General features: G+C 42.7%; 1 protein-coding gene across 18 annotated transcripts; it reads right to left on the bottom strand.

Moving 5' to 3' along the window:
* Positions 1-11,616: 11,616 nt before the first annotated feature.
* Positions 11,617-29,628, bottom strand: LOC311606161 (uncharacterized protein). 18 transcript variants are annotated; one of them, XR_014782230.1, is made up of 8 exons: positions 29,533-29,628; positions 25,753-25,830; positions 19,847-19,917; positions 18,392-18,456; positions 16,643-16,673; positions 15,987-16,041; positions 15,288-15,383; positions 11,617-14,268 (listed from the first exon to the last, which is right to left on the bottom strand). XR_014782230.1 is itself a non-coding variant. In XM_084797244.1 (8 exons), exons 3-8 carry the CDS (start codon positions 19,828-19,830, stop codon positions 14,001-14,003), a joined length of 528 nt encoding a protein of 175 aa, XP_084653370.1. In that variant the 5' UTR covers positions 19,831-19,917; positions 25,753-25,830; positions 29,533-29,628; the 3' UTR covers positions 11,619-14,000. The 18 variants fall into 18 exon arrangements, 11 of the variants coding, with proteins under 11 accessions (XP_084653365.1, XP_084653370.1, XP_084653364.1 ...); XR_014782231.1 differs by lacking the exon at positions 18,392-18,456 and adding an exon at positions 28,552-28,662 and having other exon boundaries at positions 19,818-19,917; positions 29,433-29,600; XM_084797244.1 differs by having other exon boundaries at positions 11,619-14,268; positions 19,818-19,917.
* Between the last annotated feature and the right edge of the window lie 42,461 nt (positions 29,629-72,089).

Below are 72,089 nucleotides of genomic sequence, written 5' to 3' on the forward strand. Positions count from 1 at the left end.
ACACCATAGCCTGTGGATATGACAGAACCATTTTTGCAGGCAACACTTTTGACTGAACCCATAAGATGGACCCAGTTTGCCAAAACAGCCCAGTGGAGGCATGGGTTGTACAAAAGATTAGTCACTGTAATGTTTGTTTCTAATCTACATAATTAACATGTGCTTTGGTCAATGCCTCTTGCACTATCTGCTTACATGCACGTCCCTCAGGTGTTAATATTTGGGCAGAGGAGGGATCTGGATTACCCTGAAGGATATCAAAAAGAGGCTTCAACTGACCAGAGGAGATTCCTAGGCTAGGTCAGATCCAATTGATGTCTCCTACGAGCTTTTGAAAATCATTTAAGGTTCTCAAAGAATCTAAATGCAAGGCAATCTTTTGTGGCTTGATGCCATTTTGAAGAAGTTGATGGCCTAAATATTGATAGGGGTGTTGTTGTTGAATTTTCTCTGGGGCTATCTGTAATTTGGCTTGTTTTAATACTCCTTGTAAGGCTGCTAAGGCATCCGAGGCTTCAGATTCCAGTTGGGCCGCTATCAAGATATCATCTATGTAATGAATGAGATATATTTTGGGATACAGCTTTCTAACTGGTTTGATGGCAGCAGAAACATACATTTGACACATGTTGGGACTATTGGCCATACCCTGAGGTAAGACTACCCATTGGTACCTCTTATAAGGTTCCTTAAAGTTTCCATATGGGACACTAAAAGCAAACCTATGAGAATCCTTAGGATGCAAAGGGCTGGTAAAAAAGCAATCCTTGAGGTCAGTCACTATCATATGCCAGTTTTTTGGAATGGCAACTGGAAGAGGCAATCCGGGTTGAGTACCCCCATTACTATCATGGAGAGATCGACTGCATGGAGGTCTTGCAACAGCCTCCACTTACCAGACTTCTTTTTAATAACAAAAATAGGAGTATTCCAAGGTGACATAGAAGGTATTATATGGCCAGCAGCTAGTTGTCCTTGAACTACAGCATTAGCATCCTCCAGCTTTTCTTTAGAAAGGGGCCATTGTTCTACCCAAACAGGGTCATCTTTTCTCCATGTTATAGGAGGCTGCGTTACAATGGCTCCTGTGGAAAATTTCCTAACCCTGTTCTATCATAGGGACAACGAGTCTCTTGAGCTAAATCAGTTATGGGTTGAGCATTACCCTGAAGATGCTTTCCCAGGCTTTGGCCAGGGCGGTATCCCTGTTGCTGTAACATCTTTTGTACACAGGGTGTAATTAAAACAGCTCCCATTCCCTCCAGAATATCTCTTCCCCATAAATTAATTGGAACATGATGTAAAACATAGGGCTGAAAAACTTCTATATGCCCTTCAGGATCTCTCCAAGTTAAGAGCTGTATGCTCCGAAGGGGACCAGGATCCATCCCAATACCCTGCAGATGAGTATCACTTTGTTGCAATGACTAAACCTTAAGCCAAAAATTATGTGAAATTACAGAGGTATCAGCTCCAGTATCCAAAAGTCCTTTAAACTCTTTGCCATTGGTTGTGAGTGTCATGGTGGGGCAACTATTCATGGCAGCTACCCAAAAGGCTTCAGATTCTGTGGAACCAAACCATTGTCCTTCTCTTGTGTCTTTTAAGAAGGGGTGGAAGTTTTAAACTGAGGCAACAGGACAAGTTGAGCCACTTGGGAACCCTGAGGTATAACAAGGATACCCTTAGTGGTTTCCATCATTATTTTTATTTCTCCCATCGTATCTGGATTAAGGACTCCTGGTATGACCTTGAGGCCTCTCATTAGAACATTACTGCAACCCAGCAGTAAGCCAATTGTTCCTGTGGGTAGGGGGCCTTTGACCCTTGTACCTATGGCTTGGAGACCCATCGGTGGAGTCAGTATGGCTCTGGAGGAGGTACAGAGGTCCAGTCCTGCACTTGCTGCTGTACCTCTGATGAGGTCTCTGATAGAAAGGGGTTTCTTTGTGGGATAAACTGTGCATGTCTCTGTGCGGGTGTCTGCAAGGCTCCATACACCCACTGTGTTGGGGCCTGGAGCAGACCCTGAGACCCGTTTCCCTGTAAAGGTCTACCTTGCTTGTCCATTTTAGAGTGGCACTCATTTGCCCAGTGATGTCCATGATTTACATCGAGGGCACAACCCAGGTTTGCCTGGCCCTGTGGGAGGCACTCTAGTGCCTTAACAGCCTTGGGTACATTCCTGCTTGAAATGCTCTTCTTGTTGTCATTGGAAACAGGTCTTAGGCCTAGCTCCACTGGAATATGCTTTCCCTTCTACAGTGGAAGCAAGGACTTGTCCCATGATATGTGTGGAGTTAATGTCCCGGGCAAATTTTTAAATAATCACCAACACTCTTGCTTTTATGTGGTCACAAGGCATCTTGACAGTATTTGTTAGCATTTTCAAGGGCCAATTGCTTGATAATAGGCATGGTTCCTTCTACATCCCTAAATATCTGACCAGCTAACTGCATAAGGCGATCTACAAATTCCTGAAATGGTTCAGAGGGCCCTTGAATTACCTTGGACAATTGTTCTCCTGCCCCATTGTTAGGTAAATATTTCCATGCCCGGTGGGCACAAGTAGCAATTTGAGCATACACAGCTGGGTCATAATGAATTTGAGCTTTCAAAGCGGCGTATTGCCCCATGCCTGCAAGCATATCTACATTCCTTTGAGGAAAGCGGGCTGCAGCATTCTGAGTGGCAGTTTGTATGCATTGCTCCTGATAATTGCTGCACCAAAGCAGGTAGTTGCTACTGGCAGAGACGGCCCAACACATTTGTTGCCAATCACTGGGTGTCAGGTATTGAGTATTAAGAGATTCAAAAATTGCTACAGTAAAAGGGGCATGAGGGCTATAAGCCATAACTGCATCTTTCAATCGTTTTATGTCCTTAAATTGAGGAGCCTCATGCTGTCTTTGAGCCTGTCCTGGATTATTGGGGTTAGGCACTTTTATCACAGGAAAAATAACTCCTTTTGGAGGTGCAGAGGCCTCAGGCAAAGAGAATTGACTCTGAAAATCAGGATTATAGGGTGGGGGTCAATCCTTGTCTCTTTTACTATCTGTCCCACCCTCTATAGTCACTTTGTGTAAAGGCTGTTTCAAAGTCTTGATATCTGCTCTTAATAAACTTTCCTCACCCTCGGACTCCAAGGAGAAAGTGTCCATTGTATCTAAGCCTGTGACTTCAGAAATTCCTGTTCTTATACCTCATTTAAAGTTTCATTCAAGGCCCCTAACTGTTCTTTTATTTTTTCATTGGTACTATGTAGGGCATCTTGAACGAGGCGCCATAAAGAAAAGGTAGGTATAGGGACCTTTTCTGAGCCCTCCCTCTGTAACATCTGTTGTAAATCACTTTTTACCTGTCCAAGTCTTGTAAGTTTAATCTCCCCGATACCAGAAACCAGGGGCTGCTCTGTTCTATATTTTTAATAAATTCATTAGCTGTCTTATGTTTAATCCTGTTGCCCTGTTCCTTTAATAACTTAGTTAATTGGCCCACCATGATGGCAGCGGATGTAGTGGCATCCATTTTCCAATACACCCGTATCTTACCTTCCTTGGGTGCTGGCCAACTTCCTGGGGCAACCTGTCTGTATCCTCCCTTCTTTCTTGATCTTGGTGAAACCACCATTTGTAGCACCCGCACTGCAAATGCCCCGACATATCGAGCGAGGGACAACGGGTTGAAGAATCACTCCAGACAGTGGATCATCCATTCTAAGAGAATGCTGTTTAATGAGGAGGGGCCAAGGACTTTTATAGAGTATAGAGGCAGGTGGAAAAATACAAGACAATGTAGATGGGAAGTCCCCAGGACAAGAGGAACCATGTAACCAACGTAATCAGGGTGCAAAACAGGAACTTGTGGTCAGCTCAGCAAGGCACAATGTTCACAACAGGAAGCTGCCAGGACAGAATAACAATTGCATACTGGCCAGGGCATGGCCCCAGGGGACCCAATCCTAACAGTTCCCAACAAAGATGGATGTGTTAACTTAGCTCTACTGACTAACAGCACTATGAAGTCTTTTTTGTGGTTATTAAGCTTGAGATTACTTATTAATAAATGTAAAAGTAAGTTGTATATGTGCACTGTTCAAAATAAAAATTTACAAAAGCATAGGATAAAAGCACCATCTCCTTTGCTTTTAAGGTGATAGTATTTTACATTTGTTATTTGAGACTTCATACATGTACACAATGTGTTTGGATCACACCTGCTCCCTGTCCCCTACTCCGAAGCCCTCTGGGTTCCTCCCCATATCCCCCTCCCAACTTCTTATTTCTTTTCCTTAACCCTGAGCCTATTGATTCCCATATGTGCACTGGCATAGGGCATATTCCACCTACCAGGGTCAGCAACCTCAAAGAAAACCGACTCTCCCCTCCCCAGCATCCGTCATCTCACCAGCTGTCAACAGCCTCTCTCCCACCCATGCACGAATGACTGACCAGTCTGAGCTTGTGCAGATCTTGTGGAGGCAATTTCTACATTTCCTTTCTTTTCCTTTTTAAAAGCTTTTATTTTTTTTTTTAAAGAAAGGTCACAAATACTGCAAATATTTAATGAATATAGAAACATAAAAAGGAGAATATATGGTTTCTTCAAACTCAGCATCATATCTCACCCTAAACTTTCATTCCAAAAGATGCTTAGGAGTGAGTGCAGTAACTGTGAGAAACCCTGTATGTTCCTGGTCACAACACAAAACCTGAAGCCTGGGTCCTAATGTCCATCAGTCTTAGAGAGAGGTGGGACTTCACACACTGTGGGTTTTAATTTCCATCAATCTTATAGAGAAGCGGGACTTCACACACTGTGGGTCCTAATGTCCAACAGTCTTAGAGAGAGGCGGGACTCCACAAACTGTGGGTCCTAATGTTTATCAGTATTAGAGAAGAGAGATGGGACTTCCACACACTGTGGGTCCTAATGTCCATTGGTATTAGAGAAGAGAGGCGGGATTTCACATACTTTCTAAAAGTGAGCACTCTTTTAAAATGTCACACACTGCTCTTAGAAGGCTAGGCAGGTGGTCTGCCACTGAGGTCCACTTCCAGCCCCACCCCTTCATGCCCACAAGCATTACTTCCCTCTAGAAGTGCCACACTGTGACTTTAAGTCACTGACTTCATGTCTCATGATTCAACTGAAATTGACTTTAAGATCTGAAATTTTATTTCAATTAAAACACCCTGCTAGGATCAATCACTGTGAGCCATGTGCTTATCTGCCTGGCCATACATGATTTATCACCTCACTCCCCTTCACATCTAACCTCTGGAGCGCTAGTAAGATTCTCTCCTTTAAGACACAAGCCTCCTACTGTTTTCACCAGCAAAGAAATTTCAGACACCTTCTGACTGAAACCCCAGTTGGTGTGGGAAACCTGCAGTCCATCTTTTCTTCTCTTGGATCAGTTCCACTTTCTCTTACAGGCAGTCATGTAGACAAGATGAGGTACCTCTAAAGTTTGTTAGACAACTGAGTGGCACACAGGCCAAGATGCTTCTGAATTTATCTGCTATTCACAGGACACTGGCATTCAGAATAGCCACAGTGAGAACTTGAAAATTTATGTATAATGAGAGCACACTTGTGGAATGCCTGTGCAGCCCAGAAGACTGAGCTGAAGTGGTACAAAAAGTTTCTCTCGTTTCTTCCTTCCCTCCCACATTTATTTTCTGACTCTTTTGTTTCTATGGCATGGAAGTTCCTATCCAGGAGCCCTCTCTCAGCTTTGCTCTTGGTCATCTCCCTTGAATCTTCACTCACTCCTTGAATTTGGATCTTGTACCCATCCAAACACACACTGGAGCACCTTGAACTGTGGTTAAAGGCACAGGTTTGTTCTGGTTTCTGTTAAAGATTCAAGCCTGTCTCTGTTAACCTTTGGAAAATATACAAAAGTGAGTCTTTGAAAAGAACCCTTGGCTTAGATCATGTCAGCCATGTTGAGCTGCTATACAAGTTTCAAGGGCTGCTCTTGGAACGTTATACTGCCACCAAGCATCCTGATACTAGCACAGCCCCTTGTGACTAGATGCTTACCTTAGGGAAGCTCTCCTGGCTGTCTGCAGCTACCAGCTCACCCACCAGTAGTACACCTTAGAAAACCACATCTATTTCCTTACTCATCTGATCAACTTCCCTTCTCAGCTCAGGCCAGCTGGCTTCCTACCCCTCCCTTCTTTGGGGGCCAGTACACTCTAATACAAGTCTGAACACATCTGCCCTTTCAGCCCCCCCCCCTTTCTCATAACCCCATCCAATCTCCTTCAGCTCTGATTCTTCTGGTAGGTACAAGTTCAGCCCACTCTATGGCTAAGTGAACATCTCTGGTATGATATGCTCTGAACAAAACTTTGACCCTCCAGCCCTTTTCTGGATGCTAACGGCTGCCATACAATTTGCTGAATCTAAATATCCCAGGGACCGCTGTACAGCCTTGCCACTGTAGCTCCCAAGCACAAATTAAGTCCTTCCATTTTTTCCTCTTTACTCCTGTTATTGTTACTCTGTACAGGGACTCTCTTTTGCTCATCTGGCTCAAATGAACATTTCTGATAGTCTCAGAAAGGCCCAACCACACATTTATTTTTGTTACTACTTTATAACTGTTAATTTTTCTACTGAGCGGTCTCTCAGCTCCTGAGATCATTGGAAATATGTGTTTTCCAAAAGTTGAGACCCAAAGGTTGAGAACCACTGATTTAGTTCTTTCTTCACAAGTAACAGCATCTCGCTCTTGTTGTTTTTCTGCCCCGACTTCCTTCCTGCTAACCTTTGACCCTGTCTTGGAGCTCAAGAAACTTGCTATTTGACCTGGAATGTCTACTGATAGGTGGGTGTTCTATCTACCTCCTTGGTCTTGTATTAGTATATGCAATGTTGGGGATGGAAGAGGACTGTGCCTGTCAGGTAAGCTGAGTCACAGCCCTAGCTCTTTGCCCCTGTAACTGGCTGAGTATCTGATACACCAGACACTCTCTTTCATGTATATGTATATATACATGTGTATATATACATGTATACATACATACATGATATAGATGATGAAGGATTCTAATGGTAAGCCAACCCTGTAAGTGAGCTCGTGAGGACACACACACACACACACACACACACACACACACACACACATGAGGGGGGGCGTAAGACACTTTTCAAAAATGAGAGGGGGGTGGGGAGGTGGGAGAAGGAAAAGGGAAAGAAAGAGGGAGAGGGAGGACACTTTCCAAAAATAATAGTTTTAAATTCAGATATTACTAATGTTTTTTTTAAATTAAATTGATGCTGAGTGCAGCAATCTAAAACTATTGTAAATGGACTAAGTTAATGCAGCGTCCTGGCTGAATCACATGTCCTTGGTCCTTTGTCTCATCTGAGTGACACTGTAAGGCATCTGTTCTGACTCCCTCAGATTTTATGTTTTACTTTCTCTATTTTCTTTCCTCATTTACTCCAACCCTAGGAAGCAATTTCTAAGATCTTTCTAGCTTGTATTAGTTCAAACTCCACCATCCTTAAATCCCTTCCTTAACCCAGACCTAGCCCTGACTGTTCGCTCCGATACCCCACCATTGCACATGCAACACTGACATCAAGCTACTGACACCAAGCCAATGGGCATGGCTGGAAAACACAGCCTTCTATGCTGAGGCCCACTGTCATCTCTGACCTGGGTTTCAGTTGCTTTCCCCTTCAAAAACCTGCAGTTTTCAGATTCACAATCTAGCGGCTATAAAAAATAAGTATTCTTCCATAAAGAGTGTGTATGAGTGCTTGTTTGTGTGTTTGTGTACACTGAGGCCAGAAGTCAATGTCGGTGTTTTTTTCCGTCATATTCAGCACTATTTATCTTTAGATTTTCCCTTTTATTTACTTACTTTATTGTTGTGTGGTTGTGTATATGTGGGGCAGTGGTGTGGTGAGGGGCATGCATGTGGGCGATCATGTAGAGGTCAGAAGGTAACTTGCCTGAATTGGTCCTCCTCAACCTTGTAGGTCCTGGGAATTAGACTTGGGTCATTAGGCTGGATGACTAATGCCTTTATCAATTGGGCTTCTTTGCTGATTCTTTTTATATTATTTTGGGAATCCCTTGTGATTTACTACTGTGACAAAATGAAGCACTCAGAAGTCAGCTGGGGGAAAATCCAACTACATCTGTAATTCATTCTGAGAAGGGAAAGGCACACACACACAAAAAGACTGCATTCATCATCAAAGGATGTTGCATGGCTGCAGAGAATTACTCAGGATTCTCCTTAAGAGAACACACTGTCTCACACTCAGCAGCATCTGCCTGTCTACTTCCTGTGGGAAAGCAAGCTGTTGATTTAAGGGTGGGACAGTATCAGTGACAACTGTCAGTCACAATTCTCTTCCCTATTGTTGAGGATGCTTCCAGCCCACTCGTAGTAAAAAGGCTTTGCAGCGGGAAGAGTACACATCTTCCAAGCTTTAAGAATCATTATAAAGTCCCATAACAGTATTGACAGGAAGTGCATGCTCATCATTGCCATAACAAAGAAGAGAGCTCTTAGGTGGCACTTGGAGAGTGGAGCTGCTGTTAATACTGTGTGCAAATAGCAGAAACCTTGCTTCTGAGTTTGAGATGTCATTTAAATAACTAAGTGTGTATTTATGGTTATGTCTGTTATTCATCTACAGTGCCCAGCTGTCTAGAACTATTTAGCTTCACACAGTCCCCAAATCTGCACATCACCTGTCTACTCCTTCCTTCCCAAAGCTAGCTGCCTAGTCAATGTTTTATTTACCCTTTTAGAGACTTTCAGTGCACCGAGGAATTGTTTAAGTCATTCAATAATACCAATTTAACAATACAACACTTAATGTTAATACACCACTTAGTATTATTGTGTGTATTTAATACCATGATTTAATTATTTGACACTTCCTAGTAAGTAACCTTAACTGACCCCAATACTAACAGCAGGACTCACAAATGCCATTGCTATTTGCTCCTTCAGTCTGTTTTGATGAGTTCTTTCTGAGTCTGTATTCAGAGCTTTTCCTTGCTCAGCTCCATGGCCTTGCAGGATACCAGTGCACTATGCACCCCTGCACTGCTGCACTGTGCTCTGTGCACTGTGCACTGCTGCACTGCCACACTGTGCACTGTTGCACTGTACACTGCTGCATTGTGCATTGCTGCACTGCCATGGGCCCATACTCAAGTATTTCTTAAGCAATGCTTTGAGCAAGAACTTTGTACAATGTCACCGTTGTACATGTGTAAGGACATCCCTGGGATAAATCTGTGGGAGGAGGACAACTTTTCCTTAGAAAGATCAGAGCTCATTCAAAGCATGTGAACATCTCTGATTTCTCATAGCCATTTCCAAATTTCTATGCTGGGAAGTTGCATTAATTTATAATGTGTAGGAGATTTATCTGTCTTTCTCACATTTTTGACAAAAGTCTTTGGGTGTCTCTAATTTAGTAAGACAAAAGTAGTATTAAAACCATTTTCCTTTGAAGTACAGCATATTTTCTTATTTTAAAGAGCCATTTATTGCTCTTTTAAAATGAATATCTACTAAATTCTTTGGTGTATGTATGTATTTTTCTCAGTTATTTCTAGGAGTATCTTATATTTTGGGACATGCATTGTAAGTATTTCTCCCACTTGTCACTAGCCTTTCCCTTTATTATATTTTGGCTAAAAAGGAACTTACCTAAAATATAAAACTCATTCATAATATTCATAAAAACTTATTTTATGTTCTTTGGGGATGTTTCAGGATTAGGAAGTTTTAACTTGAGCACTTTATACATTAATTATTTAATTTAAAAATCTGACCATTTAGTCATTTAGAATTTCATAGTGTTAGTTTCTGAGGCAGTTTTCTTCCTCAGGCAGCTACTTACACCAATTTTTATCTTAATTTTTAATCTGATAGCTATAGAGACAAATATTTCTCCAAAATTTTGAGGATAGTTTAGATAAAGAAGGTAACTCTGATGTAGGTTGCCTCCTCTTAGCTGGAGCTGTTGAAGCTCACATGTGCTATGGAGCTTTCTGGTCTACCCACTCTACCTATGCTGAAGCGTACATTTACATTTTTTCACTAGAAAATATAACTCTGAACCAAGGATTTTTGTGGTTAAGTCATGTTTCATAGTCCTTAATTATGTATGCATAAACTGGTGGCAGAGTCATTTGGCCAGTAGGTCTGCTGGTTTATGTCATTGTTGTTGCTATAGTGTTGTTCTGTGGAGACACGACTGTCTCACAGCGCTGTCCAGAGGCCACTTCCACACCAGGTGCTCAGTGCTGCTCTTCCAATTGGTAACTGTAAAGTGTACTGTGAAGTGAGCTCACCTGTATTTAATGATCTTAAGGTACAGTTACTGGCAGAGTTATGACTCTCTTTCTGACAGCTGTCCCTAGTCTGCTCTTGGTTGTTGTAAAGTCTGGGAAAATGGTCCGTGCAGGATGGAGTCAATCTTTGGCATCCGGATTTGCTGTCTTAAGCCCCCACTTTACCTTTCACATTTCCAGCAGACATAAAGAAGCTACACTGTGAAAATCAAAACCTGCTGCTTTACTTGCTGACCAACCTCCCCAATCTAACGCATGAAATCACGGCTCACTCTGTCCACACTTCTCTCTTATACAGAAGTGCAGGCCTCACTTCTGCCTTTTATCTTTATGAGTCCACATTAAAACTTTCTGCTGTTTCTTAAGTCCTGAGTCTTGGGTGCATTTTCTAATTCTTTTCTTTTCAATTTCATTGATTCATGTTTTTTGCTTTCTTTCCTTCTGCTTTTGTTTGGTTTACTTCTAGGCTCTGTAACATGCCATTAACTCTTCCTACACTCATCTTATACTTTCTTAAGGTCATAGAAGTTTTCTGAGACAAAAGCAGTTAGTAGGATATCAATCTTTGTCTTCTTAAAATATAATTATAAAAGTGCTCACGCTTTGCGTTTTCTAGAACATGGTAAGGCACTGACCACATAGCATGAGTATTTCTATACACTGCTGCAATTACCTGCGGAAGCCTCAATATATTTTTGTTTTCTTTGACTTACACTATTTACAAAATGTTTCTATTAGATTTGTTTTAAAAAGTGGTTGCCTTTACTTTTTTGTGTCTACTGTTAATATCTATTTTTATCGCATCAAGAGTGATAAAAAAAAAAAGAGGCCATGAATTTGAAGGAGAGTAAGAATGGGTATGTGCAAGAGTTTGGAGGTGGAAAAGGGAAAAGAGAAATGCTGTTATTAGAACACAATCTCAAAAACAAACAAACAATCAAAAATATCTGAGGATATGGTTGTATTCTATTACCATTTTAGAATAGGTAATTTTTATAATTATCTCTATCTCTTTCCTCCTGGGGATGACAGAATGGTAGATGTTCTGGTCAAATGTCAAAGCATACAAGGAAGGGGAAATGGGACAGAAGTGTTAGAAAGAAGTGTTAACTGAAACATGTCCGTGTCTGTATCATGCACTCCACCACCACAGTCTGGTTCCTTGACAACGTGTAGGATATGCTGTGCTGCCCTTTGCAGATGATTGCCTAATCATGAGAAGAAGAAAAAATAAAAAGGAAAAACTCATTTAACTCTCATTATAGCAACTGGCCACACTTCTGTTACAGTTCTGAGTCACCTCTCTGCCAGGAAAACCCAGCATCTTCTCAGTGGTCATATCCTGTCTCCATTCTCTGCTGTAACATCCAGAGGAGCTAAAAGGGTTAACTTTGGGAAGCTTTATCACATACTCTATGAGGTGTAAAAAAATCAGTTATTTTATTTGCAACACTGGATTTCATTGTCAGAAAAATATATACATCCTTCCTACTACCAAACTTAAGTGACAGAACTTTAAGACTAACTATAGTGATTTTTTAAAAAAATTTAAAGCTTTCTTCATACAAGAGGTAGATTAATAAGAATTTGTCACATTGCTTCAGCTGCATTACAGTGATTGTAAGCACAGTAAAAGCTCACTGAAAACACAATTAGCACTATTGATATCCCCTTGCAACTCCTGTGGTGCTGCTGAATGAATGTGTTCCATACCTTGAGATTGTGAACCACAAATCAAATTTACTGATTTATTTGTAACTGTGAATCTGGGGCCAACCCATCAGATTGTACATGTTGGGGTTGTGCTCCAATTGTCAGCTGGCCTGACATCCCATCTTGAAGCTGAGATTCTGGGGCTGATGGAACAGAACCTGACTTCACACCTTGAAGCCGAGGCTCTGGGGCTGATGGCACAGAACCCGACTTCACACCTTGAAGCTGAGACACTGGGGCTGATGGCACAGAACCCGACTTCACACCTTGAAGCCGAGACTCTGGGGCTGATGGAACAGAACCTGACTTCACACCTTGAAGCTGAGACACTGGGGCTGATGGCACAGAACCCGACTTCACACCTTGAAGCTGAGACTCTGAGGCTGATGGCACAGAACCAGACTTCACACCTTGAAGCCAAGACACTGGGGCTGATGACACAGAACCCAACTTCACACCTTGAAGCCGAGACTCTGGGACTGATTGCACAGAACGAGACTTCACACTTTGAAGCCGAGGCTCTGGGGCTGATGGCACAGAATGCTACTTCACACCTTGAAGCCGAGGCTCTGGGGCTGATGGCTCAGAACATGACTTCATACTTTGAAGCTGAGACACTGGGGCTGATGGAACAGAACTCGACTTCACACCTTGAAGCTGAGACTTTGGGGCTGATGGAACAGAACCCGACTTCACACCTTGAAGCTGAGACTCTGGGGCTGATGGCATGAAATCCTTATGTTGTGATTGTGGAACGGGGGTTAATTCCTCAGGGTGTACATTCTGCTGATAAAGTTCTGGGGCCAAATTGGTAGATACCATCATTGAGGTCAACAGTCTATGTTTTGCCCTTTCTGGGACTAAATCTGTGGGTATGTCCACAGATTTCATACTTGGCAATTTTGGATCCAGGACTGGGTTCTCATATTTTATATCCTGTGAGTCCCAGGGCGAGTTCACTGAATCCATGAGCTTAGGTTGTGGGATTGTGTGTCCTCCCAAATATCCCATTTCTTGAAGTGGCGGTGTAGCTGGCACTACTTTGGATTCTATAACTGGATGCTGCTGGCTCATTCCTATAGGTGCTGCCCCTTTATCTGGTGCCCCTCCGGTTGTTCTCACATCTTCGTGATTTGATGGTGTCATCTCTAGAGTACTCTTCATTTGTGGCCAGGTCCTGGAGGCCAACACTGCAGTCTTCATCACTTTGTGACTTTGCCTTGAGCTCACCTCTGAATAGCCCAATTCTTTGCACCATGGGGTGAATTTCGAAGGGTCCATGTTCTGATGAGGTTGTCCTGGAGTAGATGGCTTTGGGGAAAATCTCACAGATGTGGTCATCCTCGAGTGTGCTTCTGGGCTGAGTCCCATTAAGTCATAACCTGAAGCAATGGCAGTGGTGTGACCTTTATGCTGGCCTTGGCTGAACATGGCATTTTGGGTGCCAGCTCCATGTTAGGTACTCGTGCCTTTTGTGGCTGTACCCATTTTTCTGGAAGATCTATGACCCTCTGTTCTATACTCTGTTCTGACAGGTGCTTTGGATCCTTTTTCAGTGAATGAAGTGATGAAACACCTGAAGATCTGTATGTATTTTCCTCATCGCTCTGAGGAATGGGTATAGGCAACTGAGTCTTGGGTCTCCTTGTTCAGAGACCCCTGGTACCTCTGCCAGATCATTGAGCATGTCCCAGGATTTCTTTACAGGCAGAGGTACTAGGTGTTTCCGCAAAGCAGAAACCTTCCAAGATATATGCCCTTCCAGGTCTCCTCTGACAGAAGGAGAGAGCTGGAGTGGAGACCATACTAGGGGTCCCCGGCTCTCATTCAAAATAGAATTTGGCCCATGTAAGGGAGGAAGAACTGACAAATCCTGAAAAAAAAAAAACAACTGATTTTTCAGGATCTGTCATCTTAAAAGTACTCTGAGGTGTGCCTATGTTCCTGGACATAGAGGGTGTCTTTGGCAGGGAAACAGGTCCACTATTGCTGTGGGATTGCAAAGTTGTTCCTTCAGAAAGGGCAGGGAGATAAGACAGGCTTGAGCTGTTGTTGGAGGATCCAGAGGATGTGCTGTACTCACTATAATGCTTTCCCTTTTTACAGTAGGAGCCAGGTGAGACAGCCTCCTGAGCCACAATTCAGAGACAGAGGAAGAAGACACAATGTGGGACTCATGTAAACTTTGTCCCACAAGTATCACCCTGAAAAACAAGAGAAATGTTTTCATTTTCATAGGAGCCAGTAAAGGAAAATTAGGAAGAAGAAAGGGAATAGTCATTTCAAATCCAAAATATGCTTGGTCTAAGGGAGATGTGATGGGGATAAGGAGTTGCGTTCACAAACATCAATTATGTGCATGAAGAATTCCTCCATCAAGAGCAAGATAGACAAGTCAGTCAGTCAAGTGCATGCCACACAATTAGAAAAGCTGAGGTCCATGCCCATAACCCACATGATAATGAAAGGACAGGGTGCCCTGGTGCTGGGGAAACAGAGACGAGTGCATCCGTAGGCTCACGAACTGGCCAGCCATAGCCAATCAGTGAATCCAAGTGGGAGACTCTATCTCAGTAAGCAAGGTGGATGGCACCAAAGAAGTGACACACTCATTTTACACACACACACACACACACACACACACACACACACACACACACACACCTGTGCTTGCCATTAAGCCAGAAGACCTGAGTTTGATCACTAAGACACACATGTTGGAGAAGAGAACTGATTGCCTTGGCTTGCCCTCTGGCTTCCACATGCATGATATGGGACAGATGTGCACACATGCACACACACACACACACACACACACACACACACACACACACAAGAAAAAATATGTGTACTTTTAATAAACAAACAAACAAAACCTCATTGCTGTGGGAGCTGGATAAATGGCTCATCAGTTAAGAGCAATGATTTCTCTTCCAGAGGACCCAAGTTTGATTCCCAACACACACATGTTGGTTCACAAATTTCTGTAACTCCAGTACCAGGAGATACATACAATCTTCTGGATGCTGTGTGCAGCAGGCATGCCTGTGGTACACAGACATACATGCAGGCAAAACATTCATACACATAAAACATAAATACATCTAAAAATTTCTATTATTCAAACTTTTCTCTTTATCTCTCTTTTTTGATTCTGTTTTCTTCTTCCTTCCTTTATTTTAAATCTTTCTCTACCCTCCACCCAGAAACTCTGTTTCCTGACCTTGCATTTTCTAGTTGTCGTAAGATCTGTTCAAGATGCTTGTATATTGCCCATAGTGCATAATCCTGGGTCCACTTGATATGAAATCCTGTAATACTGGACACAGCAAAGAATGCCAATGGAATTGAAGTGATATTAAAGTACCAGTAAGCTAACCCAGTAGAAATAGTTAATCTAGGAAGGAGATAATTGCTCTTATAGTAAATGAAGTACAAATATTTTACTTATAGCATTTACAATTAAGATGGTACCTTCATTCGGGTTTCTATCACTGTGATTAAACACTGTGACCATAAACAACTAGTGGGGAAACGATATGTTTTATCTTACTATTCTCAGATCATATTCCACTGCTGAGGGAAGCCAGAGTAGAAACTCAGGTCAGGATCCGTGAGGCAGGTGCTGATGCAGAAGCCATGGAGGAACTCTTGTTTACTGGCTTGCTTTCATGGCTTGCTCACCCTGCCTTCTTATACCACCTACAACCACCAGTCCAGGGTGGCACCACCCACAGTAAGCTGGACCTTACCATACCAGTCATCAATTAAGAAAACGCACCCTGTCTTGCCCACTGGGCAATCTGGAAGGGGCAGTCGAGGTGCCCTCTTCAACACAACACTGGCTTATATCAGGTTGGCATGAACCAAGCCAGCACAGGCATTTTGACAGGAGGACAGACTGAAGTCAGACTCTGCTTACCCCGTCACTTTGTCACCACTAATAAAATGTAGCCTGGCTTCTTCCACCTGTGAAGCTGGTAATAGGAGTAAAGAAGATGCTATTTAGCATAGTGCCTGCTGATGTCATTCTAAGAGAACCCCCTTCATTTAACAACCATGAGGGCAAAGGTGAAGTTGTGCTTATCATGGAGCCAATTAGTGGCCCAGCACAGCTATCAAGTCTTTTCAAAGTCCATGCTATGCTCTCTCCATCATGTACTGTAAGCATCCCATTAGAAGCACGGGACTGGGAAGTACATGGCAGTGGGGGACACAGAGATTCTGATACATTTTTCCCTCAAAGATGTCTACCACAAATCTATGCTAGAAGAATACAGGTAACAGACATCCTTCCTCAAACTCTTGGGGATTATCTTCATCCATTCTCCTGACCCACTGAATTTCCTTCCCACACTTTGGGCTTTACATAAAAATACATGGACAGAGAAGCATGAGAAAGGGAGGTAAGGGGGTATATGGGCTGTTCGCATGACTTTGGAAGGTGTTAGAAAGATGGTATACTCTCCAGTCACATCCCCTTTCCCCACTTTCTTCCACATGCTGTTAAAGACTAGAATGTTAAAGCAGATCTGCCATCAGCCTTGAGGTAGCAAAAAGGGGTAGAACTGTTCTGACCTGTGAGCTTCTGGGTCTGTTGCTTCGAAGCCTAGAGAAACACAGAAAGAAACACTAAGTCAGGTTTACATTCTAGGTTGGAGATTTTATTGACAATACATCTCATCTCATCTATGGATATTCTTATGTCCCACATCAAGTATCAACTCAGTTGTCTTCCCTAGCCATATCATTAGTTACCATCTCATTTATTTATTTGTGAATAATTTATTAAATATACTAAGATATCAGCAAGATAATATCTGTGACACCATGTCTGATGACTTGAGTTCCATCTCTGGAGCTCACATAGTAAAAGGAGAGAAGCAATTTCCACATGATGTGCTCTCACCTCCCCATGCATGCCATGGCATCTGTGCATACATGCACACACATACATATAAGTTGTTTTTTAAAACTAAGTTCTATATTATTGTGTGGAGTACTAACTCTAAAGTAAATATGAGCCACGTACTCTAGAGACTTGCATTAACAAGGGAAACAGCCACTTAAACAGTGGTCAGTGGGTTAAGGTGCCTGCTGCCAAGCCTTGGCAGCCTACATTGAATTCCTAGGACCTTCAAGGCAGATGGAAAGAACTGACCCTTGCAGGTTGTCCTCTACTTCTACCTGCCCCATGACATGCACACATGTGTGTACACACACACACACACACACACACACACACACACACACACGCACGCGCACACACACACATCACACACACACATCATACACAAACACTTTCAGCACACTAGGAGTGCTCTGTGCTTCTTCCCACTTGCCTTTTTTCTTTCTTCATAGTTAAACAATTTTGATTTTCATCATAAATACTTTTCTTTTATCACTTAGCACATGTGTTATTTTGTGATTTTGAATTTTAAATAATAATCATTTAGTATACATTCCTTCATTCAGTGAAAGTAATGTTTTCAGTGTTATATAATGTTTCTGTTTTTTACTATGTTTTAATTTATCCTTAGCCAATAGACATCATGTGTTATGCTTGAAATAGTGCTTAAATTGCTCAATTTGGGGCTGTTTAAAGAAGAGATAAGACAAAACCTTAAGAGAAAACCTAGGTTTTCTTAATGAATCTTTCGATCCATAAACATGACTCCTCTCTGTTTTATCTTCCTTTTAATACACTAATAGGCTTTTGCATAAATATCTTACACATCTCTTGTGTTATTTATATCTATGCTTGGTCATTTAATATTTCTTTATCTTTATGTTGGGTTGGGGATTGAACCCCACGCTCTTGCACACACTAGGTAAAGCGCTTTACCCTATGTGCTGCTATTTTGGGTGGCATCTTCACAGAAGCTTGGTTCTTTAATTGATTGTCGATGGTGTCAAGAAATACAACTGACTTTTCCCTATGCTGTTGTCACTCAAGTTTGCTTAGCTCATATGTTAATTCCAAGATAAAAATTCTACACCCAAATGTTATCTCCAGATAAAGTTTCATTTTTCCTTTCCAGCCTTAGGACTCTCATTCCCCCATGTTCTTCTGTCCTGGCTAGGGCCCCTAGTACAGAGAACGAAAGACTCTCCTGCCTCTGTCTCCCAAGTGCTGGGATAAAAGGAATGCACTACCATGCTCAGCCTAAAGCTTCTAAAGTGAATTAAGAGAGAGACATGCTGTCTCAACTCTCCCTTTCCCTCCAGTCATTTCCTCCTATGGCCCAGAGGCTAAGCATTTATACAAACCTACAGGGGTCCAGCATGTGGAGAAGTGAGGTCCAGGATAGAGTGGCTATTACCTACCTTTGTCTTGGGTGCCACCTGCTTCTGGCTCTGGCTCCAAGAAAACAACTCCCAAATTCCACTAACTAACAAAACGAAAATTATAAAGCTGAAACTGGCAGGCAGTGGGATACCCAGCTCCCAAACTAGTACCATTTCTCAAGCCTATTCCTCTCTCAACTGGAGAGATTCTGTCTCCAGGCTGAGATTCCATGACATCACAACTGGCACACAGTCTTTCCTGTGGTTGCCCTCTGTACTGAGATGTCTGATAGCCAAAGATCAGGGAAGAATCCATCCAGGAATCTTCTGGGGCCTAGCTACACAAACTGTTATTAAGGGAGGAGTGATGAGGCAAAGTTTCAAAGGGCATCCAAAATGGCTTGTTCTGACTCCCATTTTCTTTGGAGCCGGCCACTGTCCTAAGTTTGGACTGAGTACACTGCCATAAATTTCACACTGCAGCTTAGCACACAGAGTCATGTAGAATCGGAGAGAGTTAGGACAGCTGAGGTGGGAACCCACATAGACTTCGAGGCGCTTGGTTTTGTAAGACCACGGGTCTCCATGTTCTCTAGTTTCTGTCGCCCTGAGACACATCACTGTGAGTAGTGGCCTTCGAGGAGCACCCTCTCTTAGGACCTACTGTCTCACTGCCGCGTTTATATTTTTTATTTTGGAATAACCAAAAGCTGAAACAATAGTACAGAAAATCCCATTGACCTTTGTTCAAGAATCCTTAACATGGGTATTTTGCCTGCACCTGCGTGCACCACATGCATGCCTGAGAGCCAAAGAGGGCATCAGATCCCCTGGAACTGGAGTTGCAGACAGTTGTAAGCCACTAGGGGGCGCTAGGACAAGGCTCAAGTCCTCTGCAAGAGCAGCCAGTGCTCTTAACCACTGAGACATCTCCCCAGCCCCATTATATAACTCTAGCATACTTGTAAAAACCACGAGACTAACATGGGAGATGGAGGTGGGAGGATCCAGAATTCAAAGTCATCCTTGGCTCCACTGCAAAGCCAAAGCCAGTTTGAGCTAACAAATCCTATGTTTAAAAAAAAAATCAGTGCCTTTATATTAAGTAAAATCCAGCTGTTATTTGGATTTTGTATTTCTCCACAAATGTTCAGTATCTAATCCATAGTACCATGCTGGTGAACATCAAGCCCAGAGTCCTCTGAGTCCTAGGATTTATAACTTCAAAAAGAAAAGAAATTAAGAAATTAAGAAAAAGAAAAGAAAAAATAGGCCCTAAATTTGAGTGTGTGTGGTGTTCTCTTTATGTTTAGACTGAGATTATGTGTTTGGGGTGGATGGGGATGGGGAACACACAGCAGTGGTACCCGTCCTTCGCATTCCAGCATACCAAGACTGATAGGCTATCAATTTGTGACCCCAGTGCCAAGTACTTTTTAGGCCAGTGCGTGATGCATTTCTCTACCTGGCGTTACCATTTCCCTTTGTTCATACTTTGTTCCTGGAAGCGGTCTGTAGATCTCCTGTTGGGGGTACAGGGGCTAGCGTGACTGAGTCCCCATGTCCTGGAGGAACAATATAACACACATATTACTTGAAGTTCCTGTGCACAAAACATTAGCCTTCCTTTCTCCTCATTCTTTGTTCGATTATATTTACTGCTTTGAATGTGTGCATATTTCTCTTGTGCTTTGTATTACGGCTCATTATTGTCATTATTCATCTTAGTGCTCCATTTTTTTTTCCAGTTTTTTTCTGTGGTAAGTTCTTCTGCCTGCTTGATTTGGATATATGCCATCACTTTGTAGTTTGGGGACCCTATAAAACAGAGCTCATTTTTGGAGTCAGTCACCAGCTGAAAAGAGACCAGTTCTTCCCTCTCCCATGAGGGGAGTGTTTTATAACTAGTTTCTATATGCCACACTAGATTTAATCCATGTTGACAAACCCTGCCTTGAGTTTAAGTGGGACATTGGGCATTTAGCTGTGTGTGTTGAGACCATATGTGAAATCAGGTTGGTACTTTCATCCCCTACCAGGTTCAAACTCCCTTCTTTGACCTTACACACTCTGTAGAATATTCAAGATCCATGCTAGCTGGCCTAAGTTGTGAAAATAACAATGGATCATGAGTTCCATTTTTAATATATTAGGTTTCAAACATGTTCAGTATCCAACTGTCTCCTACCCTAAGTCCTCTTGGTTTTGATCCAGCAAATGGATATCAGAGAGATCACTTCCTTTATCTTCTTCAGTCCTGGAGTCTTCAGGGTCAGCTCCCTGTCGTCATTGTGTCATCATCACTGCCTACGCTCTTGATGTTTTCATCCCCTCAGATGATTGGTTTCTCCAGAGAGTGCTAGTATTGAGAAGCACGCTGTAGCCCGTTTGTCTCTGAGGAATTTTTTAACAGGGAGAAAATCTTGCTGGATAGCCTCCAATTCAATCTCCTACCACATCCTTCCATGTGAAGGGATCAGAGGTGCATGCCTCCACACCTTATTCCATTCTAACAAATTTCTGAACTTCTTTAGCTCTTTTATGTAGGGGACGGGCTATAAGGACAATGTTCTTCCATCTTGTTAGAGCCTAGGTTCCTATTTCTCCAGCAGTCTGCCATTTACCAGAAACCTGCTGGCCCTGTCGTAGTTTGGCAGGTAGACACCTGTTGTGGTTTATTGTGGGAGCTGGTCATTTTTAGACCCCCGAGCTACTTTCTTTTTTTTTTTGTTTTTTTTTTTTGTTTTTTTTTCTTTTTTTTAAATACATTTTTATTAATTTATACATATTACATCTCAGTTGTTAGCCCATCCCATGTATCCTCCCACTCCTCCCTTCCTCCCACTTCCCCCCTACTCCCCTCCCCTCCCCTAAGTCTGTGTCTGAGGGGGACCTCCTCCCCCTGAATATGCTCATACGGTATCAAGTCTCTCCTTGGTGACCTATTATCTTTCCTCTGAGTGCCACCAGGCAACTCCGTCCAAGGGACATGTTCAAATATGGGGCACCAGAGTTTGTGTGAAAGTTAGATCTCCTTCTCCACTCAACAGTGGAGAATGTCCATCGGCTAGTCCGGGTAGGGGTTCAAGGTTTTTACTGCCTATTTTTTCCTTGGCTGTTGCCACAGTTTGCGGAGGGCCCCAGGGCCCAGACTCGCCTGTAGTTTTCCAGGACCCACTGGGTCCTTCCATTTCCTCTTTCTCCCAGGCTTCTCACACCTAAAGTTTCAATAGGATGTCCTCCCCTCTTACCCACTATTCTGGTAGGTACAGTTTTTCATGGGGACGTACACCTTGGACTAGTGTCTCGATATAAGTGAGTATATACCATTTAGCTCTTTTTGCTTCTGTGTGAACTCACTCATTATGACAATTTCTAGTTCAATCCATTTGTCCACAAATTTTGGAAATTCCTTGTTTTTAATAGCTGAGTAATATTCCATAGTGTAAATGTACCACAGTTTCTTTATCCATTCTTCTGTTGAGGGACACGTAGGTTTTTTCCAAGTTCTGGCTATTATGAATAAGGCAGCTATGAACATGGTTGAGCATATGTCCCTGTTGTGATTCCAAGGAGTGGAATAGCTGGGTCTTGAGGAAGCCCTATTCCCATTTTTCTGAGAAAGCACCAGATAGCTTTCCAAAGTGGTTGTACTAGTTTGCATTCCCACCAGCAATGCAGGAGTGTTCCTCTTTCTCCACACCCTCGCCAGCATGAGGTGTCAGTTGAGTTATTGATCTTAGCCATTCTGATGGGTGTAAGATGGAATCTCAGTGTCGTTTTGATTTGCATTTCTCTGATGACTAAGGCTATAAACTAGCTTTTCCAGTAAGACTACTGGTAAGATCAGATTAAAGCAGCTGCCTGTGAGCAGCAGTTCCGGGAACTTTTTCCTGACTAACCAGATTTTCACAACTTCTTTTTCTCTCTGGAATTTCTCTCTTCTGCAATTATAGCAGCTGTAAAGGTAGACACCTTCTGGAACATTCCAGAGTTAGGTATTCATAGCAACCCTTGCTTACACAAATACCCATGCCTCTGTGCCTATGAAAACTTCGTGAAATTTTTCAATAAACGGAGTTTGATCAGAATCCAGACTTGCCCCCTTCTTCGTGTCTTGTGTTCTGTCCCTATACAGGAAAATTCTTCTCCCGAGCATTAGTCGAACCCCGGCGGGTCGGGACATTTTTGAATCTCCTGACAAAGACTTAACTCTCTATTATTCACTCTGTATAACCTCTGTAAGTTTTTAAACAGTTCCAAGTTTTATTTGTCTAATTTTTCCTTTGTTGTCCTAGATTCTCGACCTCCCTTTGTAATATTCCAAGATAGTCCTAACCACTAAAAGTTCCTGTAACTCCATGGGGGAGGTCCTGGGGCATCTCTTTGTTGGCTATTTCTCTGCCACTAGGGGGAGCCAGATCTCAACAGTGAGAGCCTTGGTTGTAGACACCTGAAGACTGGATGGGGATGAATTCGGGTGCCTTTGATATATCAAAACTTATGAGAACTTAAGTCTAAGGCTGTTCAGACACCTTCCTAGTGTTTGTTGGGTCCAACCACCAAAGGGTACCCAGCACTGCCAGACTTCCTTATACTCTTTCTTGCAAACACCAGGGGAGGGTGTAACCAAAGCCCTCTGCTCGCTGGTCTCTGAGTGGATGTGGCACTCATTCTAGTCCCAAGGAGGCTGTCTAACTGGCATTGTCTTTCTCTCACGAATACTATCTGGAACACAGCTTCTCTCTTGCCTGGAATACATGAAGCCCCCAATTTCCTTTTTTCCGGGTACTGAGTTTTATTACTGACTTTTTGGAGGTTAGGTTTCAAAACAAGACATTTAGTTTTATTGCTGAAATCAAAAGACACCACTAAAAGTGAAAACAGTCCAGCCCAGACCTTTTTTTTTTTTTTGGACAGGGTTTCTCTGTGTAGCTTTGGCTGTCCTGGACTCACTTTTCTGACCCTGCTGGCCTAAAACTCGGAGATCTGCTTGCCTCTGTTTCCCCAAGTGCTGGGTTACAGGAATGTAATATTGTACCCCGCTTCCATTACCCATCCTTAAAAGAGATGTCACAAGTACTTCATGGCTTGCTAACCTCTATGCTATTGGCCAGAGACCACATTAGTTTCTAGGCCTTTTAGCTGTAGAACCACTCTCATAATGCCTGTAAAGGAGTTTCTATGTAGACGCATCTTAAGCTTTAGTGTGCACCTGGAAGTGCAATGATTGTTGCCTGGAAACCTTTCCTCAGATTGTACTGTGTTTCAAATAGCTGACAACAAACTGCCTGGCACTGGACTCCCCATGTCCGATCCATGCTCATGAAGTAGATCTGCACCAGCATTTCATTCTTATCTCTTCACCTGGTTCACTTCCTGTGTGACACCTGCTGGGACCCCCTCAATGTACCTGTGTGTGCATGCATGCAGACCAGAGGATATTTCCAAGAAAGATACACCCATGGAGAAAAAAGCCGTTAACTCTACACCCCTTCCTGACTTTGCAAAAATACTTTCTGTGACAGTCTAGGTTTTGGAGCCTCCTATCACGCTCCCACCTGCAACATGGCCAATGCCCTTCAAAAGAGCTTGGAGTTGGCAATGCGGAGGTCCAGCATGTGGTTCTGTGGGATCTTCCCCAGCAGCACGTGGGCTCCATTGCTCACTGTATTCAAAACCCATTTGGTACTTAGCCTACCCTGGAACTACACATCAGGAGTTAGTGGCTGCGAGAGCACCAGGGTAAAGGAGCCATACTATAAAACAGAAAACATGATAGGAAACCAGACACCAAAAAGCAGACCATCTGATGACAACCCTTTCAACTTTATTCTATTCCCGTGAGGGCTGAAGCCTATGCCATAAATCCTCTGTAATTAAGCTCACGGCATCAGCATATCAACAGACCAACCAGTGGAACAAAATAGAAAATCCAGAATGTACCCAAAAGTGGTGGTGCACGCCTTTATTCCCAGCACTCAGGAGGCAGGCAAATCTCTGAGTTCAAGGCTAGTTGGTCTATGGAGTGAGTTCCAGGAAAGTCAAAGCTATGCAGAGATACCTTGTCATGAAAAACAAAACAAAACAAAACAAAGCAAAACAAAACAAAACAAAACAAAAGAAGAGGGGCCTAGAGAGATGGCTCAGAGGTTAGGAGCACTGTCTTCTCTTCCAGAGGTCTTGAGTTCAATTCCTAGCAACCATATGGTGGCTCACAACCATTGATAATGAGATCTGGTGCCCTCTTCTGGCATGCCGGTGTACATGCAGGCAGAACAGTGTATAAATAATTAGTAAATGGATCTTTAAAAAGAAACTGCAAGTTTAAGGTGTTCAAGAATGACGATAGAGGGATGAAGATGCAGCTGCAGGAGTAGAAATTACAGGGAAGATTGAAAAGTAGGCTCTGCAGAAGATCTAGAAATTGAGTCAAATATCCTGCAACAAGGTGTCGTGTAGCCTGGTAGGTTTCTGGTTAGACTTCCCCTCCTTATAAGAACATGTTCAGCAAGCATGTGGAATTCCTCTCCATGCAGATGAGCATTCCCAGCACCTCCACCCCAGTCAATGATGTGCATTCACCCTGTGAACCCCTACCCACTCCCCAAGGTTTGTTTGTTTATTTTGGGTTTTTGAGACAATGTTTAGCCCTGGCTGTCCTGGAACTCACACTGTAGACTTGGCTGGCCTCAAACTCACAGAGATTTGCTTGCCTCTGCCACAGGAGTGCTAAGATTAAAGATTTGTGCCACCACTGCTTGGCCTCCCCTTGGTTTAAACAGTCCTTATTCACCCCTCAATAAAGAGAGCTATTTCACTGAAAAAAAGACCTCAGAGAAGGCACCACCAACAACAACTAGCCCATCTGCCCCAGCTAAGCTTCGTTCTCTCCAGCCCAGTCCAGCTCAGCCCAGTGCACAACAGTACCTGGATACCCTGAGGGGAGAGACTGAACAGGGGTGCCAAAGGACTGAAATGCCATGTTTAAGGAATGTGCTGTTTACCTAACTCAACCTTTTTGTGGTGATTTTCTTGCTGCTTTAATCCTTTCTCCAACCATTCCCAGTTTACCTCCAAATAAATCCCCACTTATCTCCAACTTGACCCTTCTCAGATCTATTTGCTGGAATGCAAAACAACTGTCAAGATCATAAGCCAACAAAAGACCAAACAGTCTAAGAACACACTTGCTGGTCAGACCTGCTTACACAGACATCTGTCCCAGGTGCCCCGTCTGCCAGTTAGGATTTGTGTTGTCCCTTAGCCCCATCTTTTCCAGTTTATCTCCCAAGCCTCTCTCTCAGCTTAACCCACACACACACTCTGATGTAGATGCAGACTATCTAAGGACACACTGAGTATCTGTGTCATGTACAGGCCAGAGGAACAATACTTACTGACTCCATGGTCAATCCGATTGTTGCCAGGTATTTAGGCACAAATCTCTTCTCACAGAAGTGCTTTATAATACAGCTCTAGGAAGACAAAAATGCACATATTTAGCAATATATACTGGAGAGATGTGGGAAATGAACAATTTCTTCATCAGAGTTTCATTGGTCAACTCAATGAAAAGTAAAGTGTTTTCAAATGCATGTAAATGGATGCTTGAAACTCTAGCCCTTGAGAAGGAGAAACAGAAGCATCAAGAGATCAAGGCCAGCCTCAGCCACATGAGACCCTATCCCAGAAATAAAACAACTCTCCAAAAGACAAAAGGAAAACAAACCTCTGATGTACCTAAAACAAGTATAAAAAGTGAGGATTGGTTTGTTTTGAGAGAGACTTGCTCCTAACTGTCTTTGAATTCACTATGGAGATCAGGCTGGCCTCAGACTCACAGAGAGTGGCATGCCTCTGCCTCCCTAGTACTGGGATTAAAGGTGTGTACCACCAACCAGGTCATGGGTGAAAATTTTAAAGAAAAAATTTCACTTGTTACCTTCATACTAAATGTGGATGTATTTTCAATTTTATTGTCAGTCCCTGAGCTCTTGTCTTCCAGAGACCTGTCCCAGCCTTACACATTCACACCACTAAAACCTCCACATCTAGCCTTGCCTCCAGCCCAGGACCAGATCTACATGTCTAAGCATCTGCCAGATGGACTGTACTCCAATATCCGCCATCATCTCATTCAACATGTCCCAAATGAGCTAATATGACTGTCCGGCTGACATCTGGCTCTGTGCATCTCACCATCATTTTCCCAGGGCAGTGACAAAGAACCAAAATATTAAAGCCATATTTCATTCAGGGCCTAACTCTTCAAGTCTACATTATCATTATCTTTAGTACCAATATCCAAAAACCCAGATGGATGAATAAGATGTATTACATCCATAGAAAGGAATATATTTCTACAATATGAAAAATATGCTGATACATGCCACAATGAGATGAAATAACCAGAATTGGTTAAGTCCCTAGAGGCAGGAAGTGGATAATGGTTTGGGGAAATAGGGCGAGCCTGGTAATTGCCATGTTTTTGTTGTTGTTGTTGTTGTTGTTGTTGTTGTTGTTTTGTTTTGCTTTGGGGGATGATGAAAATGTCCCATAACTGATAACAATAATGGTTTCATAGCTCTGTGCATGACCTGGAAATCAGTGAATTGTATGTTTTAAATAAGTAAACTCCACATGAGCGGTCTTGTTTTTAAATTTCTACTTTCTCTTTAGTTATGTGTATATGTGTATGTCTATGGATATATGCACATGTGTGTGCAGGTGCCGACAGAATACAGAAGAGCATATCAAATCCCCTGGAGCTGAGACACAGACAGCTGTGAGCTGCACAATCTGGTGTTGGTGTAAGGCTGAATGCCGGTCTTCTGCAAGAGTCGCAAGTGCTTTTAATTGCTGAGCTATCTCTTCGGCCCTTATTAAGCCTTTTTCAACTTGAGAGGTTTTTAGTCTTTGGAGGAAGAAAGAGATTATTTCCAGTATTTCTTTTCTTTTAGTCCATCTCCCATTGACTGTGTATATGTATGTGTGTGTGTGTGTGCCCTGTATCAGCTGATAACTTTTGGAAATTTGTTCTCTCTTTCTACCATAAGCTCTGGGGACTGAACTCAGGTCACCCATGCTTACACAATAAGGACTTTTACACCAGCTCATCCCTAACCCCTTCCTATATGGGAAGCTTTAGATTTCTCAATGACCCTTGTTTATATTCAATTCAACTACTTGCAGTGACAGTCACTGTATTGCAAAGCCCCATGCCAGTCTTCAAGGTCTCCTAGGATCTGAAATTACCTAATATGCTCATTCATCATTTTCCTCATGTCTCTTTCTACATAATATGTTAACTTTGATAGCATAATTTTAAAAATAGTAAATAAAAGTGGTTAGTTTTATTTAAAATATTAAGCAAATTTCAAAACTGTCTTACATTTATCATCATAGAAAGCCAAAAATTACATAGAAAAGAAATTTCAGTTAAGCATGTGGGTGTCATTCTTCAGTGGCCACCCATCTTTCTTTCTGAGATAAAATCTCTCTCGGGACCTGGGGTTTGCTGATTAATCGGCTACTTGGTCAGTGAGCCCCAAGGATCCTCCTGTCACAGCTTGCCCATCATTGGGATTAAAAGCCTGTGCCACCAGGCTCAGCTTTTTAAAAAAATAGTGTTTTATTAATTTATTCATATTACATCTAAATTGTTAGCCCATCCCTTGTATCCTCCCATTCCTCCCTCCTTCCTGCTTCCCCCCTACTCCCCTCCCCATGTCTGTGACTGAGGGGGCCCTCCCCCCTATATGCTCTTAAGGTATCAAGTCTCTTCTTGGTAACTTGCTATCCTGCCTCTGAGTGCCACCATGCCTCCCTATCCAGGGGATGTGGTCAGAGATGGGGCACCAGAGTTTGTGTGGAAGTCAGATCTCCTTCTCCACTCAATGGTGGAGAATGTCTGGTCCATTGGCTAGTCTGGGTCAGGGTTCCAAGTTTACTGCCTATATTTTCCTTGGCTGGTGCCATAGTTTGAGGAGGACCCCAGGACCCAGATCCGCCTGTCATAAAGTTCCTTTTGTAGGTTTCCAGGACCCTCGGGATCCTTCTATTTCCTCATTCTCTCAGGCTTCTCTCACCGAAAGTCTCAATAGGATGTCCTCTCCTCTGACCCACTTTCCTGGTAAGTAAAGTTTTTCATGGTGCCTGCCCTTTGGGCTAGTGTCTTGATATAAATGAGTATATACCATTTAACTCTTTTTACTTCTGGGTGAACTCAGGCTCAGCTTTTTGCAGGGGTTCTGGGAATAGAGCTGTTTTCTATAGCACCAGCTGAGCTATATTTCCATGTCTCTTTGCTGTTTAAAACAGAGTTGGAACATAGTCAACAAATGTTAATTTTCATCAAAAGCTCTGTTAACACATACACTAAGGTACATAAAAGTACAGGACCATGCTACATATTAAAACACTAATAAATATTTACTGAGATCTGCTAAGTGCATGGCACTGGTTAGCAGGCCTTCTGCACTTGGAAGAATAGAAGTCCGCGCTTCCAATCCCTTCCCTGTCAATGTTACCTGAACTTGGAGATTCTTAACCAACAGCTTCCACTTGTTAAAAGAAGAAAACAAGAAAGAATAGGCATCTAAATTCATCTAGGAAAAGCCTCAAGTCACTGCTTCCTTTCCCTTCCCATCTGAGGGGAAGTTTAATAGTTAACATGCAGCAGAAAGAACACATGGAAAGGTACTATTTAAAAAAAAAAAAAAGACAAGAAAAATAGGCTTCTCTAAGAAAATGGACATGACATTAACAGAAATTTAAAACAAAAACAACATAGGATCCAGGGCAGCCAGTACAAGTCCCCTTACAACCCACCAGGTTACTATGCTCTAGTGATGGAAATACAGACTTCCAGGCTATACCCAGCAACATTTTTCTGAATCTAACACTCCATGGGCATCCCCTTAAACAGTGCAGCTAGGAGGCAACACTCTCCTCCCCTGCAGGTTCTGGATCCCTGTCAGGGGAAGCAGATTTGGTATCCAAGCTAACCATCCTTCATTGGGACCCAAGCTTCCTTACTACTTTCAAAATACAATCAAAGGTCAGAGGCCTCCATCACCCTCACTCTGCCAGGGCTGCTGATTCCAGTGTCCTTATGCACCTAGCCAGCCTGTCCCTCAGATCTGCAAGCCCAATAGCAGAACCACAGCGCTCCTCACCACTCTGGCTCTGCGGCTCGCCCTGCCCACCGCTGCCTGGCCAGGGACTGATGTGGGCAGTTGAGAAGCCTTGGGCTGTTGGGAAACCATTGGCAGTTGGGATTCCTCAAGTGGAATCTGGAGATGACAATGCACACTGATGTCATTACAGGGGCCAGGAGGACTGAGTCTTAGGGTCCTGATGGTCAGGTGTAACCTGGGTGCCTGCAGGAGTTTGGGGTGTTTTTGACAGGCCCCAGCGTTGGTCTGCACTTAGTGTACTAAGTGTACTAGAGTCTCTGTTCTAGCGAGTTTCTGAATCTGAGTATAAGGACCAGTCATGCCAAAACTGTAAGCAAACCACGGCCTTTGATGGAATCTTTCCCGGTGGGTGCCTCTGCTGCCCCACATCAATACAGTGACCACTCAGTTTCTGCAGAGGGCTGATCCCAGGATTAGAGTACATTCTGCAGATGTTCCAGACACATAAAGATGATGTCCAGCCAAATGCTTTAATTCTGGCAGAGGCAAGCAGTTCTCAGAGTTCAAGGCCAGGTGGGGATATATTGTGCAGTCCTGTTTCAAATCAATATATAAAAACTGTATAATCTTTACGTAACATATGCACACCCTCTGCCTATCTTAAAGTCACCTCTCTGTTACTTACACTGTCTTAGGGTATCTATTGCTGTGAAGAAACACCATGACCAAAGCAACCAGAGGAAAGAGTTTAACTTGGCTTATGCTTCCATATCACTGTTCACCATCAAAAGAAATTAGGACAGGAACTCAAGCAAAACAGGAACCTGGAGGCAGGAGCTGATGCAGAAGCCATGAAAAGTGCTACTTAGTGGCTTCCTCATGGCTTGCTCAGCCTACTTTCATAGAGAACACAGGGGCAGCCCCACCCACTATGGGCTGAGCCCTCCCCTATCAATCACTAATTGAGAAAATGCCTTACAGGCTTGCTTACAATCTGATCTTATGGAGGCCTTTATTCCTCCTCAAGACAGGGTCTCCCTGTGTAGCTGTGCCTGTCCTGGACTCACTTTGTAGATCAGGCTGGCCTTGAACTTACAGTGATCTGCCTGCCTCTGCCTCCCAAGGGTTGGGATTAAAGGCATGTGTTATGATGCCTGGCTTTTTTTGTTTGTTTGTTTGTTTTGTTTTAAGATTTCTGCCTCAGATGACTTTAGTGAGTATCAAGTTAACATAAAACTAGCTATCAGATTTTGCTGTTATCTTCATTTTCTTAATTGTAGGGGGAGATTGGTCTAGATTAGAGATTAAACATTCAAGTGTCTTGAAACTAAAAGGGGGATCAGGAGAAGGGAGGCAGAGATCTTTATGGAGGAGGAGGAAGAGGTGATGACTTACAAGTGATAAGTAGAATGCGCATTGTCTTGGGAAAGGAAAGAAAGCAGGTAGCAAGGGGTGGGGCCACAGGGGGGAACAGTGGGACAGCAACCATGGAGTATAAAGTTTGATTTTATGTGTGTTTGGAAACATTCTGGTGAGACCAATTATTTTTGTTAACCTAAAAATTTATTATTTTTTAATGAAAATAAAAGTCAAATGCCCTCCATAGGATTCTCTTGAAACAGCACCCCTGGTACAAAGGTCACAGGATGCTCCCCTTGCTTTTTTGGTTCAAGTTTCAAACTCATGGCATTTGCATCTTGAGCCTGTATATCCCCAAACAAACCCACAGTTTTCAAGTCTTGAATCCTTGAACCTGGAGTCAACTTCATAGATTTTATATCTATGGCCTGGGAAGTTCTTGGGAATACCACTTTAGATTTTTTTTTCCTCTCTAGACATTGTCCTGGGGTTAAGGTCACAGATTCCCAATCTTCTAACTTTTGCCTTGAAGGTAGAAACTCAGGTTTTATGTCTTCTGACCTGGAGCATGGAGGCAGCTCCTCAAGTTTCCTATCACGTGCTTGCATCCCTAGTTTTGACAGCGTAGGCTGGACATGTCCCAGCTTTGACCTTGACCTTAACTGCATGGATTTCACAGCTCCCAAATGTGGCCCTGATGTTATCTCCACAGCTGTCAGCTCTTCATGCTTTGAGACCTTCTCCACAGCTTTTATATATCCCAAATGCTGTCCTTGGATCAATTCAGAAGATCCTATACCTTGGGCCTGTGGTCTCTTCTGATCAACTCAGAATGATCTGTGTGTTCTAAGTATATTCCAGAAGTCAATCTCATTGATTCTGCATTTGCTATCTGTGTCCTTGATTCCCTGTAACATGTTTTATACCTTGAAACTGAGACTCTTGTACTATCAACTCTGGCTTCATCCCTTGCCTCTCTGGCTATGTGGTCAACTCAAAAAAATTTATACATTCTAATGGTGGCCCTGCATTTAGCTCTGAAGTTTTCACATGAGGTTGAGTTCTTGGTACATCTTGGTACACTCCCAGGATTGTTCTAGTCTCTGACACAATGTCAAGAGCCATTGATTTGTGGAAGTTCAGTAGGCATGAGATCTCTGGAAAGGATCAGGAATTTTGCAAGGTCTGTGCCGTGATGCACCCCAAAAGTGCTTCCAACCTCTGACAAACCCATCAATTGTACACTGCTGCATGTCTCTAAAATCTGGCATTAAAGCCAGGCATCATGGCACATGCCTTTAGTCCCAACATTCAGGGAAGCAGAGGCAGGTAGATCTCTGTGAGTCTAAGGCCAGCCTAGTCTACAAAGCGAGTCCAGGATAGCCAAGGCTACATTCAAGGCCAGTCTGGTCTACAAAGTTAGTCCAAGAAATGCAAAGTTACAGAGAGAAATCCTGTCTCAAAAAAACCAAAAAGGAAAACTTTCTGGAGTTGGTGTGAAATGTCACCTTCTGGGTATTGAGCAGCTCAGATTGAGCAAACTTCCTACAGGAACTTCTTAAGTATTTACTATTGTTCAGGTGACTTAATGCCCAACTCTGGAATTCCTGATTTGATTCAAATCATTTTAAAGGCCCAGATGTTTTATTAGGGGATGACTTTGAAGCCGACTTGTGCCCTCAGATAAGACTTCATTCCAGATGGCACCATGACTCCTGGTATTCACAGTAAATATAGACAAGTTAGTTTAAACTTCCCATGAATCCAAGATATAATGGGGCTACCTAGAAATGTCTAAATTAGACATGAACCTTAATGTCTAAATATACAAACTTTTCTCTTATAGTTCCTTATACCTTGTCAATTTGTGGCATCATATACAGTCATTTTAAATTTACTCTGTGTCTTAGAATGAAAGACAGATAAACTTGTCATGAATTCATTATGAACTAATATAGCTGGAAAATGTTTAGCTGTGTCAGTCCTTTGAAAATCATATATCCTTGTAAGTTTTAGACGCTGTTAACCTTTAGGCCTCGTCAATCTTCGTCACTCTGAACTTACTATGAACTTATGTAATGGATACATAGATAAGAAATGTTTACTTTTAAAACATGTATTTTAATTTCTTAAGTTCTTTATATATTTTGGATATTAGACCTTTGTCAGATGAAGAGTCGGTGAAGATCTTTTCCCAGTCTGTAGGCTGTCGCTTTGTTCTCTTGACAGTGTCGCCTGCCTTACAGAAGCTTCTCAGCCTCATGAGGTCCCATTTATTAATTGTTGATGTTAAGGCCTGGGCTGTTGGTGTTCTGTTCAGGAAGTTGTCTCCTGTGCCTATGAGTTCCAGACTCTTCCCCACTTTTTCCTCTAATTGGGTTAATGTCTGTGGTTTTAGGTTGAGGTCTTTAATCCACTTGGACTTGAGTTTTGTGCATGGTGACAAATATGGGTCTAATTTCATTTTTCTACATGTAGACATCCAGTTAGACCAGCACCATTTGTTGAAGATTCTGTCGTTTTTTCATTGAATGGATTTGGCTTCTTTGTCGAAAATCAGGTGAGCAAATGTGTGTGGATTCATCTCTGGGTCTTCAGTTCGATTCCATTGATCCACTAGCCTATTGCTGTGCCAGTACCATGCTGTTTTAATTACTGTTGCTCTATAGTACAACTTGAGATCAGGTATGGAGATTCCTCCAGCAGATCTTTTATTGTATAGGATTGATTTTGCTATTCTGGGCTTTTTGTTTCTCCATATGAAGTTGAGAATTGTTCTTTCAATATCTTCAAAATATTTAGTAGGTATTCTGATAGGGATTGCATTGAATCTGTAAATTGCTTTTGGTAAGATGGCCATTTTTACTATGTTGATTCTTCCAATCCACGAACAAGGTAGATCCCGCCATCTTCTGATGTCATTTTCAATCTCTTTCTTCAGAGGTTTAAAGTTTTTTTCAAATAAATCCTTCACTTGCTTGGTTAGGGTTATTCCTAGATATTTTATATTGCTTGTGGCTATCGTGAAGGGAGTAATAACCCAATAGAGAAATGGGGTGCAGAGCTAAACAGAGAATTCTCAACAGAGGAATATCAAATGGCTGAGAAACACTTAAAGAAATGCTCGACCTCCTTAGTCATCAGAGAAATGCAAATCAAAACGACACTGAGACTCCATCTTACACCCATCAGAATGGCTAAGATCAATAACTCAACTGACACCTCATGCTGGCGAGGGTGTGGAGAAAGAGGAACACTCCTGCATTGCTGGTGGGAATGCAAACTAGTACAACCACTTTGGAAAGCTATCTGGTGCTTTCTCAGAAAAATGGGAATAGGGCTTCCTCAAGACCCAGCTATTCCACTCCTTGGAATCACAACAGGGACATATGCTCAACCATGTTCATAGCTGCCTTATTCATAATAGCCAGAACTTGGAAACAACCTACGTGTCCCTCTATAGAAGAATGGATAAAGAAACTGTGGTACATTTACACTATGGAATACTACTCAGCTATTAAAAACAAGGAATTTCCAAAATTTGTGGACAAATGGATTGAACTAGAAATTGTCATAATGAGTGAGTTCACACAGAAGCAAAAAGAGCTAAATGGTATATACTCACTTATATCGAGACACTAGTCCAAGGTGTACGTTCCCATGAAAAACTGTACCTATCAGAATAGTGGGTAAGAGGGGAGGACATCCTATTGAAACTTTAGGTGTGAGAAGCCTGGGAGAAAGAGGAAATGGAAGGATCCAGTGGGTCCTGGAAAACTACAGGCGAGTCTGGGCCCTGGGGCCCTCCACAAACTGTGGCAACAGCCAAGGAAAAAATAGGCAGTAAAAACCTTGAACCCCTACCCGGACTAGCCGATGGACATTCTCCACTGTTGAGTGGAGAAGGAGATCTAACTTTCACACAAACTCTGGTGCCCCATATTTGAACAAGTCCCTTGGACGGAGATGCCTGGTGGCACTCAGAGGAAAGATAAGAGGTCACCAAGGAGAGACTTGATACCGTATGAGCTTATTCAGGGGGAGGAGGTCCCCCTCAGACACAGACTTAGGGGAGGGGAGGGGAGTAGGGGGGAAGTGGGAAGAAGGGAGGAATGGGAGGATACATGGGATGGGCTAACAACTGAGATGTAATATGTATAAATTAATAAAATTGTATTAAAAAAAACAAAACATTAAAGCACTCTAACAAAAAAAAATAAAATAGCCAATCAATTTCTTTAATTATTAAAAAAAAAAAAAAGAAAAAAGAAAATGCCAGCCAACCACATGTCCTTGTTCTGAATGCAATCTTAACTTGATTTCTTTTAGGTGGTTTTTGAATTGCTTTGAGTTTCTAATTAAATTGTACCAAGTGTAATAAAAATAAATAAATAAAACATGTATTTTAGAATTCATCTTTTTTTAAATTAATTGCCCCTTTTTGGACTGTAAGGTAATTAATTCCCTTTTCTCAGAAATATAAATACAGTTACCAACAATAATCGGTGTTGAAATTAGGAAGTTTAACTTCATCCAGTTGAAGTTAAGATACCTAACTTTATCCATGTTTTCTCTTGAATGTATGTGTATATGGGTGGGTCATTTTTCTATCTTTCTCTTGTTCCTTATCTCCCTGTAGATTTGCAAATAGGTTATCAGACTCAGGGCTTTACCATTAGCCTTCTAGGGCTGTCAGGCCCAAGTTTACACTAGCTTACTGGAGATCACTGCAAAGAGACCAATCTAGGTATCAAAGAGCCTCCTTTTAAGACCCCTGTGAGGTTTCTGGCTAGAAGCTGCTTTTACAGCCTCAGCTGTAGAAAAAATTGTAGTCAGTTTAAGTTTTCCTCCTTGGCCACAGTACAGCCAGTCTCTAGAGAAGGAACCCTGGGTTTCTTTCCCTCTTTCTTCTTTCAATCCTGAGCAGTTGCCTGAGCCATCAGATAGGCAACCTGCTAGCATTCTGCTTCAGTCTGCCTACCTGTGATGTCACTGCTTACCTGCCATGGGGGCATGGCCCTACCCAGGGCCATATAAAAGAATAAACTCTCCTCATGGTCTCTTCTTACTTTTCCTCTCTCTTTTTCCTCTCTACTACTTTTCCTCTCTCTACTTCTTCTCTGTTCTTACTCTTCCTCTCTCTCTCTCTGTCTCTGTTTCTTTCTGGGGTAACCCTTTCTCCCTTTCCTTCTCCCCCCATGTTCATCTACTAAACCCCTCTACAACATAGTATTTGTTGCCTGGCATCTTATTACCTTACTATCTAATTATTAAATATAACATTGGTGCCCATGACTCAGTTACTAAACTGGAGGTCCATTCTATTGTCTTCACAATGGAAGCCCATCTCCCTTTACTGTCCATAACAAATTTCTGAGTACTCTCTTATTTCCTGGCTGTCTCATACTAACCTAGCCACTTACCCCAGGCCACTTGTGGAGAAGTCTTTCTGACCAGCTTTCAAGACTACCACTGAGGTAAACAGATACTCTCTTGGTTTGCCCCCGCCCCCCAAAAGCCCTAAACTTGGCCCCTAGAGCAGTCAGGCACTAGGCTTCCTGTCCTTCCTGCCTGCACATGGGGAAGGTCTTAGATCTAAGCCCAGCCAGGTTAAAAAAAATGCTGCAGCACTGCTACATTGCATGGTTCATTTGAGGCTGGTGGGAAAAGAGATTGTACCCCATAGGGTGGGCTTGGGGCAACCAGATGGTGCCTGCTACCACCAATCTCCACTTCATGAACAACTTGTGCAACCGTGCTGTTCCAGAGTGACCCCAAACCATTTCTGGGGTGCTTGAGAACTGTCTGTTCTCTTCCATTAAAGAAATTATTACACATGGTCTGTCCACGTGACCGCTAGCTTCCTGCCACAGCCCTAGCCCCTCCCCCTTCTCACCACAGATATGCCAGAGATTCACTGAAGATGCTCATGCACAGCCCCTGAGCACAGCCTGGCAAAGGTGCACTATGGAAGGCTAGGGGCAGGGTCAATCACCTGCACACAGTGACTGGCTCCAAGCCTCTGGACCTCAGACAGGGCAGCTTTGCTTTCTCTAAGACTATATTTTCCAACTCTTTAATAAAGATTGTTTATTGGGTATATGATTGTTTCTGGGGTGTGATGTTTAGATTATTTAAAACTTAAACTGTAAATTTCCTTTTATATTAAAAAAACATTTTATTGTACCCTGGTTCTAAATGTTTCTTATTTCAGAGTTATAGAAAGTCTATTCAAATTAACAAGATAAATGCTGTTCCTCCTGTCATCAGCTAACCTGGATTCAACTACAGGCTTCCTGGCTAATGGGTTTGATAAGGTTTTTATAATGTTCTACTGTATTCACATTCATTTATTTACAATGTTAAAATTTAAATCACTGCCTTAAACCGTGGTTAGCCTAAAATTCTACATGTAGGGTTATGGATCATACAAAACTGTTCTGCTCCCTTTGGACTGTACTTTTGTTTTTAATGTTCCAACTTAACAGAGATAAAACCTAAAGTCTTAGTCTTTAAGTATTAAGATAAGCTATACTCAGAGTTTGCCTATTTAAATATTCTTAAGATAAACGAAACTGCCATCTCATTGCCTTCTTAATTAAAAGGCTAAGGATGTTTCCTGATCCCCCATTATAGGAACTGGTAAAATCTTTAAAACCCAAGAGGAGCCTTCCCAACTGGTTCAGTTACAGCCAACTATACTCCAGGCCCCTCAGGAAAAATATAGGTCTACAATGCCCCTTCCCGCTGGGGTCCAGCCTGAGTCAGCTCTGCCAGGGACTTGTTTCAGAGGCAGCCAAAAGGAGACAGCTGCAAGCAGAATGAGACACTGGTCCCACAGCCTAGCCTGTTGGCAAATTTGTCCTATGGATGTCACTGCTCTCACACAGGCTTGTTCTCTGTGCCAAGCCACTGCAGGTTCAAGCAGCACAAGAGCTTTACACACTTCCAGCCTTGAAACTCCTTGACCTGGTGGAGTACAAATGGCTCTTAGATTCAGCAGCCTTGCCAAACAGGGAGGGTAACGCTACAGATCTGTTTTAAACTCATACTCAGGCTAAGTAGTCACATGGCCAGCTTCTATCATGGGAGACTTCAGGTACCTTCCCAGCCCTCTTTATATGCAGGAGACCAAACTTTAACTGTCAGGTCTGGATACAGTCTACCTTGTTACCATTCTTTTAGCTAAAGGGCAGTGACTCCTTACAGCAATCTCATCTATGTTTTAGAGCTTCCAGAAAGACATTTTATGAATGTTAGAAGGTCTATGAATGTGTTTTAAGTTGGTAAATGTGAGTTATGGAGGTCAACATGTCTAAAAGATGCTTTATTTCTTCCTGTTGCTATGCTATTGCTGTATTAACTGTTCAGAGGGTTGACACTGATCAATGGAGCTCTAATTCCTTAATCTAATTATGGTAAAACTTTCCACTATACCATCCTATCATAGTTCCAAGATTTTAAATTCCCTTTTGTTTGTCTCTTTCTTTTTCTAAATTTTTTAAAATGTATTTTATTAATTTATTCATATTACATCTCAGTTGTTTTCCCATCCCTGTATCCTCCCATTCCTCCCTCCCTCCCATTTTCCCCTTACTCCCCTCCCCTATGACTGTGACTGAGGGGGATTACCTCCTCCATATATGCTCATAGGGTATCAAGTTTCTTCTTGGTAGCCTGCTATACTTCCTCTGAGTGCCACCAGGCCTCCCCATCCAGGGGACATGGTCAAATATGAGGCACCAGAGTTCGTGTGAAAGTCAGACCTCACTCTCCCCTCAACTGTGGAGAATGGCCTGTCCATTGGCTAGATCTGGGTAGGGGTGTTTGTCTCTTAAAGTGTCTCTCATGGTACTATTCACACTTTAACACAAACTTCTTTTCCCAGGCTTCTGCTGTGCTGCATGTCTACTGCCTTTTCCTACACTGTGTACATGTCTAACAATGTATATTTCACTGCAGATTTCAAACAGTGATTATGCTAAATTTATCTCCCTTTATGAACTTAGAAGGATTCTTGTAGCTACAGAAACTCCACCTCTCAGGTCAAATGAAATCCAGATAAGCACTGTCAGTCAAAAGCTAAGTTTCTCACCAATGTCTATCTCTGAGGGTGGCATTCCTCCCCCTCTTCACGGGTTTTGGGACTCCCCTTTCCCTAACTACCCAATTGCCACCTTTCTGTACCCAACACCAGCTGAATTATTCCTTCCTCATCACGTAAATGCTTCACTTTGTCCAAGAGACTGTTGACACCTCTCTGGTTCATTGGGAGTGGAGGTACCCAACCTCTTCACTGACCTCCAACTAGGACACTTTCCACTGGGTGAGAACAGGCTCAGTTGCACCCCCAGGCTGCCACTGCTGCCGCTTGGCCTCAGAAAAATTCCTAATGCACTAGGTAGATGACTGTGCCCCAGGCCAGCTCAGCCAGGGAGCTGTGCTCTTTGGTCCCTGTCCAGACTGATGAGTCACTGGAACAGTCTGTGCACCTGTTCTTTTGGTCACTACCCATTTTGAGGGCTGGCATAACAGATTATTGGCCTCATGTCCCCATGGGAAATGTCCAGTTGTCCGTTCCTCCTGACATGCATTTGGGATGTCTTTTAGAGAATCTCAAAACCCTATGCCCACACTAAGGGCTTCTATGCTTACATGCCTCTGCAACCAAACTTGGACAGATCTAAAACTTAACTGTTTTAATTATTGCCAGCAATTGGGTAAAAATGAAAGGACATTCCCAGTTCCATGTTCAAGCCTTTCCTAGGGTAAAGTGAAAGAAAGCTCCCTAAATCCAGACCTTTTTTTGTTAATTTATTCTTATTACATCTCAGTGGTTATCCCATCTCTTGTATCCCCCCATTCCTCCCTCCCTCCCATTTTCCCCTTACTCCCCTCCCCTATGACTCTGACTGAGGGGGACTTCCTCCTCCTTTATATGCTCATAGAGTATCAAGTCTCTTCTTGGTAGCCTGTTATCCTTCCTCTGAGTGCCACCAGGTCTCCCTCTCTAGGGGACTTGGTCAAATATGAGGCACCAGAGTTCCTGTGAAAGTCATACCCCACTCTCCACTAAACTGTGGAGAATGTCCTGCCCATTGGCTAGATCTGGGTAGGGGTTTGAAGTTTACGGCCTGTATTGTCCTTGGCTGGTGCCTTAGTTTGAGTGGGACCCCTAGGCCCAAATCTGCCTATCATAATGTTCTACTTGTAGGTTTCTAGGACCCTCTGGATCCTTCTACTTTGCTATTCTCCCATGCTTCTCTCATCCAGAGTCCCAATACAATGTCCTCCCCTCTGTTCCAGTTTCATGGTAAGTGAAGACTTTCATTGGACATGCCCCTTGAGCTAGTATGCACATTAAGTGAGTACATACCATTTGTCTTTTTCTGCTTCTGGGTTAACTCACTCCTTATGATCATTTCTAGCTCAATCCATTTGTCCACAAATTTTGGGAATTCCTTGTTTTTAATAGCTGAGTAGTATTTCATGTTGTAAATGTACCACAGTTTCTTTATCCATTCTTCTACTGAGGGACACTTAGGCTGTTTCCATGATCTGGCTATTATGAATAAGGCTGCTATGAACATGGTTGAGCAAATTTTCTTGTTGTGTGCTGGAGCATCTTCTGGGTATATTCCAAGGAGTGGAATAGCTGGGTCTTAAGGAAGCCCTATTCCCATTTTTCTGAGATAGCACCAGACAGATTTCCAAAGTGGCTATACTAGTTTGCATTCCCACCGGCAATGAAGGAGTGTTCCTCTCTCTCCACATCCTGGCCAGCATGTGGTGCCTCTTGAATTTTTGATCTTAGCCATTCTGATGGGTGTAAGATGGAGTCTCAGAGTTGTTTTGATTTGCATTTCCCTAATGACTAAGGAGGTTGAGCATTTCTTTAAGTGTTTCTCAGCCATTTGATATTCCTCTGTTGAGAATTATCTGTTTAGTTCTGAGCCCCATTTCTCAATTGGGTTATTTGGTTTGGTGCTGTTTAATTTCTTGAGTTCTTTATATATTTTGGATATTAGACCTTTGTCAGATATAGGGTTGGTGAAGATCTTTTCTCAGTCTGTAGGCTGTTGTTTTGTTCTCTTGACAGTGTCTCCTGCCTTACAGAAGCTTCTCAGCCTCATGAGGTCCCATTTATTAATTGTTGACCTTAAGGTCTGGGCTGTTGGTGTTCTGTTCAGGAAGTTGTCTCCTGTGCCAATGTGTTCCAGGCTCTTCCCCAATTTTTCTTCTAAGTGACTTAGTGTCTCTGGTTTTATGTTGAGGTCTTTGATCCACTTAGATTTGAGTTTTGTACAAGGTAACAAATATGGATCCAGTTGCATTTTTTTACACATAGACATCCAGTTAGACCAGCACCATTTGTTGAAGATGCTATCCTTTTTCCATCGAATGGATTTGGCTTCTTTGTCAAAAATCAAGTGACTATATGTGTGTAGATTCATATCTGGGTCTTCAATTCAATTCCACTGATAAACCAGCCTGTTGCTGTGCCAGTATTATGCTGTTTTAATTACTGCTGATTTATAGTACAGCCCGAGATCAGGTATGGAGATTCCTCTGGATGATCTTTTATTGTTTTAGCTATTCTGGGTTTTTTGTTTTTCCATTTGAAGTTCAGAATTGAACTTTCAATGTTTTTTTAAAAATTGTGTAGGTATTTTGATGGAGCTCCCTATATCCAGACCTTTTCTTTGCTCTCCCAAAATTTTCATGAATTGTCAACATTGCCTCAAGCCAAGAGTTTCAAATGTGCACCTAACTTTGTTTTCTGCGTGTGTGTGTGTGTGTGTGTGTGTGTGTGTGTGTGTGTGTGTGTGTGTGTTGTATGAATGTTGAGGCAAGAGCCCCTTTAGAGACCATGTTTATATGGAGGAGATGTAACGTGTATGAGCATGTGTGTGAAAACATATACCCATGCATGCATGTGCATGGAACAGAGGATATGAGATGCTTTTTCTGCTTGTTTGTTTGTTTGTTTGTTTGTGGAGGTTGGTTTTTGGGTTTGTTGTTGCTATTGTTGTTTTGGGGTTTGTGTTTGTTTTTATTTTTATTTTTCTGAGACAGGCTCTCTCACTGAACTGGACTGTTTGAGCTAGGAAGCCTGGCTACACAGCAGGCTCCCAGGATCTGCCTTTTTCTGCCACAAGGAACGGCCATGCCCAACTCTTAGGTGGACTTCAGATCCTCGGGCTTCACAGAGATCCAAGTTCTCTCACCTCCTGAGTTGTCTCCCTAGGGCCCACCTGGATTTCCAACATAGGCTTGGCTAGCAGCCTGCCACTGAGAGTTAGGCCGGGTGGCCAGAGAGCCCCAGGGTCCCCTGTCTCCGTCTCTCTAGTAGCAGAACTGCAAATGTTCACCCCCATGTCCAGCCTTTATGCTGCAATCAACAGATCCTCATGTTTGCAAGGCAAGCACTTTGTCCCCAGCCCAGCTGTGTGCTTCTTTTCATGACATCTTACAACTGAAGCATTGCCAGGCAAAGGTGGAGACTTCCCTGACCTCTCTGAAGTGTTTAACCAGGCAGGGCTGGGGACTGCCTCAGTCAGCTCCGCTGATAACACCTGAGCCTCAGCTTTTCTGCAGTCACTGTCACAGTCAATAAGTGTTCCTCCCTTGCTACGGACCACCGAGGGGGCTTCTAGCTGTGGAGAACAAGGGCCCTAGGATATCAGGTGGGGACAGATTCGGCACGACAGACAGACATAAACACAAGGGAGGTTCAGTGTTGCTGCCAAAATCTTTACTTGAGCTCAGTGGTTTATACAGTCATGACAGGAACTTCGGCTAGCTACAAACCACAGTTTAAGAGATACAGATCAGGTTACAAAGTGCAAAGTACAGCAATAATCAGAAACTAAAAGTACAACAAGGTCCTCTGGCTATGCATAAGAGCCAGAGACAGACTGCGGTTAATCACCTCAGAAGGTGGCATGAGCTTTTCTTAGAATTCGCAGTCAGCCAGGCGAAGCTGGCTCCTTTCTCAGGCATGTTATTATGCCTTTTACCCATGAGAGAAGTGCAAGTCTGCATGTCTGCAGCCCATACTTAGATAAAGTTGTTATATTCCTTTGCACATCTTAACATTTCTCGTAGTCCCATACATTGTAAACCAAAACAATTCCACGAGGTGCCATACTTTACTACCACCTTGGTGAGTTGTGTAATTATGTCATTTTTCTCTGCTGCAGTTAAAGTGCACCATGCAGGTCTGGCCCTCAAGATTCTTTCCCAGGGATTCAGGTCTTAATATCTTATCCTTTTACCATCCTTAGTAACCCATCATGTTAAATCCTCATCTACACTCCTATATATGGTAATGGACCGTAGGGAGTGGTTCTTAGAGCATATGGTTCTCTGTATTTGGGTCTCTTCTACCATTTCCCTTCAATCCAGTCATAAGTTGTCCCATTTTCTGTTTTCCTGGTAACTCCTGGGACTGCTTCATTCTCCTTGCTATCCTCACATTCCTGGATATGCCTTCTCTTTCTAGAATTCTATGGCCTATACTCCAGCTGTTGCCATTTGTCAAGTGTCTCCTGCACAGTCTCATTTTCTTTCTGTATCAACTGCACAAACACCTTCACCCCCAAGGTGTAATTTCATTTACAGTCATGTTTCTGGTAATGTTTAATATGAGACGTTCAGTTTTCTGCGGAACTACTTCATCCACGGCCACCATTGGTTCATTTCCCAATGGGCTCACATCAGGTTTCTCAGTTACTGAGATGTTCAGAGGGTAAGAACGACCTTGCCCTGGAGGTGAACTTAATAAGAATGCGTGAGTGATTATAGAACAAGGAAGGAGGAAAAGCAGAAGTAGGCCAATAGCCAGGCTCTGTACACCCAGGACTCGGGATGCTCACCACAACAAATCCCTGGGCTTCTGCCAGGGACCCTCGAGAATCTGGTTGCCCATCACCTGATCAATGTCTGAGCATCCTCTGAGCCGATAAGGTCGCATGTCACACAGACTCTAGCAGAATGGGTGTGGCACTCCCTGTCCCCTCAATTTCAAGTCTGTGGCCTGGGTTACAGGAGATTGTCACAGTGAGCTTGAAGACCCACAAACACCGCACGTGTATGTGTAGCATATGTGTGTTTTGTTCTATCCCTCACCACTTGGAGAGTGTCTTTATGGCGAGCCTCCTGACTCTGCTGTTCACCCACCACAGGGCTGTCACAGGCAGTACACAGTCACTTCTAGGTTATATATCTTTCTGGGACTTTGAACTCTGGTCCTTATGTTTTAAAAAGTGCTCTTAGCGGTTATGTAGCTCTTAGCTAGAACTAGCCCAAACATATTTCTTTTTAGATGAACACTTTGAGAACAAGTTGCTGACACTATGACTTACTGTATATTGAGGATGATCTTGTCTTCTGATCCCTCTGCCTCCACTCATAGGAACTGGGCTTGCAGACAGCTCTAGGGATCAAGCCCAGGGTTCATGCATCCTGTCAAGCGCTGAACCCACTGAACTACAGTCCAGCCTAAGAATTTTGATTTCCTGTTGTTCACTGTTACTATACAGAAATACAATTTATTTTATGTTGACAAGGTACACTGTTAAACCCGCTCTTTCTAGTAGACATTTTTCTTAGAATGTCTACATAAATCATTACATGATCTTTGTGGATTTTTCTTCTTTCCAATCTGCATACCTGTTCTTTTTCTTGCTTTTAACACTGACTATGAACTCCAGCACAATGCTTACAGAAGTGACAATAGACCAACCAGGCCGGGTCCTAAAATGGTAGGGAAAGTGTTTTTCTTTAAGCTTGAGGTCCACAGATCTGCTCATAAATGCCCCCTCAGATGATCAAGCCATACCTTCTATTGTGCTCCTCATAGAAAGTTTTTAAAAATTTATTTACATTGATTTTAGAAATAAGTGTCTTGGTAGTCCTGCATTCATTCCTTGGACAATTTCTACTTTGTCATGATGCATGAATACTTGTTTCTTTTTGGGTTTGCTTTTTGTTTTTGTTTTTCCAGACAAGGTTTCTCTGTGTGGTCCTGGCTGTCCTGGACTCACTTTGTAGAGCAGGCTGGCCTCAAGCCCACAGAGATCTGCCTGCCTCTGCTGGAATTAAAGGTGTGTGCCACCACATCCGGCTTTGTATATGTGTTTCTATGTTTATATTCCACTTGCTTATGCTAGACTCAGATTGCGGGATTCTATTCCTGGAAGCCCAATTGAGAGTCAGAGTCCAGAGTCGATGCAAAAGCAAAGGAATTTTATTGAGCTCACCGACCAGGGTCCACCAAGCTCTGAGGAGAGGGAAGACCCCATTCTGCAAGAGTCAGATTAATATACCATATTCAGATGCAGAACTTCGCAACAATGGTTAACGAGTGATAGGGTAACAAGAGGTGACCTTTTAGGTAAATGGGGGTCTGAGGTAGTAAGTTCTAAGTAGGGTGAGAGAGGGGCAGTAAATTCTGGGGGCAGGGTTGAGATGGGGGTTAATGGAGAATTTTTAAATTGTCCTTCTCAGTTTACTGTTGCTTTGTTTGCCCTTGTTATCAGCCTGTAATTCTTAGCTTGCTTTGCTCAGCTAACAATGCTATTGTTATGATGGCTAAGCCCAGGCCACCTGGAGTCTTACACTTAAAACTGAATACTTTTGTGACCTAATTCATGTGGACATCGTTTTGTCTGTTGTCATTGTTCTTGTGATATCTTACCCTGATTTGGCATCATGGCAATGCTGACCTCGGATCACAACAGAGAAATTTCCCCTTGGCTGTTCCACATGTGCAGTGTGTCACAGAAGCTTTATTACTTACATAAATTTTGCAAGAATTCTGCAGTGAGGATATCTGGTGTTCTTGGTGGAAAATCCCCAATGTTAAATACAGGAAGAGTGTACCTGTACAGTCTCTGAGGGCACAGAGCATGACAAGGGAAAGGAAGGGAAATCAAGGCATGAAAACCTTTATTGCATAAAGAATGCTTCCAGCACCCGGATTCACCAGTTTGCTCAGCTTTTGCAGTAGTAAAAGAAGCACTGCAGTCGGGTGTGGTGGGGCACATATTTAATCCCAGCAAAGGCTGGCCAGTCACCCTGAGTTCGAGGCCAAGCCTGGTCTACATACGAAGCAAGTCCAGGACAGCCAAGGCTACACAGAGAAGCCTTGTCCCCCAAAAATAAATGAACAAACAAAACAAAAGAAATGCGAGTGGTATCAATAGAATGTTTGTAACGACCAGTACAATATTTCTTTTTTTTTTTCTTTATTGAGGGTTATTTGTATCATGAAGTATGTTATTGCAATTCAATTCATACATAGAGTGTAATAATCAAATTGAGATAGTAAATATTTCCATCTCTTTGATCATTAATCATGCCATACTGGAATTTTCATGTTTTCTAGTCATTTTTAATATATCAGACTGTGTGAGAGGAGATTTTTTTGTTGTTATTTGTTGTTTTGGGCCTTGGGGATTTGTTTGTTGGTTGGTTGGTTGGTAGTGGTGGGGTTTTATTTGGTTTTTTGAGACAGGGTTTCTCTGTGTAGCTCTGGCTGTCCTAGACTTGTTTTGTAGACCAGGCTGGCCTCGAACTCACAGAGATCTGCCTGCCTCTGCTTCCCCAGTGCTGGGATTAAAGGCGTGTGCTGCCACACCAGCTATTGTTTTGTTTTTGAGATACAATCTCACTAATTAGGCCTGCCTGGTTTAGAATGGGACTCTCTTTGTGGACCAGGCTGGCCTTGAACTTGCAGTGATCCTCCTGCCTCAACCTCTATAGTGCTGGAGTTATAGGTATAAGCTAACATGCCCAGTTTTGTGTTTTCACAATACACCCTTTAGCTCACAGTTACTCTGGTCTCAGACCCACTGGAGTCATGCTGCTATGCTGGGAAACCACAGACTCCTGAGAATGTCTTTCTCTCCACTGCATCCTTCAGAAAGAATGGACTTAGCAAAACACCTATGAGCTCAGAAAAAGAGGGATAGGAAAGGGGAGGAGAAGGGAGGAGAAGCCAGGGCAGAGGAGGGGATTGCTGGGGATGGTCTGATGTATTCTGGTGCTAATTACTGCTTGCTGTCTCTATGACCCACCTTTTGCTTAATAAAAAGCCATCCCACCTGGAGAGAGAGGGAGGGGGGAATTCTGGGAAGAAGAAAAAGAAGAGGAAGGAAAAAGACCCTAGGAGGAAAGGAAGGCTGCCATGGGTTAGATGGAGGAGATACATGTGGCAGGCATGGATGGAGATTCGACACAGATGGAGAACTTTAAAAGAATTTGGGATTATGGATGGGAGGTGGCTTGATAGAAGTTGTTTAGAAACAGATGGCATGGGATTCGGGCAGGTATCACATACCTGCCCCACAATGGGAAGTAGTTTAGAGGATTAATGTCTTCCCTGCCCCAAGTTAACTAAGGCTATTTTAAAATATAACAAGTGTGTCTTAATTTAATACTAGCCGGGCATATTGGGAATACGAATAATACAGATAATTTTTTTAAAAATAGGCATGCACACCTACATCTCCATGGCTCCTTGGCAAATGTCGTATTGCCCTGTTGGCTGTGTTGACACGGTGCAGTGGCTTTCTCCTGAACTCACTGTTTCCTCTCCTCCTCTACTGTCCTTGTTCTGGGAGATCTGCCTTCTCCCTAGAAATCCACATTATTCTATAAAAACTACAGCGAGGTTTTCTTCATTTCTCTTCTTTAAATCCACACTAAGTAAGCTTGGCATGGGGGTACACACCTGCAAAACGAGTGAAGACTCAGGAGGCAGAGACAGAAGGACCACAAGCCCAGGCTAGCCTCAACTACATAGCAAGATTCAGACCAGCTGTGGGCTGCATAGTAAGACTGTCACTCATAAACCACACCCCAAACCATTTTATAAACCTGCCACTCTTAGTCCACATGGGTTCTGCTTAACCCCTTTTTAGACAGGTCTCACTATGTAGTCCTGGCTGGCCGTGAAGTTACTATGGAAACCAGGCTAGCCCTAAGATTGTAGTTTCTGCCTCTGCCTAATGATTCAATCCTGGGATTAAATCCCTTCACCACCATGTCTGGCTTTGTCTCTTTTCTTACTGGCCATCACTGTGCCACACACATAGCTCACTGGATGTTTCAGCTGAGACAGGAACAACTGCACATCGGGGCTCTCTGCAGAGGTTACAACAGCCATAAGATCATCACGAGCTGTGAAAACTAGGCAAAAGGAATCAGTATTGGTTATGGGGGGGGTGACACTGGAAAATGTCCCAGACAGCAGAATGTCCAGAGTGAAACTGCAATCCCACTTGAACTTGTTTTAAACATTAGTTACTGAGCACATGACTAGTGTCACACTGGAGGCGCTGACGATCAGACTTTGGTAGGTTAGTCATTTGGTTGGCTCCTCTGTGACCTTCTCCAACACAGACCCTGGGAAGTGGAAACACAGCTGCTTCTCCCTGCATTTGGTTTGAAACTAGCATCCGAATGGCACTCATCACTCCTGCATGCATTTTTGATGAAGACATGGCTAATTTTAGGATTAAGAGGGGAACATACAAAATGAACCTGGGTCATCTTGTTCCAGAAAGCAAGCAAGCAAAAACAAAATGATGGAGATAGCATGAGAGACACACACAGGGGACAGCTGAGAAGAACTCAATTGCCAATGCTGGGATGAACAGGTGACAGAGTAAACAATATTAGGTAACAGCCCAGAGAATGAGTTCATGCTGATACAAGTGATTCAATAAGTGTGTGGGAGGGGCAATCTTGAATGCAGAACTCCAATTTATGTCAATACCATATATTCTCGAGGAGCTAAGGTGTAATTCAGAATGAAATTCTACCCACTTCAGAGCAGGGTGTCTGGCTAGGCACATAGCTCAGTTGGTACAGTGGCTGTCTATTATGTGTGAAGCCATAGGTTCAGTCCCTGGCACCACCATCTAAACCTGGTGTGGTGAGACATGTCTGCAAACCCAGGACACAGAATGTAGAGGGAGGAGGATGGGGAGTTCAGGGGCATTGCTACTTAAAGAGCCTTTGCAGCCAGACTGAGCTACGAAACCCCCTTGGTGGGAAGGGTAGAGGATTGGTTCCTTAGCAATTATAGAGTATACCATGCAAAGAGGAAAATGACTTGAGAGAAGCCACTCGGCAACATGGTCAAGGGTACTAACACAACAAACATCCTTGCTCTGATGTGACAATGTAGAGACAAATCCTACAGCCAGGCACAGAGCTTGCTACACACCTCTAATCCAACACTGGCAAGGCTGAGGCTAGCCTGGGTTACACAGTGAGAACCTATCCATCCTAACTGATGCAGTCTGCAAAGTAACTGACCTCTGAGCTGTCATCAAAAACACTGGCACAAATACAGAAAGAAAAAAAAAACTTTCATAACCTCTAGGTGTGGAAACATGACTGTAGACTGCCATTATGCATGGGATGCTTGGACAGAAAAGGGACCTTGAGCATAAATTAATAAGATCCATCTAAAGTATGACATTTTGTTAATATTATGCCATTATTTCCTCAGTTATGCTAAGTGTGCCACATCTGGATGTTGACAAAGCTAGACTGGAGTGCCTTTGCTCCTTTTCTGGACTCTGAAGCGATTCCAAAATTAAAGTGATTGGTTTGGTTCTAGAACCGAGGCTTGAACCTACAACCTCCGAAGTACCAGGCCGGTTCTCTACCTGCTCACACAGTGTGCTGTCATCCTCTCAGTGGCTGAGGCTCCATCTTGGTTACTCCATTTCCTTTCTTACTGATGATTTATGTTAGTCCACCAAACTTAGTGACCCAGTGAGTCTGGCTGAACCCAATTAGTGATGTATGGTCATTAGATGTCCCATGGTGTGACACAGCTAGTATCTCAGGACTCACTAGTATCTCAGGAACTTCCTATGGAAAGGTATATCCTTCCTGCTTGTGTTTGCCAGGGCCCACCTCCATGATCTCTGACCCTGTACTATGATTCTCCCTGCAGGGATGGCCAAGGACCCCAAATGTGCATCTTCCTACACCTCCAACACCACTGTGTCCATGAGGTCACTAGGTCCCAGAAGAAGCTCTGTTCTCACCCAGCTTGGATCTACTTGTACAGATCCTGCCTGTTATAGCCATATTCAGAGTTGGCATCACTCCATACCCCCAGGACATGGAAAGAAGGGGCACACTTAGGTGTGAAATGTATCCTTTACCAAATTAAAAGACTTACAAAGCACTATGTTTCCTTATTTATAACTGGGATGTGAGATACTAGAATGTGTGCTTCTGCCTGATCCACTCCTTGTCACTATAAACTCTTATGAAGTGGATAGTCGCCTTATCTTTGTGGAGTTCGTCTCCTACCCTCTGGCGTGCATTATTTTGTGAAGACCTCCAGAATGGTGGTTGCTTTTCTGGCACCGTCTAATCAGTACACCACTGGTGCATTAGACTGTGACACCCTGAGATATGCCCAAGTCTCTCAGATTACATCATAAAGACATGGGAGTGTCAATACAGCTCAGAGATAAGGCAGGCGTGGGTTTGCTCACAGAGTGTGCATATGAACAACTTTCCTCTTTCCTGATGAGTGAAAACAAAGTTTGCTAAGTTGGCAGCTGGACTACTGTGTGTTCTAGTTTCCATCAACTGAACACAAATAAGAGTCATCTGGGAAGACAGACTGTGAAAATGTTCCAACCAGACTCTCCTGTAGGCAACCTATGGTGGAGTTTTATTAACCGATGACTGGTGTGAGTGGGCTCACTCACTGTGAGCTGTACCACCCCTACCCCAGTGGCCCTGGGAGCGCAAGCCACCATGAGCAAGGGGGCAGGGAGCCCTCCTCTGTGGCTTCTGTATCAGCTCCTGGCTCCAGGTTCTTGGCTGGCGTTCTTGCCCTGACTCCCTAGATGGTGGGCTATAAGCTGTAAGATAAAACAATCCTTTTCCTCTGTAGTGAGAATTTTTGGTTTCTTTAAAAACACAAAACTGTTATGGGAATATATCTTTGTTTTATTCCCAGGAGGGGAACGGGGCTGCTTCAGATTGTCCATAGCAGCTGACTATGATTTGCTGCCAAGTGGGAAACTGATAGTCCTACCTAGATGTGTTGTCTACAAACCACAATAATGAGTGAGATGGGAAGATGTCTCCAAAGGTTTAATAGTCACACTTATTTCTATCTTGGGGTAACAAATAGCCATACAATCAGGTTAAGTTGCACTTAACAGGAAGAAATACAGGCCTGGTCCTATAGATCTAGCCATTGCAGATGAAGCAATGGCCCCGAAAGAACCTACTACAGCCACTTCACTAAACCAGTATGATTTCTAGCTGCGTTCTAACCATTTATCCTTATATCCACAGGTAAGTCAGTGTAGCTACAACCCATTATCAGAGAAGTTTCCTTTCATAGCAGTCAAAGACCATTACAGAAAGCCACAGCTTCAAATGCAGAGAACAAGAGATTGTGAGGTTCCTAACCCCAAATGACACATCTACAACAAAGGCTCTGGGAGCATCACAAAAGAGGGAGACAGGTGTGGAACAACTGTAAGAGCTAATGGACCAGGGTGGCTAATGCAAGACAGTTTCTTCTGGGCTGGAAAGATGGCTCAGTGGTTAAGGGCACTGTCTGCTCTTCCGTTGGTTCTGAGTTCAATTCCCAGCAACCACATGGTGGCTCACATCCATCTATAATGAGATCTGGTGCCATCTTCTAGCCTGCAGGCCTAATGCAGGCAGAGCGTTATATACATAATAAATAAATAAATCTTTAAAAAAAGAAAAGAAAGTCTCTTCTATAGATGACAGGAAAGAACACCCATGAAATCTCAACAATATGGCTACCTAAAGAACAGCTGAAAAGTAACAACACCATTTACCACGCCAACATGGTTGGAAGAAATCTCATAAGGCTCCCGTGATTATTTGAATGAAAATGGCCCTCACAGGCTCACATATTTGAATACTTGGTACCAGCTGATGGAACTGTTAGGGAAGGATTAGGAGGTGTGGCCTAACTGAAGGAAGCTGTGCCACTGGGGAGCAGGCTCTGAGGTTTCAAAAGCCCACAGCATTCCTAGTTAGTCCTCTCTGCTTCCTGACTGCCCCACAAGACAGGAGCTCTCAGCTAACTGCTCCAGTGCATTTCTGGCTACCTACTACTATGTTCCCCACTTTCATAGTCCCGAGTGCTAACCTCTGAAAACTTAAGCCCGAAATAAACACTTTCTTTTATAAGTTGCCTTAGCCATGGTGTCTAAGCACAGCAATATAAAAATAATTAAGACAGCCTAGTCCCTGAATGAATTCAATAGTAGGCTATGAAGTCACATGTGGCCCACTCTATACACATATACATATGGTCAACATTAAATGAACTCAACAAATGGTATTTATAAATGTATATGTGAATATATGTAATAATATTAGTGAATAAAACACCATAAATTCTAGAAGTAGTAAGGAGGAGGCAGGAAAGGAGTGAGAGGGAAGAGGAGGAGAAAAATTATATAAATTTTTATAAGAAACTACTATGTAATTACTCATTTAGGAAGAAGGAAAATATGTAAATTCTCATATATGAAATTCTTAAAAAATAATTTTTTTAAAAAGCAATCTTTACAGCTCTATTCACAGCCACTTGTACCAGAACATTTTTGTTTTTCTAACTTGACAGGTTTGACATGGCTCAGTGGCAGAGAGCTTGCCTAGATAGTTTGATCCCTAACACCACACACACAAATAAAAACAATTACAATAACTTGAGATAATCAAGCAACTTTAAAAACAATATTTTGGTTGACATTCGTCCTTAATTGTTATGCTTTTTGGTTGTTGTTGTTGTTGTTGTTTTTCTTTGAGGTCTTATACTTGATGCAAGTTGCAAAGAATAACCCTTACCACATTCAGACTAGAGTAGCTAAGAGAAATGTTGAGATATTTTGAGAAACAAACAATTAATCAGGAGAAATAGTATCAACTATATAATAAAAGACTCGAGCCTTTTAACTTTGTTTCATTACATTAAATAAGAAAAAAAGTGTATGTGTGGGAGTATGAGGTATCTAGGTATGCAGTCTTCCTAAAATATTGAAAATAAAAAAGCCTTTAAATGTAAGAAAAATAAATAAAAACAAGAAACCGGCAGAAATGTGTTTATGGCCACTTCAGAAATTGCTGGAAATTTTGTCCAACTCTTCAGCCAAGATTCATTTAAAATGAGACTCAGGTCAGCAACCCAAACAGATGCTGTCTGCATCTCAGCAGCTGGTTGCAGATTCTGCCTCCCTTGATGCTGCCTGTTCCTTTCCTCTTCAGCAAGCACGTTTTCAGCTCCATCCCAGTCATGATCTCATCCAGGCGAATCTCCTTCCCTGGGTCCTTCTGCCAATCATCAATAGGCTCTCCAGCCAACAGTTATGGTGTTCCAGATTCCCTCGGTAATGAAAAGTGAAATGTATGGGCAGATGGCCAGGAGGGTGACTAGAAGGGCGGTCATGTGATACAGCACAGGAAATGATCTCTGGAGAATCCAGTGACAGGCTTATTGGTATGCAAGTATCGTTCTTACAGTCTTTCTAAAGGGTTAAGAGTTTCCCAACGAAGTGGTGAGGAAAGGCCCACCAACAGGGAGAATCTGCTGTCATAAGTTGTCTTAATATTGGGCTCAGTAAATCCTAGGTCAGGTAACTTCGGACTAGAGGCTTAGTCCTAGTTAAATCAGCCATGGCCATGGTGACCGTTAGACACCTGATAAAGAAGGGGAACTTTTTGGGGGGCTGTGAACAAAACAGACAATGTGGCACATGCCTCTTTACTGGGTTTCTAGGACTAAGGAAGTAACAAACATTGGAACTAGGTGTTGCTGCTGTCCTATCATATTGGCCATGAGAACTCTGTTTATATACGCAAACTTGAGGAGCCCATGGGAAGGAGAGGCTAAGTAGTTCCTTCTGCCCTGAAATGGCTATCCGTTCAGACCTTCCTTCCACACAAAACTCTCCCTGAAAGAATGTCTCCCAGTGCCTGTCCCACAGATTGCTTCCATCTGCCAGTAGCCAGCCTAGATTTAAAGACTCGGGTAAGAGACAGACTGAGAAGCCAGCAAGACCAGAAGGAGGAGAGAGAGCGGGGAGGGGGGGTGCCGGGGGGGAGGTGTGGAGAAACCTGCAAGATAAAACAATTTCCATCCTCTGACAAAATATAGATGGTGAATTCAGAAGTTTTCCACCATAATAAACAAGAAAAAGAAGTGGAAGAAGTGGACATGTAACTTTATGGCCTGTGAAACTGAATCACCCCTCATGTTTTTTTTTTTTTTTACCTGTTGGTGGACAAAGAGGAACTTCCTCATCTCAGGCAAGCGTTGGCCTCTGGGAGGCCAGGACTGAGCCTGGCTGATTAGAATCCAGAGGCCTTGGTTTCCAAGCCAGACTTTATATATCTGAGCTTCGTCCACAGGAAGCTGCCAGCACTGTGAATTACAGTGCTTCATGAGCTGGGAACTGCATCTCTTGCACTGTCATGAAACTGAGAGAGAGAGAAGCAAGGCCACCATGTTAAGTCAGCAGCTTGACAGGGAGAAAGATGGTGTTTATCAGCTGGATGCAGGAGACAGCTGTGGAGCACCAAGGTGAGGCCCCAGATGACTGTGAAGGGCCTAAATTTGCCTTCCTTCTCCTCTGACTTGTCAAGCTCTCTTTGGTAATCCAACCTATCAAGGAAAACTGAGATGGAGAATTCATTTTTTATTCTCTTCCTCTCCTTGATAGAAGAAACATGAGATAGGGATATGTTGAGCAGGAGAGTGGAGGCCTTGACAGAGTCTGAGATTAGAATTTCAAGCTCTTAGTCTCCCAGGTACTGTATTTCCTAAATTTATTATTATTTACTTATTTATCAAGTGAGTGAGTGTGTGTGTGTGTGTGTGTGTGTGTGTGTGTGTGTGTGTGTGTGTGTATCATCAAGCAACTGGCCTTTGAAGATGCCAACAAATACCATCAAGATGCCTTGTGACCACATAAAAGCAAGAGTGTTAACGATTATTTAAAAGTTTGCTGGGACATTGACTCCACACATATCATGGGACAAGTACTTGCTTCCGCTGTACAAGGGAAACCATGTTCGGCCTAAGCCCTGTTTCCAATGTGGACAAGAAGGGCATTTCAAGCGAGAATGTACCCAAAGCTGTCAAGGCACTAGAGTGCCTCTCACAGGGCCAGGAAACCCAGGTTGTGCCCTTGATGTGATCATGGACATCATTGGGCAAATGAGTGCTACTCTAAAATGGACAAGCAAGGTAGATCTTTACAGGGAAACAGGTCTCAGGGTCTGCTCTGGGCCCCAATACATCGGGTGTACAGAGCCTTGCAGACACCCGCACACACACATGCACATTTTATCCCACAAAGAAACCCCTTTCTATCAGAGACCTCATCAGAGGCACAGCAGAGAGTGCAGGACTGGACCTCTGTACCTCCTCCAGAGTCATACTGACTCCACAGATGGGTTCCCCTAGCCGTAGGTACAGGGGTCAATGGCCCCCTACCTATAGGGACAATTGGCTTACCGCTGGGTCTCAGTAATGCTCTCATGAGAGGCCTCAAGGTCATATCAGGAGTCATTGATCCTGATACAATGGGAGAAATAAAACTAATGATGGAAACCAAACCACTAAGGGTGTCCTTGTTATACCTCAGGATTCCCGAGTGGCTCAACTTGTCCTGTTGCATCAATTTGAAACTTCCAACCCCTTCTTAAAAGACACAAGAGAAGGACAAGGATTTGGTTCCACTGGACCTGCAGCCTTTTGGGTGGCTGCCATGAATAGTCGCCCCAAGATGATACTCACAATCAACAGCAAAGAGTTTAAAGGATTTTGGATACTGGAGCTGATACCACTGTATTTTCACATAACTTTTGTCCTAAGGCTTGGCCATTGCAACAAAGTGATACTCATCTGCAGGGTATTAGGATGGCTACTGGTCCCCTTCAAAGCATACAGCTCATAACTTGGAGAGATCCTGAAGGGCGTACAGGAGTTTTTCAGCCCTATGTTTTACATCATATTCCTGTTAATTTATGGGGAAGAGATATTCTGGAGCAAATGGGAGCTGTTTTAACTACACCCCCAGTACAAAAGAAGTTACAACAACAGGGATACTGCCCTGGCCAAGGCCTGGGAAAGCATCTTCAGGGTAATGCTCAACCCATAACTATTTAGCCCAGGAGACTCGTTGTCCCTATGATAGAATGGGGTTAGGAAATTTTCCACATAGGCCATTGTAACGTAGCCTCATATTCCTCCTATTCCTATCACATGAAGAAATGATGACCCTGTTTGGGTAGAACAATGACCCCTTTCTAAAGAAAAGGTGGAGGCTGCTAATGTCTTGGCCCAAGAACAACTAGCTGCTGGCCATACTATACCTTCTACATCAACGTAGAATACTCCTATTTTTGTTATTTAAAAAAAGTCTGGTAAATGGAGCCTGTTTCAAGACCTCCATGCAGTCAATCTCTCCGTGATAATAATGAGGGCTACTCAACCTGGATTGCCTCTTCCAGTTGTCATTCCAAAGGACTGGCATATGATCGTGACTGACCTCAAGGATTGCTTTTTTACCGTCCCTTTGCATCCTAAGGATTCTCATAGGTTTGCTTTTAGTGTCCCATCCATAAACTTTAAGGAGCTTTATAAGAGGTACCAATGGGCAGTCTTACCCCAGGGTATGGCCAATAGTCCCACCATGTGTCAAATGTACGTTTCTGCTGCCATCAAACCAGTTAGAAAGCTGTATCCCAAAATATATCTCATTCATTACATAGATGATATCTTGATAGCGACCCAACAGGAATCTGAAGCCTTAGATGCCTTACCAGCCTTACAAGGAGTATTAAAACAAGCCATGTTACAAATAGCCCCAGAGAAAATTCAACAACAATACCCTTATCAATATTTAGGCCATCAACTTCTTCAAAATGGCATCAAGCCACAAAAGATTGCCTTGCATTTAGATTCTTTGAGAACCTTAAATGATTTTCAAAAGCTCTTAGGAGACATCAGTTGGATCCAGCCTAGCCTAGGAATCTCCTCTGATCAGTTGAAGCCTCTTTTTGATATCCTGCAGGGTAATCCAGATCCCTCCTCTGCCCGAATATTAACACCTGAGTGACATGCATGTATCCAGATAGTGTAAGAGGCATTGACCAAAGCATATGTTAATTATGTAGATTACAACCAACCATTACAGTTACTATTTTTTTTGTACAACCCATGCCCCCACAGGGATGTTTTGGCAAATTGAGCCCATCTTATGGGTTCATTCACAAGCGTCACCTGCAAAAATAGTTATGTCATATCCACAGGCTATGGTGTCACTTCTTTTCAAAGCTTGTAAAATAAGAATGCAAACCTTTGGTAAAAACCCAGATCATATTATTACACCCCTTTCTGCAGCACAATTATTATGGATACAAAACAATAATGATGATTGGACCATATTTTTGTCCTCTGTTTCTAGTCAATTTGATAATCACTATCCTCCTAATAAGTTGAGTGACATTTTAAAGTTACATCCTGTGATTTTTCATAAAATAATAATTCCTGAGGCCAGAGTGGTGTATACTGATGGAACCTCTAAAGGTATTGCCTTCATAGTATCAGAGTTTGTAAGCAAGTCCGTAACTGTACCCACTTGGTCTGGGCAATTAGCTGAATTATAGGCTGTTATATTAGCTTTACAACTTTTTCCTGATCAGCCGCTTAATATTTTTTCTGATAGTAAGTATGTAACTCAAATTTTAGCCCCTGTAAAGACTTGTCCATATATTTCACCAGTCTCTGCTTTTGGAACTACAGATTTGATATTGAATCTCACCCATCTTCATTGGGCATTTGCGAGCCCACTCTTCCTTACCTGGACCCTTAGCTGAAGAAAATCGCAGGGCAGACCAGTTAACTCAAATGCCCATGCTTTGTTTTCAAACAACTGGTGTATGGATCGAGCTCGCCAACTTCATGCCAAGTTTCATCTTAATGCTCAATCCTTGTGAAACCATACCGCAGTAACTAGAAATCAAGCCATCCAAATAGTAAAGGATTGATAATCATGTGCTGAATTCCTTCCTACTTTACATTCTGGAATCAATCCTAAGGGACTCATGCCTAATCACATTTGTCAAATGGATGTTACTCATGTTCCTAGTTTTGGTAGATTACAGTTTGTACATGTTTCCATTGATACATATTCTGGACTCCTTTTTGCATCTGCCCATTCAGGAGAAAAATTTAAGGATTTCAAGGCACATTTATTGCTGGCCTTCTCATACATGGGGACTCCCAAACAATTAAAAACTGATAATAGACCAGCCTACACTAGCGCAGGGCTTGTATCCTTTTTCTCTTCCTACGATATTTTGCATAAGACTGGTATTCCCCATAATCCGCAGAGTCAAGCTATTATAGAACTGGCACACCTCACACTTAAAGCTTATTTATATAAGGCTAAGAAGGGAGAATATAGTGGAAAGACTACCCCACATTCACAATTAGCCTATAGATTATATATTTAAAAATTTTTAACTATTGATGCTTCTGATGCAGATAGGCATTAAAGACCTCCTACAAGACATAAAGAAATGGTGAAGTGAAAGGATCTGTCCACTGGTGTACAGAAGGGTCTGGATCCTCTTTAGTGTGGGCCCGAGGATCTGCTTGTGTTTTCCCACAGGAAAATGAGGTACCCATTTGGGTTCCTGGGTGCTGTATGTGTCCTGTCTCTCATCCATCTACCCACCAGCCTTCAGGAAACAGTATGGGCACTAGTGAAGAATCCACAGATCTTGATGCTGGCTATGGTGGCACATACCAGTAGGATTTGCTGAAGGAGGCAGAGGCAGGAGCATGACGAATGCTTGGAGTACTTCCATTTCCAGTGGAGCATACAGGAGAGAGTGGCTTGATCCTCTTTCGAGAGAAGAGAGACTTTGATATCACTGCCACCATTATTGGATCCATCATTTTAGCTGCCACCGCTGTGACAGCTGCTAGAATTGCCATCTCCCAGAATTTAGACTTTAAAAAAACTTTTTTGAGGAGGTGGCCAATGCCCTATCTACTCAGAATTCATTGAATTTCATGATTCAATTGACTATTCAGAATTTTAATCAGCAGACAGCCTTATTGCAAGAACAAATTGATATTTTGTGGGATGTTCATATGCTTATTTGTTATCCTATGTATCATCATGCTTGCGTTATCCTAGCTAAGGTGACCAATGCTTCTACATGAAAAAAGAACAGGCCCTTCAACAGTTCTACACCAAACAGGTCCTTGCTTCCCTGTCATTGGATAATTCCACTGCTCCAAAATTGGTTTAGCTTGATAAATGAGTATCCAGTGACTGCTAAGACCATAGAGGCTCCTGCCAACCTAAGACAGAGCGACTGTGTTTTGAGATGGGTAAGGCAGAGAGCTAGTGTCCTGGCAACCTAAGACAGGAGCTCATTTAATTTATATGAAGGTAGGACCTGTTGGTAACTGTTAGGCTTGGGCCCCCTGGGGCCATGCCCTGGCCGGGATGCAATTGTTATTCTGTCCTGGCAGCTTCCTGTTGTGAACATTGTGCCTCGCTGAGATGACCACAAGTTCCTGTTTTGTACCCTGGTTACCTTAGTTACATTCCTCTTGTCCTGGGCACTTCCCATCTACATCATCTTGAATTTTTCCACCTGCCTCTGTACTGTATAAAAGGCCTTGGCCCCTCCTCATTAAACAGCATTCTCTTAGAATGGATGACCCGTTGTCTGCAGCATTGTTCAATCTGTAGTCCCTCGCTCGATACGTCGGGGTAATTGCAGCGCGGGTGCTGCAGGAAAAGACAGACAGGAAGTGTAAGATAAGAGAGGAAGACCTAAGAAAATAGAAACATGGTGATGAGAAAACACATGGCTCCTGGGGAGAAAGTTAAATTCAGAACAGAGAACTGAGTCTGTCAAATAAAGTCTCATTTGCCTCAGTAAAAAATGAAAAGGAACCATTATCTCACAAATTTAAAAGGGAAATTTTGGTGTTTGGTGTGTGTGTAGTATTGTGTATGTGTGGTATGTAGGTATGTGCAGTGTGAGGTGGGATGGTATGGTATGGGGTATGGTGTATGGGTGTGTGCAACGTGTGATATAGTATATGAGTAGATGCAGTATGTGTGGCATAGAGTGTGTTGTATGTGTATCGTATATGTGTTGTGTGTGCCCTCCTTCTATGCATGTCTACAAGGTTTGAGAGCCATCAGGGACACACTCTTTAAAAGCAATACTTTTTCTCAATCAGCCAATAGACTGCCTGAAACCACTCATTACTGTGACATACTGGAGATGAAACACATTCTACATTGTACTTATGATAGAAACAAGTGTGCCTCCTGTCCTAACTCATACCTTGATCTAAGCCTCAGCCCAGGCCGTGGTCACTGGCTGGGGTTTGAGATGCTGAGAGGGGTCTTCTCAGGAATGGATGAGCCCTTGAAAGCTCAGTAGAGTAAATTATTAGTACCTTTTAATAAATGAGGGTGTTATTAGAACTGCATTCTCCCAGTAATTGGGGAGCTAAATCAGGCTGATGGCACAGTAAATATGGCAAGGAGACACCATGAAGCCAGGCTTCTGAAGTTCTCTGGCTCATCAGGTTGCGCTTGCACACTGCTGAGAAGACAGCCTTCCAAGCTCACTGCTCTAAAAGCTATTTAGTCAGATCATCCTGGGGCACTAACAAAGGGACCCTGGGAAGACATCAGGCAGCCTGAACATCTGGTGATAAGAGCTGCCACCATCACATTCCACAGAGAGGAGCTGCTGAGGCTTGACTCTGTCACCCCGGGCTTGCCAGTCACTGGAAAACTGACAAAGGAGTGAAAAGTCAAAGGCAAAACTTCATTTTCATTTGAGCATTAGGATCGCAAATGGAAAAAAAAACTAGGAGAGTTTTTATTAGGGATGCTGGACTTTGAGGAGCATGGAACTGTGGGCTACTTTAGTCTCCTTTCCAGGTTACTTGTGGTACAAGTAAAATTCAAGATGATCTACGATGTAAAGTGTGGAGAACAGCTCCAGGACTTCTGGTTATCAGGTGGCCTTGATGCTGTAGGTGCATGAAGGGAGGAAGAAGCACACTTGGACACCAGACAGGATCTTCCATTGAATGCAGGACCAGCAGGTGGGATGGAAGGGGTCAGAGGAAATTCAGTATGGAAGACAGCATCCCACAGGCCTCTTGACTTGGGAGGTTGTAGAGAACCCATGGAGAAGAAGGGAGGTGACAGAGCTGAAACAATTAGCAGAATTTTTTTAAAAAGCCATGGCACAGAAAAGCCTCCCAGAGGCTCAAAGATAAAAGGGATTGTCTTCACCCAGGCTGCTCATTCTGCAAGCATCAAAGATAAGTTAAGGACAACTTGTACAATACAACAAGCATCTGTAATGATGCCCGGTGATAACGACAGAATGCACAACAGATCAATCACCCTACTTCTGTGACAGAGGTACTGTTGTCAAAACTAGACAGGAGTAAACTTTCAACAGATTTTAAAGGGTTTCAGTAGCTCATACAAAGGTGCCCAGTTGCTATGTGACTAGCCCATGATGACTTCAGCATCTACATCTCCACCTTTATACCTTGTGCCCCAAAGAGGGGCAGATGCCCACCACCCATACTTGATGCTCCTTTGGGCCAGAATGAACCATCTCATTTCTCACAAGGAACATCACACACAAAGCTGGTAACCAGTACAGAACCTGTCAATTTGATGGTTTCTGGAAACCACCTAGACAGCTGGGGGGCATGGTGATTTGTTTATACTGGTGACAGAATCATCACATGTCTGAGACTTGTTGTAGTTCACAGTGAAGAACCTTAGTACACCCTAGATCCCAGACATTTGACAGGAAGCAAGGTCTTGCAGTCTCACAGGCAGGGAGATATTTCCCTGGAAAACATTTCCTGGATGCATGGCTATAAAAACGCTTGGGTTAAGGAAGACCTTGAAAAGACATTTAGCCATTGCCCTTGCTCCAGGCAATATGATATTTAAAGTATCCTAGAAAAGTGATTTATTTTCTCATCTTAAAAAAATAAAGATGTCGACTAGGGAAGCCACCAAAAAGTTTCATTTTCCCTCAGGGTCAGAAAGTCTCCTACAGTGTGTAGACAGTATGTATAGCTACTCCTCACTCTCTGCTGTAGTGAGTCCTTCCTGAAGGTGCATTTTCTTTCTGGGTAGAGTCCAGCTCCAGGTCCAGAAGAGGGAGCAGGATCTGGCCTTCTTTAGTGTGATAAAAGCATTCTGACACCTCCAGAGCCAAGACAGTGTAGACTAAAAGGCTGTTCAGTGGACCTCTATAGTCTAAAGTGTGAGCTATAAAAATGTGTGACCAAGAGAACCTCATTAGCTCCAGATACCAAACGTGGATCCAGGACTCCCACAAGGAGGATTTTGTTACTTGGGCAATGGTGGCACACGCCTTTAATCCCAGCACTTGCAAGGCAGAGGCAGGAAGATCTCCATGAGCTCAAGGCCAGCCTGGACTACAGAGTTCCAGGACAGTCAGGGCTGTTAGGCACCCCCACTCTTCTCCCCTCCTTTCCCCAAGGACAGCATTCCAGGAAAGCACTGGATTCACCCTTAGGCCCCGGGCTCCTCCTGCCTTCCCAAAGACAGATCCTGAGTTCCAGGAATGCACAGTCCCAGTCTCCAGTTCATGGCTCCACCCAGCTCCCTGAGGAGATCTGTTTGACAACAGGATCATACAGGGTCTCACTCCAATATGGCAGTACCTAGCACACATGGTATCTTGGTAGCAGGAGCTTAATGACTGCGGAGCAAGTGAATGGCTGTGCTGCTGACTCCAAAACGCCAGTGTCCCTGTTTCCCCAGCATGAAGAGGGATCCCAGCTTCCAGGTATCTGTAGCTCCACCCTTCAGCCTCCCAGCACTTACCGCCTTCCCAAGGACACTGCCCAAGTTCCAGGGATGCCCAGTCCCAGCCTATGGTCCATGGCTCTACTAGCTTTCATTAGGAGACCTGCCGGATCTGAGGATCATACAGGTTAAGACACCCTCACCCTAATCCCCCGACTGTAGGTCCAGCTGGAACATAGCCAGCGGAGGAGAGTTGTGGGTTATTAGCTGCTGAGTTCCAGCCTCAAACCCATGGCCCCACCCACCATCCCAGAGTAGTCAAATGGGCACCAGGAACAACCAGCCAATGCCAGGGACAACCATCTGGTAATGTCGTATTGCGCTGGATTTTGTTGATTGTGTAAGAACAATCAAACAGGTGAAGGAAATGAATAAAACAGTTCAAAACCTGAAAACGGAAATAGATTCAATTAAGAAAACACAAGCTGAGGAAACCCTGGATAGGAAAAATTCAGGGAAGAGAACAGGAACCACAGAGGTAAATATTACCAACAGAGTAAAAGAGATGGGGGATAGACTCTCAGGCATAGAAGATATAATTGAAATTAATACATCTGTCAAAGAAAATATTAAATCTAAAAAATTCCTGACACAAGACATCCAAGAAATTGAGGACACAATCAAAAGACAAAACACAAGAAAAATAGGAATAAATAAAAGAGACTATTCTTGGCTCCAAGGACCAGAAAATATTTAACAAAATCATAGCAGAAAACTTTTGCAACCTAAAGAGATGCCTTTAAACATACAAGAGACTTATAGAACAACAAATAGATTAGACCAGTAAAGAAATTTATCCTGTCACATAATAATCAAAACACTAAATGTACAGAAAAAAAAACATTAAGAGTTGCAATAGGAAAAGCCTAGTAATATATAAAGGCAGATCTAGCAGAATCACACCTGACTTTTCCACAGAGACTCTAAAAGACAGAAGGGCCTGGGTGGTGTCTTGCAGACCCTAGAAGATCACAGATGTCAGCCCAGACTACTACATCAGAAAAGCTTTCAGTCACCATAGATGAAGAAAACAAGATATTCCTTGGCAAAACCAAACTTTAAACAATATCTATGAACACACCCAGCCCTACAGAAGATACTAGAAGGAAAACTCCAACCAAAGGAGGTTAACTACACCCCCCCCAAAAAAAACAACCAGGATATAAAGAACTCCATTGCAGCAAAACCAAAAAAAGATAAGCACACAAACACACTACCAACAACATCAAACTAAAAGGAATTAACAGTCATGGGTCAGTAATATTTCTCAACATCAATGGACTCAATTCCCAAATAAAAAGGCACAGGCTAACAGAATGGATGCGTAAACAGCTCCCATCATTCTGATGCACACAAGAAACACACCTTGGCAACAAAATACTTTACCTCAGAATAAAGGCCTAGAAAAAAGTTTTCCAAGCAAAAAGACCCAAGAATCAAGCTAGAGTAGCCACTCTAATATCTAATAAAATAGATTTTCAACCAAAATTAATCAAAAGAGATGGAGAAAGACACTTCATTCTCACCAGAGGAAAAAACCAAGATGACATCCCAATTCCAAATATCTATACTCCAAATACAAGAGCACCCACATTTGTAAAAGAAACATTATTAAAGATAAAAGCACACATCAATCTCTACTAACTAATAGTGAAAGACTTCAACATTCTCCCTTTCACCAAAGGAGAGGTCAAGGAAACAGAAGGTAAATCAAGTAATAATGACACTAACCAGTTTCATGAATCAAATGGACCTAACAGATATCTATAGAACTTTTTAATATAGCTTCTTTTCAGCACCACACAGAGTCTTCTCTAAAACTGACCACATTGTTGGTTGCAAAGTAAACCTCAACTGATACAAGAAAACTGAAATAATCCCTTGTATCTTATCAGACCACCATGAACTAAAGCTGGACTTCAACAACAGAAATATCAAAAAGCCTACACACTTAGGGAAACTGAGCAACTCCCTACTCAATGACCATTGGGTCAGGAAAGAAAGAAAGAAAAAAGAAAGAAAGAAAGAAAGAAAGAAAGAAAGAAAGAAATTAAAGACTTATTTTCAATGAAAATGAAAGCACAGCATACCCAAACTTAAGAGACACAATGAAAGCAGTGTTAAGAGGAAATTTCATAGCACTAGGTGCCTTCATAAAGAAATTCAAAAGATATCATTCTGGGAATTTAACAGCACACCTGAGAGACCTAGGAAAAAACAAATGAATACACCCAAGAAGTGTAGATAGAAAGAAGTAATCAAACTAATGCTGAAATCAATAACTTAGAAACAAAGAGAACAATACAAAAAAAATCAAAGAAGGCAGGAGATAGTTCGTTACAGAGAAAATATCCAAATCAACAAAATCAGAAATGAAAAAAATGAAAACAACAGATACTGAGGAAATCAAAAGAATCATTGATCCTACTTCAAAAACGTAGGCTCTAAAAATGGGAAAAATCTAAATGAAATGGACATTTTTCTTGATAGATTCCACTTACTAAAGTTAAATCAAGATCAAGTAAACAAGTTAAATAGTCCAATAGCTCTTTAGGGAACACAAGCATCACTAAAGGTCTCCGAACAACAACAACAACAACAAGCCCAGGGCCAGATAATTTCAGTATAGAATTCTAAAGAAGAGCTAATACCAATACTCTTCAAATTATTCCACAAAATAGAAACAGAAGGGACATTGCCAAACTCATTCTATGATGACACAGTCACCCTGATACCTAAACCACACAAAGACCCAACAAAGAAAGAGAATATCAGACCAATTTCCCTTATGAACATTGATGTAAAAGTACTCAATAAAATATTCACAAACTGAACCCAAGAAGACACACAAAATATCATCCACCATGATCAAGTAGGCTTCATCCCAGGGATGCAGGGGTGGTTCAATACACAAAAATCCATCAACACAATCTACCCTATAAACAAACTGAAGGAAAAAGTGTTAATTTCATTAGATTCTGTAAAAGCATTTGAAAAAAATCCAATACCTCTTCATGTTAAAAGTCTTGGAGAGATCAGGGATACAAATCAAAAATCACACACCTAAACACAATAAAGGTGATATGCAGAATCTGATAGCCAACACTTAATTAAATTGAGAAAAACATAAAGCAATTCCACTGAAGTCAGGGACAAGACAAGGCTGCCCACTCTCTCTGTATCTCTTCATTAGAGTACTTGAAATCCTAGCCAGAGCAAAAGACAATAAAAGGAGATCAATGGGATACAAATTTGAAAGGAAGAAGTCAAAGTATCGCTATTTGTAGATTTTGTAGATGTTAATACAGTTTACATAAGTGACTCCATAAATTCTACCAAAGAACTCCTACTGCTGATAAACACCTTCAGCAAAGTGGCTGGATACAAAATTAACTTTTAAAAAGAATCAGTATGCCTCCTATATACAAACTACAAACCAGCTGAGAAAGAAATTAGGGAAACAACACCCTTCACAATAGCCACAAATAATATAAAGTATCTTGGTGTAACTCTAACCAAGCAAGTAAAAGACCCATATGACAAGAATTTTGAGTCTCTGAAGGAAGAAATTGAAGAAGCTATCAGAAGACGGAAAGATGTCCCATGCTCATGGATCGGTAGAATTAACATACTAAAAATGGACATCTTACCAAATGCAACCTACAGATTCAATGCAATTCCTTCAAAATATCAGCACAATTCTTTACAGACCTTGAAAGAACAATTCTCAACTTGATAGGAAAAAACAAAAAAATCCAGAACAGCTAAAACATTCCTGTACCATAAAAGAACTTCTGGAGGTGTCACCATGCCTGACTTCAAGCTGTACTACAGAACAATAGTAATAAATGCTTCCTGGTACAGGCATAGAAATCATCTTCAACAAATGGTGCTGATCTAAGTGGATGTCTACATGTAGAATAATGCAAATAGATGCATATCTATCACAAAACTCAAGTCCAAGTGGATCAAACACCTCAACATAACAGCACATACACTACATCTATTAGAAGAGAAAGTGGGGAAGAGCCTTGAACTCATTGGTAAGGGAAACAACTTCCTGAACAGAACACCAACAGCCCAGGCTCTAAGATCAACAATTAATAAATGGGACTTCCGAAAACTGAAAATCTTTGCTAACACTGTCAACAGAACAAAATGAGAACCTACAGACTGGGAAAAGATCTTCACCAACCCTACATCTGACAAAGGGCTAATATCCAAAATATATAAAGAACCCAAGAAATTAAAAAGTAACAATCCAAATAATCTAGTTTAAAACTTGGTACAGGGGTAAACAGATAATTCTCAAAAGAGGAATCTCGAGTGGCTGAGAAACACATAAAGAAATGTTCAATGTCCTTAATCACCAGGGAAATGCAAGTCAAAACAACTCTGAGATTCCATCTTACACCTGTCAGAATGGCTAAATCAAGATCACAAGTGACAGCACATGCTGGTTAGGATATGGAGCAAAGAAAACACTCCTCCATTGCAAGTGGGAGTACAAACTTATATTCCAGACTTTGGAATCAGTCTGGTGCTTTCTCAGAACAAAGACCCAGCTATACTACTTCTGGGCATATACTCAAAAGATGTTCCACCATACAACAAAGACATCTGCTCAACTATGACCATAGTAGCTTACTTATTATAGCCAGAAACTGGAAACAACCTAGATGTCCCTCAATGGAAGAATGGATAAAGAAACTGGTACATTTATACAACAGAATACTATTCTGCTATCAAAACCTAGGAAATTATGCAATTTGCAGGCAAATGGATGGAACTAGAAAATATCATCCTGAATGAGGTAACTAAGACCCAGAAAGACATACATGGTATCTACTCACTTATAAGCATATAGACATATAGTGTAGCATAAACATACTATAATTCATGGACCCCACCAATCTAAGTAACAAGAAGGACCCAAGGGAGTATATTTAAATCTCACTCAGAAAAGGAAGTAGAATAGACAGCAGAAGCAGTAGAAGAGAGGGAACAACACAGGAGAGGGAGCAGAGAGAAAAATAAGGATGGCTATCAGGCCTGGGGAGGGGGGCTGCTGGAGGCCAGAGGGCCTGCAGAGAGAAGAGAAACTGTGGGTGGGAGAATCCCTGTAAAAATGTTTCTTCCAGTCTAGTGGTGGTGGAGCATGCCTATAATCCCAGCACTCAGGAAGCAGAAGCTGATGGATCTCTGAGTTTGAGGCCATACTGATCTACACAGTGACTTTAGGGACAACCAAAGCTACACAGAGAAACCTCACCTTAAAGAAACAAAAATAGTCAATCAACTTATCTATCTATGCTTCTACGGTGCAGAGAATACATGTCCATAAAAATTGAAACATTACCTTTCTTATTTCCCTACCAAATGGTAAATCTGACTACCATGCAAGAATCTGCACTAGTAACTCTAATGATAGAGAAAGAATACTAATGTCAACAGTCAGGTGAATTAAGAAGGCAAAGTTTCAGTCGAGCACTTTGCACCAAACTATTCATTTTAGTAAAATAGTAAGATGCTTTCTCTTGACCAGAACCTGGTGTAATTTGTTTCATGTTACCTAAAAGGGAAATATGAGAATAAAATAGCACAGTGTATAAAGTCTAATCAGATACACCAGGAATATACACATAACACACAGTCTTCTTGTTATTATTCCAACTTTCCTATTTCAAATTCCAGAGGTGTAATCTAGAACTCAAGGCACAGCAACACTGTTGATTGTTTTCTTTAATATCTACACATAGACAGTCCATAGATTCTGAGGAGAATTGATATTTTGTTTTTCTGCTCAGAAAGAATGGGCCTGCGTTGAAGGTCAACACCAACTAGAAGTCTCGAAAACATTCGCAACTGCCTTCAACTAGTCATCTTAAATGAATATAAACACAACTGATCATGCAACCAGCAACAGGAGACCCATGGATTTCCCTACCACGGCTATTTAAAAGGCACACCAGACACACCAAATAAAATAAGCTAACATGTTATAATCTCAAGCTGATACAGAGTTACCTCTCTGTCAAGCGGCAATCCAGAACCACTAAAAATCAGACTTGGGCTGAAAACATTTCTAAGTGACATACAGAGAGAACCTGGACTTCTAAAGAGATTACAGTTTGCAGCACTACAGCAATAGGAGGCAGCAGAGCATCTTGGGGACACTGTAAATACTGCACAATGCACCTCGTCCTCAGGGCCAGGAATACATTACCAAGTGAAAATAAATTCATCCAGTGAAAAAAATCACCAGGGACTGGTAACCAGTACAGAAAAGGAACTTGAGAGCTGAGAGACAGGAAGCAGAACAGCTCAGGCTCACAACAGGTCCAGGGAGAAGCTCACATAGCTGTTGGTCTAGTGTGCACTGTCAGTCTAGGACTCTCACATCAGACATTATTGTTAAAACACTCCAATTGGAAGCCACAGAAGCTCAGTGCTTTAGCACTTTTAGGCTGTCTCATCCATTATCTTGGAAACTATTTCCTCTAGACTAACAGGGCAAGTGAGGCACAGGCAGGTAGATTCTAGTTTTTTCAAGAAAAGAGCTGAACCAAATGAACACTGTCACTGATCCATGAAGATGTTGTGGAAGCTGGGCCTGATGGTCCTCACCTATAATCTCAGCACAGGAGGCTGAGGCAGGACCATCTAGCTAATGAATCCTGCATATTCAACAATGATCCCAGTGGCAGCACAGCTGGCTTAGGTCCTGTCCCTACTCTCGGGGATGTCTGCATAGTTATGAGGTCACCTGCCAATGCATTTCTTAGAATGTGACCCTGTCTGTCGCTCAGCAAATCTATTCAGGGCCATGTCTGGCTGAAAACCTCACACTTGCCTCTCCCACAGCCACTTTAAGGTCAGTCTCCTGTCTCCACTGGGGACCAGTCCCTGAGCTTCTGAAGCCAGCTCAGACTGAAAATGTCTGCTCCCTAAGGCAGGCAACAAAGGGATACTGGGCCAGAGTGTGGAGGTGAAGGGAAAATGTGGTCTAGAGTAGCTGCATGTGTATGAGGTGAATGGTGGAACTGGCGAAGGCAGGAGACCTGTCTGTTTCACAGATGTTGGTATGAGAGACAGAAAATGTTTGCACCTGATGCTAGTCAGGGGACTGTCACTTTTCCCTCCTTTTTATATGCTGAAACCAGAGAAGGACTCTATGACAAATGACAAAGACGAATAGTGTCAAAATCTGATGGGTGCAAAGATAACATCAATTTTAAGGTGCACCCCAAATTAAAATGTGTTATCATAAAGAAGATGTATCTTAGAATAAGGAAGAACACAGTAGGATTTTTGTTTGTTTGTTACATACTAAGTCAAATTACTGCTGCACTCGTGCACAGCTCCAGGGACCTGCCTGGAGCACAGCAAGAGAATGAGATAAAAACAAACACACACAGACACAGACAGAATGCTGGGATTGGAATCTCTTGGTAGGAGGAGCAGTCTCTGGTGGGTAGTCTTCAGGCACAAACAAGGGTGGGGGGAGAAAAGCACAGTGAGAATTCTCTGCACGCACTGTTAACACTCACACTCAGCACCCCAGGAGGGCTCTACCCTCACTCTGAGCTTGATAACTCCAATAGGGCCCTTAATATAGCTAAGCTTATGCCAACAACACCTTCACTCAGGCCCTCAGCCAGGCTCCTTGAACTCTTTGCAAGTGCTACCCAGTTCTGTATGGGTGTGGAGTCACCCACTGAATCATGAGAAATCCATCAGTGGCCACAGCTTCAATAACCCCTGGGTAAGGGATGGGACTTGGAGAGCACCTCCCCATCTTGCCAGAATCAGGGCTGGATTCTCAAATGCAGCTTTTTAGTGCAGCTAATGGCAGCTGCTGTTGAGTTCATGAATGCAACCACCATGTGAAGTCCAGAAGATGCATTTCTCAGTGCTCCTCCCCATTATCCACCTCTTACACTCTTTTTGCCTCCTCCTGTGAAATGTTCCCTGAACCGTGTGGGAGTGGGCATTGCTACAGATGTCCCACCTATGAGTGAGCACCTGTAATCCTTTATTCTCAGCACTCTGAGGAACTGGGGGTCTCTGCACTAACTCACAGCAACAAGAAGCTTCTCTAATTTTTTTTCTGTGTGACTGTTCATGTGTCAGCACAGGAGCATTAGGTATGCGTGTGGAGGTTAAAGACAATCTAAGGGGCTGTCCTTACCTTCCACCTTGTTTGACTGAAATTTTGGTTTACACAGTGCACACTAGACTGCTAATTTGTGACTCTGGAAGTCTCTCATCTTTGCCACAGCAGTGCTGGAGTTACAGTCTCACTACCATGTCTGCCTTTTATGTAGAATTTGGAGACCTAATCTCAGCTCCTCATGCTTGAGCACCAAGCATTTTACCACAACAATCTCCCGACCTTTTAAAAATTGCTGTCAGTAATTTCATCAATAAAATTTTCTTCTTCATCAGTTGCTAGAGAATTACATATTTGGGAGGCCTCAACCCACCTTGTTTCTCATGTTTTCTCTGCTCATGTTTCTCTCTGTGCACGCATGCACACACACACACACACACACACACACACACACACACACACACACACACACATTTAGCCCTAAATTCCAAATGACCCGCCCTCTATTCCTGACAGAGTCACAGTCAGGCCACACATATGGCCTGTTACAGCTAACTCCCTGTCCCTGTCAGGCCACACATAGGGCCTGATACAGCTAACTCACTATCTCTGTCAGGCCACACATAGGGCCTGATACAGCTAACTCACTATCTCTGTCAGGCCACACATAGGGCCTGATACAGCTAATTCACTATCCTTGTCAGGCCTTACGCAGAGCCTGATACAGCTAACCCTACAATGAGGCTTACACAAGCCCAGCAAGAACTAGGCATCCAAAGCCTTCTTGCCTCAGACTTCCATAGCATCCTGCCTCCAAGCACAGGACCTACCTCAGGTCCAGGGAGTCTCATGTAGCGATCATAGAAATGGGAAAGGATCCTCTTTTGTCCTCTAGTTCTAATTTTTGTCTCTTGTTGTGTAACACAAAGAATTTTAACAGAACTGACTAAGCCACTTGACATTCGACCTGAGTTTCATCTCTCCTAGCTCTGTCCCTTCTCCAGGTATAAGTTAGCACCAAGTGCCTAAAAAAGGCTTCTCTTCAAAGACAGATTACTATGGAATAAGAAAAAGGACTGCTGGGCTGTGGTGGTGCACACTTTTAATCCCAGTACTTTCAAGGAAGGGGCAGGCAGATCTCTGTGAATTTGAGGCCAGCCTGG

The sequence above is a fragment of the Acomys minous genome, assembly GCF_964271855.1.
Source record: "Acomys minous genome assembly, chromosome: 9".
NCBI lineage: Eukaryota > Metazoa > Chordata > Mammalia > Rodentia > Muridae > Acomys > Acomys minous.

Excerpts from the sequence above, each read along its gene's own strand:
- LOC311606161 (XM_084797237.1), bottom strand. Across the intron at positions 16,674-25,752 it reads TCGGATTGACCATGGAGTCA|GCTTCGAAGCAACAGACCCA; the intron begins GTAAGTATTGTT and ends GTGTTTCTCTAG. Across the intron at positions 14,269-15,287 it reads CGACAACTAGAAAATGCAAG|GGTGATACTTGTGGGACAAA; the intron begins GTCAGGAAACAG and ends CTTGTTTTTCAG.